The sequence below is a fragment of the Lolium rigidum genome, chromosome 5 (assembly GCF_022539505.1).
Source record: "Lolium rigidum isolate FL_2022 chromosome 5, APGP_CSIRO_Lrig_0.1, whole genome shotgun sequence".
In the NCBI taxonomy this organism is placed as follows: domain Eukaryota; kingdom Viridiplantae; phylum Streptophyta; class Magnoliopsida; order Poales; family Poaceae; genus Lolium; species Lolium rigidum.
In genome coordinates, this window is record NC_061512.1 from 84,226,475 (window position 1) to 84,292,389 (window position 65,915).

At 43.0% G+C, this 65,915-nt stretch overlaps 1 protein-coding gene across 3 annotated transcripts; it reads left to right on the forward strand.

Moving 5' to 3' along the window:
- Positions 1-39,046: 39,046 nt before the first annotated feature.
- Positions 39,047-41,841, forward strand: LOC124654975 (heavy metal-associated isoprenylated plant protein 33-like). Of its 3 annotated transcripts, none has more exons than XM_047193947.1 (4): positions 39,047-39,137; positions 39,544-39,610; positions 39,813-39,888; positions 40,030-41,841. In XM_047193947.1, the coding sequence occupies exons 2-4, from the start codon at positions 39,581-39,583 to the stop codon at positions 41,532-41,534; spliced, it is 1,611 nt and encodes a 536-aa protein (XP_047049903.1). In that variant the 5' UTR covers positions 39,047-39,137; positions 39,544-39,580; the 3' UTR covers positions 41,535-41,841. The 3 variants fall into 3 exon arrangements, with proteins under 3 accessions (XP_047049903.1, XP_047049904.1, XP_047049902.1); XM_047193948.1 differs by lacking the exon at positions 39,047-39,137 and adding an exon at positions 39,212-39,462; XM_047193946.1 differs by lacking the exon at positions 39,047-39,137 and adding an exon at positions 39,212-39,408.
- The last annotated feature ends 24,074 nt before the right edge of the window (positions 41,842-65,915 follow it).

The following is a 65,915-nucleotide window of genomic DNA, read 5'->3' on the forward strand; positions in this document are numbered from 1 at the left end:
CACCAGGGATTCCAGCGCCGACGTGGAACCTGCACAACACAACCAAAGTACTTTGCCCCAACGAAACAAAGGAGGTTGTCAATCTCACCGGCTTGCCGTAACAAAGGGTTAACCGTATTGTGTGGAAGATGATTGTTTGCGAGAGAAAACAGTAAAAACAAGTATTGCAAGCAGATTTGTATTTCAAGTATTAAAGAATGGACCGGGGTCCACAGTTCACTAGAGGTGTCTCTCCCATAAGATAAAAGCATGTTGGGTGAACAAATTACAGTCGGGCAATTGACAAATAGAGAGGGCATAACAATGCACATACATGTCATGATAAGTATAGTGAGATTTAATTGGGCATTACGACAAAGTACATAGACCGCCATCCAACCGCATCTATGCCTAAAAGTCCACCTTCAGGTTATCGTCCGTACCCCTCCAGTATTAAGTTGCAAAGCAACAGACAATTGCATTAAGTATGGTGCGTAATGTAATCAACAACTACATCCTCGGACATAGCGCCAATGTTTTATCCCTAGTGGCAACAACACAAGCACAACCTTAGAACTTTCTCGTCACTCGTCCCGGTGTCAATGCGGCATGAGCCCACTATCGAGCATAAATACTCCCTCTTGGAGTTAAGAGCAAAAACTTGGCCAGAGCCTCTACTAATAACGGAGAGCATGCAAGATCATAAACAACACATATGTAATAACTTGATAATTAACATAACATGGTATTCTCTATCCATCGGATCCCGACAAACACAACATATAGTATTACAGATAGATGATCTTGATCATGTTAGGCAGCTCACAAGATCCAACAATGAAGCACAATGAGGAGAAGACAACCATCTAGCTACCGCTATGGACCCATAGTCCAGGGGTGAACTACTCACTCATCACTCCGGAGGCGACCATGGCGGTGTAGAGTCCTCCGGAGATGAATCCCTCTCCGGCAGGGTGCCGGAGGAGATCTCCGGAATCCCCCGAGATGGGATTGGCGGCGGCGGCGTCTCCGGAAGGTTTTCCGTATCGTGGTTTTTCGCCTCGGGGTTTCGCGACGGAGGCTTTAAGTAGGCGGAAGGGCAGAGTCGGGGGCTGACGAGGGGCCCACACCACAGGCGGCGCGGGCCCCCTTGGCCGCGCCGCCATGTGGTTTGGCCACCTCGTGGCCCCACTTTGTATGCTCTTCGGTCTTCTGGAAGGTTCGTGGCGAAATAGGCCCCTGGGTCTTTGTTTCGTCCAATTCCGAGAATATTTCGTTACTAGGATTTCTGAAACCAAAAATAGCGAGAAAACGAAGAACCGGCACTTCGGCATCTTGTTAATAGGTTAGTTCCGGAAAATGCACGAATATGACATAAAGTGTGCATAAAACATGTAGGTATCATCAATAATATGGCATAGAACATAAGAAATTATCGATACGTCGGAGACGTATCAAGCATCCCCAAGCATAGTTCGCTCGTCCCGAGCGTGTAAAACGATAACAAAGATAATTTCTGAAGTGATATGCCATCATAACCTTGATCATACTATTTGTAAACATATGTGATAAATGCAGCGATCAAAACAATGGTAATGACATGAGTAAACAAGTGAATCATAAAGCAAAGACTTTTCATGAATAGTACTTCAAGACAAGTATTAATAAGTCTTGCATAAGAGTTAACTCATAAAGCAATAAATCAAAGTAAAGGCATTGAAGCAACACAAAGGAAGATTAAGTTTCAGCGGTTGCTTTCAACTTATAACATGTATATCTCATGGATAATTGTCAACATAGAGTAATATAACAAGTGCAATATGCAAATATGTAGGAATCAATGCATAGTTCACACAAGTGTTTGCTTCTTGAGGTGGAGAGAGATAGGTGAACCGACTCAACATAAAAGTAAAAGAATGGTCCTTCAAAGAGGAAAGCATCGATTGCTATATTTGTGCTAGAGCTTTTATTTTGAAAACATGAAACAATTTTGTCAACGGTAGTAATAAAGCATATGAGTTATGAAAGTTATATCTTACAAGTTGCAAGCCTCATGCATAGTATACTAATAGTGCCCGCACCTTGTCCTAATTAGCTTGGACTACCGGATCTTTGCAATGCACATGTTTTAACCAAGTGTCACAATGGGGTACCTCCATGCCGCCCGTACAAAGGTCTAAGGAGAAAGCTCGCATTTTGGATTTCTCGCTTTTGATTATTCTCAACTTAGACATCCATACCGGGACAACATGGACAACAGATAATGGACTCCTCTTTAATGCATAAGCATGTGGCAACAATTATTATTCTCATATGAGATTGAGGATATGTGTCCAAAACTGAAACTTCCACCATGAATCATGGCTTTAGTTAGCGGCCCAAGTGTTCTTCTCTAACAATATGCATGCTCCAACCATAAAGGTGGTAGATCTCTCTTACTTCAGACAAGACGGACATGCATAGCAACTCACATGATATTCAACAAAGAATAGTTGATGGCGTCCCCATAAACATGGTTATCGCACAACAAGCAACTTAATAAGAGATAAAGTGCATGAGTACATATTCAATACCACAATAGTTTTTAGGCTATTTGTCCCATGAGCTATATATTGCAAAGGTGAATGATGGAATTTTAAAGGTAGCACTCAAGCAATTTACTTTGGAATGGCGGATAAATACCATGTAGTGGGTAGGTATGGTGGACACAAATGGCATAGTGGTTGGCTCAAGGATTTTGGATGCATGAGAAGTATTCCCTCTCGATACAAGGTTTAGGCTAGCAAGGTTATTTGAAACAAACACAAGGATGAACGGTGCAGCAAAACTCACATAAAAGACATATTGTAAACATTATAAGACTCCACACCGTCTTCCTTGTTGTTCAAAACTCAATACTAGATATTATCTAGACTCTAGAGAAACCAAATATGCAAACCAAATTAGCAAGCTCTAAGTATTTCTTCATTAATGGGTGCAAAGTATATGATGCAAGAGCTTAAACATGAGCACAACAATTGCCAAGTATCAAATTATCCAAGACATTTTAGAGTTACTACATGTAGCATTTTCCAATTCCAACCATATAACAATTTAACGAAGAAGAAACTTCGCCATGAATACTATGAGTAGAGCCTAAGGACATATTTGTCCATATGCTACAGCGAAGCGTGTCTCTCTCCCATAAAGTGAATGCTAGGATCCATTTTATTCAAATAAAACAAAAAACAAAAACAAACCGACGCTCCAAGCAAAGTACATAAGATGTGACGGAATAAAAATATAGTTTCAGGGAGGAACCTGATAATGTTGTCGATGAAGAAGGGGATGCCTTGGGCATCCCCAAGCTTAGACGCTTGAGTCTTCTTAAAATATGCAGGGGTGAACCACCGGGGCATCCCCAAGCTTAGAGCTTTCACTCTCCTTGATCACATTGCATCATACTCCTCTCTTGATCCTTGAAAACTTCCTCCACACCAAACTCGAAACAACTCATTAGAGGGTTAGTGCATAATAAAAATTCACATGTTCAGAGGTGACACAATCATTCTTAACACTTCTGGACATTGCATAAAGCTACTGGACATTAATGGATCAAAGAAATTGATCCAACATAGCAAAAGAGGCAATGCAAAATAAAAGGCAGAATCTGTCAAAACAGAACAGTCCGTAAAGATGGATTTTATTAGGCCACCAGACTTGCTCAAATGAAAATGCTCAAATTGAATGAAAGTTGCGTACATATCTGAGGATCATGCACGTAAATTGGCTTAATTTTCTGAGCTACCTACAGGGAGGTACACCCAGATTCGTGACAGCAAAGAAATCTGGAACTGCGCAGTAATCCAAATCTAGTACTTACTTTACTATCAAAGACTTTACTTGGCACAACAAAACATAAAAATAAGATAAGGAGAGGTTGCTACAGTAGTAAACAACTTCCAAGACACAAATATAAAACAAAAATACTGGAGTAAAAACATGGGTTGTCTCCCATAAGAGCTTTTCTTTAACGCCTTTCAGCTAGGCGCAGAAAGTGTATCTCAAGTAACATCGAGAGATGAAGCATTGACATTACCTTGGGCTTTACCCTTACCTTTCTTGTCCTTATTCTTTGGCTTAGGGAATATATGACTACCCCGGGGTGTAGAGGTGAATTTTATGGTGCCTTCTCTCACGTCTATGACTGCTCCCAATAATTTCAGCAGGGATCTTCCGAGTGTGATTTGTCCTGTTCCTGCGCATTCAATGACAAGGTAATCAATGGAGATTGTTATCCCAAGAATGGTTGTATGCACACCCGCAGCTATCCCTTTAGGAATTATAACGAGTTATCAATAAGAGTTATTCCTTCTCCCCCTTCAGTGAATTCCCAAAGTTTCAAAGATTTATGAATACCCTTAGGCATTAGGCAAAATTCAGTCATAATATCACAATTAGCACGAAGAGTTTGGTCACCTATGACAATTTTAATAGTGGGTTTCCACAATGAAGGTTCAGTAGTTCACTAAAACTTGATCAAGACGGTTACGAATGTATCCATAATTTTCATTTAAGCGAGATGCACTTGTCTCAAGAGTGTTTAATCTATTATGAATGCTAATAAGGGCTGAATCAAAATTATTAGATGAATCATGTGATGCAACCAACTTCTTTATGGCATTAAAAGCTTGATCCCCATTACAATGAAGGAAATCTCCTCCCACTAGAGCATCCAAGGCATATCTATAGCGAATCATAACACCAAAATAAAAATTACTAAGGAGCAAACTTAGAGTCATTTGAGGTTCAGTTTTACGATAAGAAGTAAAAATTCTAGACCAAGCATCCTTAAAAATTTCCTCATCCCCTTGTTTAAAAGTAAAAACTAATTCCTCAGGTGAAGAAGTAGCCAGTACAGAGATAGACATGATAACAAAAGTAAACTAAATGCAAGTAAACTAATTTTTTTTGTGTTTTCGATATAGCAAACAAGACAGTAAATAAAGTAAAACTAGCAACTAATTTTTTTGTGTTTTGATATAATGCAGCAAACAAAGTAGTAAATAAAATAAAGCAAGACAAAAACAAAGTAAAGAGATTGAGAAGTGGAGACTCCCCTTGCAGCGTGTCTTGATCTCCACGGCAACGGCGCCGTAAAAGAGCTTGATGGCGTGTATTTCACACGTTCGTTGGGCAACCCCAAGAGGAAGGTATGATGCGCACAGCAGCAAGTTTTCCCTCAGAAAGAAACCAAGGTTTATCGAACCAGGAGGAGCCAAGAAGCACGTTGAAGGTTGATGGCGGCGGGATGTAGTGCGGCGCAACACCGTGGATTCCGGCGCTAACGTGGAACCCGCACAACACAACCAAAGTACTTTGCCCCAACGAAACGAGTGAGGTTGTCAATCTCACCGGCTTGCTGTAACAAAGGATTAACCGTATTGTGTGGAAGATGATTGTTTGCAGAGAAAACAATAAAAACAAGTATTGCAGCAGATTTGTATTTCAAGTATTAAAGAATGGACCGGGGTCCACAGTTCACTAGAGGTGTCTCTCCCATAAGATAAAAGCATGTTGGGTGAACAAATTACAGTCGGGCAATTGACAAATAGAGAGGGCATAACAATGCACATACATGTCATGATAAGTATAGTGAGATTTAATTGGGCATTACGACAAAGTACATAGACCGCCATCCAACTGCATCTATGCCTAAAAAGTCCACCTTCAGGTTATCGTCCGACCCCCTCCAGTATTAAGTTGCAAAGCAATAGACAATTGCATTACGTCTGGTGCGTAATGTAATCAACAACTACATCCTCGGACATAGCGCCAATGTTTTATCCCTAGTGGCAACAAGACAAAGACAACCTTAGAACTTTCTGTCATCGTCCCTGGTGTCAATGCGAGCATGAACCCACTATCGAGCATAAATACTCCCTCTTGGAGTTAAGAGCAAAAACTTGGCCAGAGCCTCTACTAATAACGGAGAGCATGCAAGATCATAAACAACACATATGTAATAACTTGATAATCAACATAACATGGTATTCTCTATCCATCGGATCCCGACAAACACAACATATAGTATTACAGATAGATGATCTTGATCATGTTAGGCAGCTCACAAGATCCAACAATGAAGCACAATGAGGAGAAGACAACCATATAGCTACTGCTATGGACCCATAGTCCAGGGGTGAACTACTCACTCATCACTCCGGAGGCGACCATGGCGGTGTAGAGTCCTCCGGGAGATGAATCCCCTCTCCGGAAGGGTGCCGGAGGAGATCTCCAGAATCCCCCGAGATGGGATTGGCGGCGGCGGCGTCTCGGAAGGTTTTCCGTATCATGGTTTTTCTCCTCGTGGGTTTCGCGACGGAGGCTTTAAGTAGGCGGAAGGGCGGAGTCGGGGGCCGACGAGGGGCCCACACCACGGGCGGCGCGGGCCCCCTTGGCCGCGCCGCCATGTGGTTTGGCCACCTCGTGGCCCCACTTCGTATGCTCTTCGGTCTTCTCGGAAGGTTCGTGGCGAAATAGGCCCCCGGGTCTTCGTTTCGTCCAATTCCGAGAATATTTCGTTACTAGGATTTCGAAACCAAAAACAGCAGGAAACAAAGAATCGGCACTTCGGCATCTTGTTAATAGGTTAGTTCCGTAAAATGCACGAATATGACATAAAGTGTGCATAAAACATGTAGGTATCATCAATAATATGGCATAGAACATAAGAAATTATCGATACGTCGGAGACGTATCAAGTATTTATGCTCGATAGTGGGTTCATGTCTCCGTGAATCTGGGGGAGTGACAGAAAACTCTAAGGTTATGGATGTACTGTTGCCACTAGGGATAAAACATTGATGCTATGTCCGAGGATGTAGTTATTGATTACATTACGCACCATACTTAATGCAATTGTCTGTTGTTTTGCAACTTAATACTGGAAGGGGTTCGGATGATAACCCGAATGTGGACTTTTTAGGCATAGATGCATGCTCGGATAGCGGTCTATGTACTTTGTCGTAATGCCCAATTAAATCTCACAATATTCATCATGTCATGTATGTGCATTGTTATGCCCTCTCTATTTGTCAATTGCCCGACTGTAATTTGTTCACCCAACATGCTATCTTATGGGAGAGACACCTCTAGTGAACTGTGGACCCCGGTCCATTCTTTTACATTGAATAAAATCTACTGCAATACTTGTTCTTTACTGTTTTCTGCAAACAATCATCATCCACACTATACATCTAATCCTTTGTTACAGCAAGCCGGTGAGATTGACAACCTCACTGTTTCGTTGGGGCAAAGTACTTTGGTTGTGTTGTGCAGGTTCCACGTTGGCGCCGGAATCTCCGGTGTTGTGCCGCACTACATCCCGCCGCCATCAACCTTCAACGTGCTTCTTGGCTCCTCCTGGTTCGATAAACCTTGGTTTCTTTCTGAGGGAAAACTTGCTGCTGTGCGCATCATACCTTCCTCTTGGGGTTCCCAACGAACGTGTGAGTTACACGCCATCAAGCATGTGAATTTTTGAATATGCACTAACCCTCTAATGAGTTTGTTTTGAGTTTGGTGTGGAGGAAGTTTTCAAGGATCAAGAGAGGAGGATGATACAATATGATCAAGAAGAGTGAAAAGTCTAAGCTTGGGGATGCCCCCGTGGTTCATCCTCGCATATTTCAAGAAGACTCAACCATCTAAGCTTGGGGATGCCCAAGGCATCCCCTTCTTCATCGACAACTTATCGGGTTTCTTCTCTTGAAACTATATTTTTATTCGGTCACATCTTATGTACTTTACTTGGAGCGTCTGTGTGCTTTTATTTTTGTTTGTGTTTGAATAAATTCATGCTTGTGTGGGAGAGAGACACGCTCCGTTGTTGCATATGAACACATGTGTTCTTAGCTTTATCTTTAATGTTCATTGCGAAATTTGAACTACTTCATTCATTGTTATATGGTTGGAAACAGAAAATGCTGCATGTGGTAATTGGTTTAATGTCTTGAATAATGTGATATTTGGCAATTGTTGTGCTCATATAGATCATGTTTAAGCTCTTGCATCATGTACCTTGTACTCATTAATGAATAACTACATAGAGCTTGTTAAAATTTGGTTTGCATGATTGATCTCTAGAGTCTAGATATTTTCTCGGTTAAGGTGTTTGAACAACAAGGAGACAATGTAAAGTCTTATAATAGTTACAATATGTTCATATGTGAGCTTTGCTGCACCTTTTATACTTGAGTTTGCTTCAAACAACCTTGCTAGCCTAGCCTTGTATTGAGAGGAATTCTTCTCGTGCATCCAAATCCTTGAGCCAATAACCATGCCATTTGTGTCCACCATACCTACCTACCACATGGTATTTCTCCGCCATTCCAAAGTAAATTACTTGAGTGCTACCTTTAAAATTTCTATTCTTTACCTTTGCAATATATAGCTCATGGGATAAAATAGCTTAAAAACTATCGTGGTGAAGAATATGTACTTATGTGTCTTGTTTCTTAGTAAGTTGCTTGTTGAGCGGTAACCATGTTTTCTGGGGACGCCATCAACTTTTACCTTTGTTGAATATCATGTGAGTTGCTATGCATGTTCGTCTTGTCTGAAGTAAGAGCGATTTTCATGATCAAATGGTTTGAGTATGCATACCGTTAGAGAAGAACATTGGGTCTGCTAACTAAAGCCATGATTCATGGTGGAACTTTCGGTTTGGACAATTAATCCTCAATCTCTTATGAGAATTTTAATCGTTGTTGAATGCTTATGCATTAAAGAGGAGTCCATTATCTGTTGTCTATGTTGTCCCAGTATGGATGTCTAAGTTGAGAATAATAAAAGCGAGAAATCCAATGCGAGCTTTCTCCTTAGACCTTTGTACAGGCGGCATAGAGGTACCCCTTTGTGACACTTGGTTGAAACATATGCTATGCAATGATAATCCGTGTTAATCTAAGCTAATTAGGACAAGGTGCGAGCACTATTGGTATACTATGCATGAGGCTTGCAACTTATAGGAGATCTTATACATAACACATATGCTTTATTACTACCGTTGACAAAATTGTTTCTTATTTTCAAAATGAAAAGCTCTAGCACAAATATAGTAATCAATGCTTCCCTCTGCGAAGGGCCTTTCTTCTACTTTATTGTTGAGTCGGCTTGCCTATTCTTTCTATCCCGTAAGCAAACACTTGTATCAATCTGTGTGCATTGATTCTTACATGTTTACTTATTGCACTTGTTATATTGCTTTGTGTTGACAATTATCCATGAGATATATATGTTGAAGTTGAAAGCAACCGCTGAAACTTATATCTTCCTTTGTGTTGCTTCAATGCCTTTACTTCGAATCTATTGCTTTATGAGTAACTCTTATGCAAGTCTTATTGATGCTTGTCTTGAAAGTATTATTCATGAAAAGTCTTTGCTATATGATTCATTAGTTTACTCATTATCTTCATCATTGCTTCGAATCGCTGCATTCATCTCATATGCTTTACAATAGTATGATCAAGATTATGATAGCATGTCACTTCAGAAATTATCTTTGTTATCGTTTACCTACTCGAGGGCGAGTAGGAACTAAGCTTGGGGATGCTTGATACGTCTCAAACGTATCTATAACTTCTTATGTTCCATGCTACTTTTATGATGATACTCACATGTTTTGTACACATTATATGTCGTTTTTATGCGTTTTCCGGAACTAACCTATTGACGAGATGCCGAAGTGCCAGCTCCTGTTTTCTGCTGTTTTTGGTTTCAGAAATCCTAGTAAGGAAATATTCTCGGAATTGGACGAAATCAACGCCCAACATCCTATTTTTCCACGAAGCTTGCAGAACACCCGAGAGCCGCCAAAGGAGGGCCCTGTGGGCCCCAGACGATAGGCCGGCGCGGCCAGAGGAGGGGCCGCGCCCCCCTATTGTGTCGTCGCCTCGTCAGCCCTCCGACTCCGCCTCTTCGCCTATTTAAAGGTCCCTGACCTAAAACCTCGATACGAAAAAAGCCACGGTACGAGAAACCTTCCAGAGCCGCCGCCATCGCGAAGCCAAGATCTGGGGGACAGGAGTCTCTGTTCCGGCACGCCGCCGGGATGGGGAAGTGCCCCCGGAAGGCTCCTCCATCGACACCACCGCCATCTTCGTCAACGCTGTTGTCTCCCATGAGGAGGGAGTAGTTCTCCATCAAGGCTAAGGGCTGTACCGGTAGCTATGTGGTTCATCTCTCTCCTATGTACTTCAATACAATAATCTCATGAGCTGCCTTACATGATTGAGATTCATATGATGATGCTTGTAATCTAGATGTCATTATGCTAGTCAAGTGGATTTTACTTATGTGATCTCTGGAGACTCCTTGTCCCACGTGTGTAAAGGTGACAAGTGTGTGCACCGTGTGGGTCTCTTAGGCTATATTTCACAGAATACTTACTCACTCGTTATGAATGGCATAGTGAAGTGCTTATTTATATCCCTTTATGATTGCAATGTGTTTTGTATCACAATTTATCCGTGTGCTACTCTAGTGATGTTATTAAAGTAGTCTATTCTTCCCGCACGGTGTAATGGTGACGAGTGTGTGCATCGTGTAGTACTTGGCGTAGGTTATGATTGTGATCTCTTGTAGATTATGAAGTTAACTATTGCTATGATAGTATTGATGTGATCTATGCCTCCTTCATAGTGTGATGGTGACAAGTGTGCATGCTATGTTAGTACTTGGTATAGTTGTGTTGATCTGTCGTGCACTCTAAGGTTATTTAAACATGAATATCGAATATTGTGGAGCTTGTTAACTCCGGCATTGAGGGTTCGTGTAATCCTACGCAATTAGTGGTGTTCATCATCCAACAAAAGAGTTTAGAGTATAGCATTTATCTATTCTGTTATGTGATCAATGTTGAGAGTGTCCACTAGTGAAAGTATAATCCCTAGGCCTTGTTCCCAAATACTGCTATCGCTGCTTGTTTACTTGTTTTATCGCATCCGTTCGCTCGCAATATTACCACCATCAACCATACGCCGGTTGTAGCATCAAGCTATTTTCCGGTGCTGTTACTACTGCTCATATTCATTCATACCACTTGTATTTCACTATCTCTTCGCCGAACTAGTGCACCTATTAGGTGTTTTGGGGACACAAGAGACTTCTTGTATCGTGATTGCAGGGTTGCTTGAGAGGGATATCTTTGACCTCTTCCTCCCTGAGTTCGATAAACCTTGGGTGATCCACTTAAGGGAAACTTGCTGCTGTTCTACAAACCTCTGCTCTTGGAGGCCCAACACTGTCTACAAGAATAGAAGCACCCGTAGACATCAAGGCGTGGCAGCTTTCTTGCCACCCTTCTTGAATTTTCCCTTAGACTTGCCCTATTTCTTGAAACTGGTGGTCTTGTTGACCATCAACACTTGGTGCTCTTTCTTGATCTCAATCTCAGCAGATTTCAGCATGGCGAAGAGTTCAGGTAACTCTTTGTTCATGTTCTGCATATTGTAGTTCATCACAAAGTTCTTGTAACTAGGTGGCGAGTGATTGAAGGACACGATTAATCCCCGATCCGTTAGGAATCACTATTCCCGGATCATCGAGTTTCTTCGCATGCCCGGTCATGGCGAGCATGTGCTCACTAACGGAGCTGCCTTCTTCCATCATGCAGCTGAAGAAGTGTTTCGATGCTTCATAGCATTCCACGGCCGCATGAGTTTCAAATATAGCTTTCAGCTCATTGACCAACTCATGAGGATCGTGGTGCTCAAAACGTTTTTGAAGATCGGCTTCCAGATTGCATAGGATGGCACACTGAACTTGAGAGTACCGAGTTTTCCGAGTCTCGTAAACATTCTTTACTTCATCGGTTTCAGTTTCGCAGGAGGGTCACCTAGCGGTGCATCAAGCACATATTGCAGATTTCCGCCGGCGAGGAAGATCCTCACATGACGGAACCGATCGGTGAAGTTGCTACCGTTGCTCTTAAGCTTTTCTTTCTCTAGGAACTGGTTAAAATTGATTGGGGACGCCATATCTACAACATATATTTGCAATAGTTTAGACTAATGTTTATGACAAATTGAGTTCAAATTTTAATTCAACAAAATTAAAAATCTAGGTGAACTCCCACTCAAAACAATATCCCTCACATTGTCTTAGTGATCACACGAACCAAATCCACTACATCAAGCCCGATCATCACGAGACGAGATGTAACTTCAATGGCGAACACTCAAAGTGTTCATCATATCAATCATATGATTCATGCTCTACCTTTCGGTATCACGTGTTCCGAGACCATGTCCGTACATGCTAGGCTCGTCAAGGCCACCTTAGTATCCACATGTGCAAAACCGGCTTGCACCCGTTGTATGCACTTGTTGATTCTATCACACCCGATCATCACGAGATGCTTCGAAACGACAAGTCTTGGCAATGGTGCTACTAAGGATGAACACTTTATTATCTTCATATTTTAGTGAGAGGGATCATCTTATAATGCTACCGTCGCGATCTAAGCAAAATAAGATGCATAAAAGGATTAACATCACATGCAGTTCATATGTGATATGATATGGCCCTTTTGTCTTTGCGCCTTTGATCTTCATCTCCAAAGCACGAACATGATCTCCATCATCAACGGGCATGATCTCCATCATCGTCGGCATAGCGTCAAGGTCAATGGCGTCGTCTTCATGATTGTTCTCCCATGTAGCAACTATTACAACTTCTTTGAAATACTACTCAACATGAAATTTAAAGACAACCATAAGGCTCCTGCCGGTTGCCACAATACAATAATGATCATCTCATACATATTCATCATCACATTATGGCCATATCACATCACCAAACCCTGCAAAAACAAGTTAGACGTCTCTAATTTGGTTTGCATATTTTACGTGGTTTAGGGTTTTCGAGTAAGATCTAATCTACCTACGAACATGAACCACAACGGTGATACTAGTGTTGTCAATAGAAGAGTAAATTGAATCTTCACTATAGTAGGAGAGACAGACACCCGCAAAGCCACTTATGCAATACAAGTTGCATGTCGAGCGTGGAGCAAATCTCATGAACGCGGTCATGTAAAGTTAGCCCGAGCCGCTTCATCCCACTATGCCACAAGATGCAAAGTACTCAAACTAAAGACAACATAAGCATCAACGCCCACAAAACCATTGTGTTCTACTCGTGCAACCATCTATGCATAGACACGGCTCTGATACCACTGCAGGGATTCGTTGCATAGAAAACAAAAAAATTCCTACCGCGAGAACGCAATCCAAGCCAAGATGCAATCTAGAAGACGGGAGCAACGAGGAGATGATCGAGACTCACCCTTGAAGATTTCCAAAGCCTACAAGATGAGGCTCTTGTTGCTGCGGTAGACGATCACTTGCCGCTTTCAAAAGCGCGCAGAAGATCTTGACGGTGCTACAATCGGGCAGCACCTCCGTACTCGGTCACACGTTCGGTGTTGATGAAGACGACGTCCTTCTCCCCGTTCCAGCGGGCAGCGGAAGTATTAGCTCCTCCTTGAATCCGGCAGCACGACGGCGTGGTGGCGGTGGCGATGGAGATCTCCGGCGGAGCTTCGCTAAGCGTTGCGGGAGAGGGGGAGGAGTGGGGCGGCTAGGGTTTGGGGAGAGGGGGTGGCCGGCCTCTATGGGGTGCGGCCAGCTTGTGGCTTTGTGGTGGCCGGCCCCCTCCCCTTGGCCCCTCATTATATAGGTGGAACCCCCAAGTGTTGGACTACAAGTCTTCGAATAAGACCCCAACCCAAAACCTTCCATGTTGTAGGGAAACCTACCCAAGGTGGGACTCCCACCCAAGTGGGATTCCCACCCTTCCATGAGGGGGGTGGCCGGCCCCCTTAGGTGGAGTCCACCTTGGACTCCCCCCTCTAGGGTTGGCCGGCCATGGGTGGTGGTGTCCCTCCGGGACTCCGCCTTCCAAAGTGATTTCTTCCGGACTTTTATAGAACCTTCTAGAACATTCCATAAATGCACCGGATCATTTTCAAACTTATAAAATGACTTCCTATATATGAATATTATTCTCCGGACCATTCCGGAACTCCTCGTGATGTCCGGGATCCCATCCGAGACTTCGAACAATACTTCGAACTCCATTCCATATTCAAGTTCTACTATTACAACATCAAACCTTAAGTGTGTCACCCTACGGTTCGTGAACTATGTGGACATGGGTGAGAACTCTCTCCGACCAATAACCAATAGCGGGATCCGGAGATCCATAATGGCTCCCACATATTCAACGATGACTTAGTGATCGAATGAACCATTCACATACGATACCAATTCCCTTTGTCATGCGATATTTTACTTGTCCGAGGTTTGATCATCGGTATCACTCTATACCTTGTTCAACCTCGTCTCTCGACAAGTACTCTTTACTCGTACCGTGGTATGTGGTCTCTTATGAACTTATTCATATGCTTGCAAGACATTAGACGACATTCCACCGAGAGGGCCCGGAGTATATCTATCCATCATCGGGATGGACAAATCCCACTTGTTGATCCATATGCCTCAACTCATACTTTCCGGATACTTAATCCCACCTTTATAACCACCCATTTACGCAGTGGCGTTTGATGTAATCAAAGTACCTTTCCGGTATAAGTGATTTACATGATCTCATGGTCGAAAGGACTAGGTAACTATGTATCGAAAGCTTATAGCAAATAACTTAATGACGTGATCTTATGCTACGCTTAATTGGGTGTGTCCATTACATCATTCATATATCGATATAACCTTGTTATTAATAACATCCAATGTTCATGATTATGAAACTAATCATCTATTAATCAACAAGCTAGTTAAGAGGCTTACTAGGGACTCATTGTTGTTTACATAACACACATGTATCAATGTTTCGGTTAATACAATTATAGCATGGTATATAAACATTTATCATAAACATAAAGATATATAATAACCACTTTTATTATTGCCTCTTGGGCATATCTCCAACACGAAGACCCGCTGAATAAAAAAGGGTAGGTATGCGGGTCGCAGAGAAGGACAGTGGTTGGCTTGGATCTTATACTGGGCCTCACACCAAGGAAGTGTGGACGGGTTTGCGCGTCCATTTGGCAACAAGGATAAGTTCTCTTATGGGTAAAGTAACACACCTTTGCAGAGTGTATTAAATTGTGACCTATCACTCCTTGTTTCAGAAGGAACTACGAACATGGCAGGAAAGGAACTCCACGAAGTTCTGGTCAACCTGTGAAGACTGACGAATATAGTTTTTTAGATTAAAATAAACCTTTTGAAGAAATGATTACGAAAACTTGCATTTTCCTATGACTTTCTGGTTTGTGTCTGTAGCTAGTGTATGATACACCTATTTCTATTATTGAACTTGCTGAGTACGCTCGTACTCATCCGTTCCCTCTTGAACCCCCTTAGATTGGGATGCATCCAAGGAGAAGCTACCGTGAAGTTCGAAGACGGAGGAGTCAACCAATACAAGGGCAGGAGTCAGTCAATAAAGTGGATGAAGTCCACATCTACATATTCCATGGTGGAAACCTAGTCTAGAAGTAGAAGGAACCTATTCCCTAAACCTAGTACCTAAGTAGCCAAGGTTCTAGCATAGTTCTCTAGTAAGCCAAGTATCTCTAGGTCTAGAGTTAGTAATAAATTAGTCTACGAGTTCTTCTTTTGGAGTTTTATTTGTAGTTTTACCTCAATGTAAAGTAGAAGATTGTGCTGATCTTTTGTAAACTGTTTGTGTATACTTCTATAGATATGCCTTGGACTCACATATGTTTCTGTTGTACCACTCTGAGGGATTAATACTAGTGGAACAGTGTTTCACTACTGTTATGTCAACGACTTGCGTACTACACCAAGCAGTGGTATGTCGGGTCACCGCATAACCCTTAGATCCTCATAAATATTGTTAGATGTATCATAGTTTTACCCTTGTACTTAGACAAATCAAATATTTACGGACATGTTACTTTGACAACAAATGTGATTCAAACATGCTAGAGTACATGTTAATTATTGGTTGAACTATAACCAATAAATTTAAGGATTAGATGCCTCATTATCCTCCCCTATAATAAAATCATAGCCACTGAAAAAAATTCTATTACATCTTAGAGTCGTAGACAATTAGTACTATTCACATTGTACAAGCTTATTGAGGAAGAACATGCTAAAAATACATGAGGAGTGATGTAGGCACTAACATTACTTGATTATTTTATATACATTGGATCAAATCTATATGCAAGCAACAATCTCAACACAAGTCTAACTTTGTTTTGGCCACGAGGATATGAACAACCATAGAAGATTTCTCTATGCAGGAAACAACACAGATGTTTAGAGTTGCTGACCTATGCAAGCAATGGGCATTGCCGGTCAGTATGGCTGTTGTCTTTGCAACTCCGCGCCTTGATATGTTCCAAACAGATCTATACTTTTTTATGTTTCATGCTTGTTTTACACCAATTTAAACATGTTTTGTTTACACTTCGTTGCACTTTTATACATTTTTCGGCACTAATCTATTGACAAGATGCCACAGTGCCAGTTCCCTATTTTCTGTTGTTTTGCATTTCAGAAAAGTTGTGCAGGAAATATTCTCGGAATTGGACGAAACAAAAGCCGAAGTTCTTATTTTACCGTAATGAAGACTGAGTCCAGAGGAGAGACGAAGGGGCGCCACAGGGCGGACACACCAGGCCTTGGTGTGGCCTGGCCCCTTGCCGCACCAAGGGGTGGTGTGGCCCTCCCAGGCATCCAACCGACCTCGCCCTTCCGCCTATTTATTCATGATCTCGAAAAAAACGTTAACACCCGAGCCTCCATCCACGAAAAGTTCCGTCGCGGCCACCATCACCGACCCTAGCTCGGGAGGGTTCTGAAGCTCTTCCTGGCACCCTGCCGGAGGGGGAGATCATCACCGGAGGCCTCTATATCGCCATGCCCGTCTTCGAAGTGATGCGTGAGTAGTTCATCCATGGACTACGGGTCCATAGCAGTAGCTAGATGGTTGTCTTCTCCAATTTGTGCCTCATGTTTAGATCTTGTGAGCTACCTATCATGATCAAGATCATCTTTATGTAATGCTACATGTTGTTTTTGTTGGGATCCGATGAATATTGAATACTATGTTGAGATCGATTATATATACTTGTCATATGTTATTCATGATCTTGCATGCTCTCCGTTGCTAGTAGATGCTTTGGTCAAGTAAATGCTTTTAACTCCAAGAGGGAGTATTTATGCTGGATAGTGGGTTCATCCCTCTAGTTTTCCGGAAGAGTGACAATAACTTCTAAGATTGTAGATGTACTGTTGCTACTAGGGAGAAAACAACAATGCTTTATCTAAGAATAATTCTATTGTTTACTTTACACACATTGCTTAATGCGATAATCTGTTGCTTGCAACTTAATACTGGAAGGGGTTCGGACGATAACCGGTGGATTATTAGTCATAGAACCGGTTGGATTACGGTCTATGTATTATGTTGTAATGCCCAAATGAATCTCATAGTAATCATGTTGTCATGTATGGTCTTTATTTTGTCAATTTCCTAGCTATAATTTGTTCACCCATCATGTTATTTATCTTTATGGAGAGACACCTCTAGTGAACTGTGGACCCCGGTCCTTTCTTTTACACTGGTAAAATCATCATGTTATGTTTACTTACTGCAAGCATTGTTCTCTTTAATCTCACTGCAAATAAACATCATCTTTCCACACCATACATTAATCCTTTGTGTTCAGCAAAACCGGTGAGATTGACAGCCTCACTGTAAGTTGGGGCAAAGTATTTTGGTTGTGTTGTGTGCAGGTTCCACGTTATTGTTGACGCCGGTAGTGCGCTCTGCCACAAGTCAGCTAGCAACACCTTCAGAAGTCACGCCTTTCTCCTACTGGTCGATTAAATCTTAGTTTCTTACTGATGGAAAACATGCTACTGTGCTCATCATACCTTCCTCTTAGGGTTCCCCAACGATGTGCTCTTTGCACTCATCACGCGTCACTATATAAAACACGTTCATGAGAAAAAAGAGTCAATATTAAATAGTATTTTCATATAAAATGGTTTGCGATCATTTGTAACTACCTATTATCAACATAATAGTATACAAAATTGTTAAGCTAAGTCCGTATGAAAGCATCCACATCTAAAACATGTTTTGCAATGGATGTACAAGGTAACCGAGAGGGAAAAAATGCTTGTGAAAGATTTAAAAAAGTATTTTTATATTAAAGACGTTGCCCTCACATTTGGCCAGTATGGTTACCATAAAATGAATATATGAACAAATAACTCTTTGCATCCTATATGGGATATTCAGACTTGTCTCGGCTCCAATAGACAACTTTATGTGCCTTTTTTCACTGTAAATCCTAGGAAAACCTACCTCAATTTATTTATGTATATTTTTTCCTACCAAGAAAAATCATGCCACCTATGTGTCTTGTAGACACAAAAATTGCAACAACTCATCTCATGTACTATTTTGGATTTAATTAAATGATGCAATTTCTATTTGGATAGAAAGTTATATCCTCTTATTTAAGATAGGCTAAGTGTTTCTTCTATCCAAAATAGTACACAAATTATTTCTTGTTCACTTACCGATATATCCAATTATGGAATTAAAACATCATTTGACTGATATTATTTCCCAAAATGGGTAGGATTCCATCTTTGGGCTCAGAGTTTCTTTATAAAGTTAAGACATGGGTCTCAAAACCGGAAATTCAAAACGGAATATGGGTGCATATGCTCCTGTTATCTCAACCGACTATTTCCTACAAGATTGATGGTGAGCTGTGTATTTCTGGTTGTATTTCATATCGGTGCCAGATTTTGGAACAGTTATCTGGCCCACCACCTGCAAGCATTAAGTCTCTTTTACCGTTGTTTTTGACGCGGTACAAACGAATGGCTCACAACTTGCCAAACACCATTACCATGACCCGTAGGAACGCAATTGGTGCTTCTAGCCGCCGCCTTCCATAATGACCCAATCACGTTGACGCCTCTGCCACAGGGAGACACGCACGCAGCCACGGAGCGTCCCCTCAAGGACTCGCACGAACCGGTGGGCGTCGATCAGGCTCACGACGCCGCTCGCCTGCTGGTCGTCCTCGCTGATGCCGGCGATCAGGTTGGCTGCCGCCTCGCCGTTGACAGGCAGCCAATGGTGTATATCGGCATGACTGGATCATGCACAACCGCCGCGATGATGCCGATTTCCCGACGAAGGCGGGCAGCACCGCGCGACGGCGACCGGCTCGGTGCCGCCAATAGTTCGTGACGCCTCATGTTGCGCGACGGCGACCTGCTTGGTAAACAGCTTGAGGTTGCCTCGGAACATCAGCAAGGACAGATTAGCGAGCAGGCTGGCGACGGATACCGCGCCACGGAGCGACGTCCACAGCAGGGACGCTGACACTGCTATTGAGAGACCATCCCGCCACAAGTCGATCGCCTCCCGGATTGGCAACGCGCCAGCGGCGCGACGGCTGTGGGGAGCGCGCTCCGCACCATGTTGCCCGAAAAGCCAAGAGGTATGGACGCAACGGCCGAGCTGCGATGGGACGATGCCGGCGAGCTGGTTGTTGGAGAGTTCAAGGTTAATCTGGAGGCCTCTCATGGCGGCGATGTGCACAGTGATCAGTGATGTCATGTGAGAAGTGGTTCGGACGTACAGCTGCTAGAGCCCCGACATGGTGACATGAGGCGTTCGGAGGAGAAGGTACTGTTGGATAATTAGGCACAATTTCCATGATTAATTCCAGAATATAAAGCATGACGAAAGTAACTACTAACATGTGAAACTCGAACATACTAAATGCAGTGATCAACATGAACAGTAGCAGAGCAAACGGTACAACATCCATCGCTAAACAGATCGAGATATGTCGCACGTACCGATCTGGTGGAGGTGGCGGTGGAGGTGTAGCAGACGATGTCGCAGCAGTAACGTTGTTGATGACAACGTTGTTGACGACAGGGACGATGGGTCGAAGTAGACGGCGTTGAAGACGACAGTAGGCAGCACCGCCCGACTTGGACGGAAGGCGACCCGTGATGAAGAGGTTGAGCAGTCGCGCAGAGCGCTTCCCAAAAACCTAATTTGCCCTCTCCCGTACAGGATCGCAAGGACGAGTGGTTCCGGAGACCTGCTCTCCCGTTCGCCGATGCACGTCGGCGCGCGGGATGGAGTAGGCTACGATGGCGGCGCAAGCAGAGAGAGGTGGAAACCCTAACTCATGTATTTGACGTATTTCTGCGGTAGCCGGGCAAGAGATTATATAGGCTCGGGAAACCCTAGGCAACGTGGGCCACGCCCACGTCGCACGAACGTTTCGAGTCGGTTACAGATAGCCCACGATCCGGGAGCGACCCGAACCGACTAACTGTGACGCGTCCGTCTAGGACTCTGTTCGTTTTCCTGAGGTGCAAAAAGTAAGGAAAGTCTCGGCTCGAGGCTCAATCCACTCAACACGAGCGCGGCGCGCGCGTCGCGAGACGAGCGAGCGAGGAGGAGGAGGAGCGCGCGCGTGTAGCACTCCTTTTCTCACTCACTTACTAGTGGTGGAACAACCCACCTTATAAGGTGGTCTAACTTCCTCCCAACTTTCCATGTGGGACTAAACTTCCCACCTCTTGCCACTCCCTAGTGAGCTGCCACCAACTTGGGCTCAAACTCACAAGGCTGTCACTATGTGGGCTTTGAGATTTATAGGAAAAACTGAAATCTAATTTGGGACACTAAAAGTGGGCCCAATATTTCAACAATCCCCCACCAGATCTCAAATCCCCATTTAGAGATTTACCAATACTCACTGCTTGTTTATATACCCGTTTTTCAGCGGAGACTGTTAAGTTGAACTTCCGCCTAGAACCTTAAGCTACATCCATTCACACTTGAACAATGGACTAAGCCTTGAATTGCAAGTTTTGCGTGAACAGGGTTTCACTCAAAGTCATGATCAGTACATGGCTGCCAGTAGCCTACCCCGCGGGTGAAGCATATGCGTCATACTTCGTGGTCTCTTCATGAGTTTACTAAAGATCACCCAAATCTCATAGATTGCGACGTTTAACAATCGGACTCATATAGGTGTGTTATTTCAAGTATGCTCTGTAGGACAGCATCTTTGCTAAAATAGCCAACATAAACACATTAAGGCTTTTGCCAACCTGCCTTACAGCAATTAAGAGTTGTGCATCTTCACATAGAGAGGGTTACATAATACTCTCCTCAATTAAACCACTAGTTTGTTCTTACTAGGTCCTAATTCACGGGATCTCCGATCACAAAGGTTGGGTTACCACTATGGTGTAACATCAACGGGTCTCAAACCCATCTCCCTCGATGCACTTTCTATCACATTACGTGATAGTCCCTTTGTAAAGGGATCTGCCGAGTTTTTGTCTCGTTTGAATATATGTAACAGCTTATTACTCCGGAGTTTCGCAATTTCTCGACAGACTTCAAACGTCTCTTGACGTGTCTTGATGACTTCGCGTTATCCTTAGAATTGTTCACTTTGACAATTACGAGTTTGATTGTCACAATTCAAAAGGATTGCCGGAACAGGTTTTTCAACCACGAGCGAGGTCCATCAAGAGCTCACGCAACCATTCCGATTCAACAGTGGTTGTATCCAAAGCGATAAGTTCTGCTTCCATAGTTGACCTCGTCAATATGGTTTGCTTGCAAGATCTCCATGACAACTGCGCCACCTCCAAAGGTAAATACATACCCGCTAGTGGCGTAGAGATCAGCTACATCGAGAGATCCAATTCGAATCACTATATCCTTCAAGCACAGTGGATGCCCTGAATAGTGAATCCCATAACTCATTGTACCACATAGGTAGCGCATGACCCTATCAAGTGCATGCCAATGATCAGTACTCGGGTTTGACATGAACCTACTCAACTTGCTAACGAGCAAAGAGATGTCGGGTCTAGTCGCGCTCGCTAAGTACATGAGTGAGCCAACGATCCGAGAATATCTCAATTGATCTATGGCAATCCTCCGGTTCCGCGTAGTGTCACACTGGGATCATAAGGTGTTGAAGAAGGCTTGCTATCAATATAGCCGAACCGGCTCAAGATCTTCTCAACATAATGGGATTGCGTTAGGGTAATCCCACTCTCATTCTTAATAAGCTTGATGTTCAGAATTACATCAGCTTCTCCCAGATCTTTCATATCAAAGCACTTTGACAAGAAAGACTTGACCTCGTGTATTACTTTCATGTTTGTACCAAATATCAGAATATCATCCACATACAAACACGAGTATAACACCTTCGCCCCCACCATGGCGATAGTAAACGCACTTGTCGGCCTCATTGACAACAAAGCCTACGAAGTCAAAGTTCGTCCAAACTTCTCATGCCATTGCTTAGGTGCTTGTTTCGGGCCATATAAAGATTTCAGCAACTTGCACACCTTTCTTTCTTCACCTTTTACTACAAACCCATCAGGCTGATCCATATAGATTTCCTCTTCCAACTCTCCATTAAGAAAAGCTGTCTTTACGTCCATTTGATGAACGATAAGACCATAGGAGGCAGCCATGGACAGTAATACTCGAATGGTGGTAAGTCTAGCGACAGGTGAATAGGTATCGAAGTAATCTTCGCCTTCTCTCTGTGTGTAGCCTTTAGCTACAAGCCGCGTCTTGTACTTCTCAATAGTACCATCAGGTCTTAGCTTCTTCTTGAACACCCATTTGCAGCCCACAGGCTTGCATCCATGGGGTCGTTCTGATAGCTCCCAAGTTCCATTAGAAAGAATCGAGTCCATCTCATTATGGACAGCTTCTTTCCAGTCATCTGCATCTGGAGATGCATATGCCTCTGCAATGGACGTGGGAGTATCATCCACAAGGTACACAATGAAATCATCACAAAAGGATTTTTCAATCCTTCGTCTCTTGCTCCGTTTAGGAGCTTCATTGTCATCCTTCTCAGTAACATTCTCATGTGATTGATCAAAATACTCATTAGATGTACTAGACTCAGGAATTATCTCAGTAGAAATTCTAGCAATGCTATGCATATCTTTCATAGGAAACATATTCTCAAAAAATGTTGCATCACGAGATTCCATAATAGTATCAACATGCATATCAGGTATCTCGGATTGAACTACTAAAAATCTATATCCTACACTCCGCGGAGCATAACCTAGAAAGATACAATCCACTGTCTTTGGTCCGAGTTTGCGCTTCTTAGTGATTGGGATATTGACTTTCGCCAAACATCCCCATGTGCGCAAATACGAAAGTGATGGTTTTCTTCCAGCCCACTCCTCGTAAGGGGTTTTATCTTTATTCTTGTTAGGAACTCTATTCAGGACATGACATGAAGTCAATAAAGCCTCCCCCACCATGCCTTAGATAAACCAGCGGTGGCTAACATGGAGTTCACCAAGTCGGTCGGCGTGCGGTTTTTCCTCTCGGCAACCCCGTTTGATTGGGGTGAATAGGGAGGCGTCCTCTCATGAATAATGCCATGTTCCTCACGAAATTCATCAAAGATTTTAGGAAAATACTCGCCACCACGATCCGACCTAAGACGCTTGATCTTTCTCTCTAGTTGATTTTCAACTTCGGCCTTATAAATTTTAAAGTAGTCTAAAGCTTCATCTTTAGTTCGCAACAAATAAACATAGCAAAATCTAGTCGCATCATCAATCAATGTCATGAAATATCTCTTTCCACCTTTTGTCAACACACCATTCATCTCGCATAGATCGGAATGTATGAGTTCTAGAGGTGCCAAGTTTCTCTCCTCGGCCGCCTTGTGAGGCTTCCGAGGTTGCTTTGATTGCACACAACTATGACACTTAGAACCTTTGGCAATGGTGAAATTCGGAATTAAACTTAAACTGGATAGCCGAGACATTAAACCAAAATTAATGTGACATAAACGAGAATGCCAAACACTCGGTATCATCACTAACATTGCCACAAATATGGTTCACGGACTTATTACGAAATCAGAAAGCGAAAAGCGGAACAAGCCTCCGCACTCATAGCCTTTACCAATAAATTGTCCAAACTTGGAAACAAATACTTTATTCGACTCTAAAACAACCTTAAACCCATCTCTGCATAGAAGGGAGCCGCTAACGAGATTCTTGTTCATAGTAGGGACATGCTGCACGTTCCTCAGTTGCACGATCTTCCCCGAAGTGAACTTCAGATCTACCGTGCCAACACCACGAACGAAGCATGTGACCCATTCCCCATCAAGACGGAAGAATCCCGGGCGACCTGGTAAGAAGTGAACATGGATATGTCAGCACACACATGAACATTAGCACCTGTATCAATCCACCAACATGGAGATTGAAATACCGAAAGAACGATAAAGAGATTACCGTACCCATCAGCATTGCTAGCGGTCACCGTGTTGACTTGCCTCGCCTTTTTCTTGCGGTCTGCCCTCTCTGGACAGTCCTTAGAAAAGTGGCCAGTCTCTCCACACGTAAAGCAGCTCAAATCTGCTTTGTTTATCATCTTCTTCTTCTTGAAGGTTGTAGTCTTCATAGGCTTATTGAAGGAGGGCTTGTTATTCCCTTTGTTCTTGCTGTAGGGTTTCTTATGCACCATGTTGGCGCTAGACCGACCCTCTCCTTTCTCGGTATTATCCTTAGCCCGAGCTTTCTCCTCAACATCAAGAGACGCTATCGGATTTTCAACCGATATCTCCTTGTCTCTTGTGTTTGAGAGTTGTGGCAAAGTTCCTCCATGAAGGGGGCAACTTAGCGATGATGCATCCAGCCACAAACTTGTCAGGTAAGGCACACTTAAGGAGTTCAAGCTCTTTCGCAATGCACTGTATCTCATGAGCTTGTTCGACTACATAACGGTTGTTTACCATCCCGATGTCATGGAAGCTCTCCATGATGTACGAGTTCATCTGCTTGCATCGGTTGCACCGAATTTAGCATTCGGTGCATCCCGGAGCTCTTTACCATCTGTTATGTGCATGTACACATCACACGGACGATCGACAAGAATACTCGGAATGCATCCGACGAAGAGAGTATTGTTTTCCTTGAACTTGTTCTGATCTTGGTCAGATATAGTTCCTTCGGGTAAACCATCGATAACGTCGAATATTTTCATATGAGTAAGCCGGAGCATGGCCTTAACTTGCCACCTCTTAAAGTGCACACTCGTGAACTTATCCGGCCTCGGTGCATCGACAAAACCAGCCATTGTTAACTCAGGAAATTGCCTACAATTAGGTTTTTGGATTGTTGGATAATTAGGCACAATTTCCATGATTAATTCCAGAATATAAAGCATGACGAAAGTAACTACTAACATGTGAAACTCGAACATACTAAATGCAGTGATCAACATGAACAAGTAGCGAGCAAACGGTACAACATCCATCGCTAAACAGATCGAGATATGTCGCACGTACCGATCTGGTGGAGGTGGCGGTGGAGGTGTAGCAGACGATGTCGCAGCAGTAACGTTGTTGACGACGGGGACGATGGGTCGAAGTAGACGGCGTTGAAGACGACGGTAGGCAGCACCGCCCGACTTGGACGGAAGGCGACCCGTGATGAAGAGGTTGAGCAGTCGCGCAGAGCGCTTCCCAAAAACCTAATTTGCCCTCTCCCGTACAGGATCGCAAGGACGAGTGGTTCCGGAGACCTGCTCTCCCGTTCGCCGATGCACGTCGGCGCGCGGGATGGAGTAGGCTACGATGGCGGCGCAAGCAGAGAGAGGTGGAAACCCTAACTCGTGTATTTGACGTACTTCTGCGGTAGCCGGGCAAGAGATTATATAGGCTCGGGAAACCCTAGGCAACGTGGGCCACGCCCACGTCGCACGAACGTTTCGAGTCGGTTACAGATAGCCCACGATCCGGGAGCGACCCGAACCGACTAACCGTGACGCGTCCGTCTAGGACTCGTTCGTTTTCCTGAGGTGCAAAAAGTAAGGAAAGTCTCGGCTCGAGGCTCAATCCACTCAACACGAGCGCGGCGCGCGCGTCGCGAGACGAGCGAGCGAGGAGGAGGAGGAGCGCGCGCGTGTAGCACTCCTTTTCTCACTCACTTACTAGTGGTGGAACAACCCACCTTATAAGGTGGTCTAACTTCCTCCCAACTTTCCATGTGGGACTAAACTTCCCACCTCTTGCCACTCCCTAGTGAGCTGCCACCAACTTGGGCTCAAACTCACAAGGCTGCCACTATGTGGGCTTTGAGATTTATAGGAAAAACTGAAATCTAATTTGGGACACTAAAAGTGGGCCCAATGTTTCAACAGGTACAAAGGCTGGGTAGCCACACGCCGCCGTAAGTGACATTGCCGGCCAGGGAGTTGTGTGGCCTGGTCCATGTACCAAAGGGCCGAGCAGTTGCAGATTGCCGAAGTTACGGCCTCCGTCGACGCTCCCGTCTGTTTCTGTCATGGTTCCCTGTCCGGCGAACTAGTTGTTGTGGACCTACCATATCTACAGTTCTTAAATACAAGTCACGTATACATTATTTCCTGCTGGTTCGTATCTCCTTCATTAATAAGTTTGGCACAGATCTCATGAATATCTGGACGGTCATGATAACGAGACCATCTGAACATGGGAGCCAAAACTCCATTCCCGTCTAGTGGCCTTGATGTGCTTGACTATAGTAAATATATAAATTGTTTGTGCCATTGTGTGCAAGTCAACCGAGATACCATGGAATACTGACTACAGGTAACGGCACAATGCCTAGTAGGTGGGTTTAGGCTTTGAACACAAAATTATATGTTTTTCATAAACCGATGCTAGGAAATTCTGACAAGCACATAATCGACCCCTTTGCTTAGTGTCAGATTAGTTTTTCTCACCAAGACCCACGTCATAAGGAGAAAGAGGCGACACATCTCAACTATATATTCTACCCCGAGCTTATCATCATCAATTCCTCACAAATTGAAGAAGAGTCATCTTCCCCACATCTCATGTTCTCTCCCCTCTATCCGGAAACCGGAGCCGATGGCCACTCTAGAGAAAAGCATACGCCCTTAATCAGATCCATGACAATACATGGAGCCGATGGTCCAACCTTAAAGCATAGATTGGATGGGATTGAGCGATAGCAGGGGCTCGATCCCATCCCAAGAATCGCCAATCTTTTCAAAGTAATGGGGAAGAGGACTAAAGCAAGCCACCGACGAGGCCGTCTATCCATGGATGGCGCAAGGGCATCTTTTTCTTTGAGAATTCTTTGATCGCAAAGTATTCGAGTGTAGGAATAATGGAGAGATCTACTGCAAGATGCAAGGGAGGACAGTCGCACGGTAAGCACGTCAATTCATTACCATAGTTTTAGTTCATAAAAATCTCTATTTCGGCTATTTACCATCTAGCATTGCTTGCTTGATTTATTGAAGTAAATCTCTATTTCCAGACACTCTTAATTAGATCCATGAGACATCCATGGAGCCGATGGTCCTACCGTGAAGCATAGAGTGGATGGGATTGAGCGATAGCAGGGGCTCGATCCCATGCCAAGAATCGCCCATCTTTTCAAAGTAATGGGGAAGAGGACTAAAGCAAGCCACCGACACATCTTTTTCTTTGAGAATTCTTTGATCACAAAGTATTTGAGTGTAGGAATAATGGCGAGATCTATTGCAAGATGCAAGGAAGGACAGACGCACGGTAAGTATGTCAATTTGTTACCACAGTTTTGATTCATCAAAAAATATCTATTTCGGCTATTTACCATCTAGCATCGCTTGCTTGATTTAGTGAAGTAAATCTCTATTTCCAGACACCAGAGCTGATGAACACTCTCAATCAACAACATACGCTCTTAATCAGATCCATGAGAAATCCATGGAGCCGATGGTCCAACCTTGAAGCACAACACATAAGGGATTCCATGATAGCAGGGGCTCGATCCCATGCCAACAATTGGGCACTTTTTTCCTAAGTAACGGGAAGAGGACTGATACATGCCACCGGTGGGGCAGTCTATATATCCATGTATGGCGTAAGGACACTTTGGTTCTTTGTCAAGCCTTTGATTGCAAAGTATCTGAGTGAATGCAAATGGCGAGGTCCACTAAAAGATGCAAGGGAGGACAGTCACATGGTAAGTATGTCACTCGTTACCATTGTTTCAATTCATTGAAAATCTCTATTTCGGGAATTTCCCCTCGAGCATCGCTTGCTTGATTTTCATTTATTTGGCAATTAAGGTTTTATTGCTTTCGGTCTGCCCCCTAGCATGTACAACAACCCAAACCCCTTGCCTGAATGATTGACATCGATTCTAAATACACCAATTCAGACATTTCCTCAGCTGGCATATGAATTTCTATAAGGGTCTTTTGACATGTGAGTTCGCACTACGATGAGTTTTAAAGGCAACTACAAAACTGCAATTATCGGTGCTGGCAACGTTCCTCTCAAGTTAGACTGATTTGATCACATTTGATGGCCCCTTTTCCTACACCAACTGAGACATCCCCGGCCCATATGCATGCATCATGGTGTGACCTGAATGAAACTTGTCCCATGAAATTTCTCGACCAGATAAGGTGGCCCAGTGGTCTTCAAACACACACGTATCCATGCTACCCACTCATCAGGCCCCCAATCAGCACGACATCTCTTTCACAAACTCTTGCAAAGTTGCCATTTCAAATTTCGTTGCAAACATAGTTGGCATCTCGAAAATGAAAAAGTATTTTATGTTGGTCCTTACGTGCTTTGTAGAAATGTCCACCCTCTAATCATATCTTCCCGATACTTGTTTTCAACAATTTGTACTCCAATTTCCCTCTATATCTTTCTCAAGAAAGAAAAATACAGTTTAATCTCGGATTACAACAAGGCAAGCCCAGACCCTGGAGTCCTGTACGACTGCACCTAGCTCTGTCCATTAGATACGTTGAAGGTTAATCCGCAGCACAGATTTATTTCCTTTCCAAGAGAATTACATGCAAAAGATAGTAAAATGTAAACGGGCAAATTTGTTCCAAGTAAAAAAAATTCATGGTCCAGTCGGTGCCGCCTACTCCCCCGTGCAGTCACTACATGCGAACAAATTTCCAAGTACGTATGCATGTCTGCCACTACGTTTGTACTCTTGTAGTGTCAAAGGAGACGTGGTAACGTCACCCCCCATCCCATGACCTTTCGTTTTGGAAGGAAGTCCCCCACACCCTTGCCGCTCATATTTTTTTTCTTACTATTTCTTTTGCAGTATACCTCTTCTCCTTAATTACACTATATTTCTCCCTATATATTTTTCATTTAAGACGTTTCTACAGATGGGAGTTGGCTGATATCCTGACCTGGAGTAACGTGCAAGAATGAAATGCTTGTAGCCATATATAATTATAAATGCACTATCTTTTGGAGGTTAAGTACTTTGTTCCCTTCTAGTCACAATAAATGAGTTGCCTAGCTGGTAAGAAATAGTGGAACGCCACCGATTCAAAGCGGTCCAGATTTGTCATATTTGACTGGTGTTACTCCGTTCGTACTGTCCAAAGAAACGAAAGTAATGCATTGCGTGGTGCTAGCTCATCGTGGGAGTAACCGAAGTTAAAAGGCTAGAGTCTGCAAACCGTCCAGCTCAGGTAGAATGTCCTGTTGCACATCTATGCACCGGAAGACGCGATGACGCGGACCGTCTATCTTCAACAGCTCAGTGCCGTCCATATCCTCCATTTATTCGTGATCTCTCATGCATATCTTTAAACGAATTTTATATCATCAAATTAAGAGTACTAAAAAATATGTTAATCATCGGAAATGCCCACGATTCAAAGTATTATCATTATATCCAAAAAAAATATGTGTATGGCCAACAGCTACAAATACTATATTAGGTATATTTTAATTTACTAGCAGAAACTATTTTTTCGTGTAACTACTGAATAATATTTTGGCATGGAGTACAAAAGCAATCATCAGATGTTGAAATTTATGGTACTACATTTATTTTTATTTGCTGAAAATTATTATATTGTATTGATTTTTATATTTTGATTTGCTGGATAGTTACATATATCTACGACATAAATGACTTCTGCCTGAACAATGTTATGGTTATGCTTACACCTGAAGGATGAATATTCAAAACAAACCCGTAATTTGGTACTGTACTATCTTCGAAGAGAAAGTTATGACTAATGGTTGGAATTACATAATTTTAAATGCAATATCTTTAGGAAAGTAATGAGTACGTGGTCATTTATGTTGTAGATATACATAGGCTGTGGCATTTGTGGCCGATATATCTCTCCCAATATATTGTTCATTTAAGGTGTTTTCACAGTTCGGGGTTGGCTGATATCTTTAGCGAAATCATGGAGTTTAATTACTTTGTTGTCTTCTCATAGCAATAAATAAGTTGCCCAGTCAGAAATATTAGAGCGCCAACCAATTCAAAGCGGTCCAGATTTGTCATATTTTATTGCCATTACTCCGTTCTTATACAGTACCGTTCAAAGAAACGAAAGATAATGCATTGCATGGTGCTTGCTTACCACTGAAGTAACTGAAGTTTAAAGACTAGAGTGTACCAACAATCCAGGTAAGGTAGATTGTCCTGTTGCAGATCCATGCACCGGAAAGTCGTGATGACACATACCATCTATCTCCCACCGCGCAGCGACGTCCATATCCTTGACTATCTATCTTCTATCTTCTAGCCGTTGGTCATAGTTACATTTTTTGGACAAGTATAATGATTTATTTTTGGGCAGTTTTCGATGATTAAAATACGATATAGTTGGTAGATAACTAATATTATATAATTATAAGAATATTAGATAAGAACAATTACCATTATATAGTTGGAAAAAAATAACATTTAGAACCAAATACAATTAATAACATGAAGAGTTTAAATAGGAAGAGAATTAAGATTATATAATTGGAGGATAATTAATATTACTAGATAACTAGACAATTAACGTTATATAAATGGTAGACAATTAAAGTTTTATAATTAAAGATGGATAACATTTTATAATTGGAAGACAATTAATATTATATAATTGGTAGACAATCAACAAATAATTAGGAGACAACTAAAATTAACTAGTTATAGGAAATGAATCAAAGTCTTCCAACTCTGTAATGTTTCTACCGTTAGTCACGCCGTTTGGTGTAGATTTTTTTTCTTGAATGTCATTTTAGGAAATAAATCAATGCCTACCAATTATATATATAATGATTCCTTCAATTCGTGATATATTCTAGAAGAAAATAAAACTATGGTTTCTTAGAAAAAATATAAATATATGGAAATCTTAATTCTTATGCTTAAGCACAACACATGTTTGTTGACGAATATTAAATTTTAGCAATCACCTTTTGTTACAGTTCATATTGTTGCTACTTTTATGTTTTATGAAACAATTTAAAATCTGCCAATCATTTTATTTTGGCCACAACATATTTTTGAAGATATTATTAAACTATAGATAGCTTGGGAAAAAATTATAATTCAAGACTAAGCCCCAACCAAATATTTATCCATCCTAGTTATATTATTACCAACTATTGCATAAAAATATTTTTAATATATTAAACTGTTGTAGTTTTTGAAAATTACTTCTACATGATGGAGCATAAATAAAATATTTGTTCAGGAAAAACAAAATTATGATATATATATATATATATATATATATATATATATATATATATATATATATATAATCCAACTATTCTACAACCGGTTTTAGAATAACTATTCTACAACCACTTCTAAACTTCCCAATACATAGACGTGAACTTCCTGATATGTGGAAGTGAACTTCCGATCACGATGTAGGTTTAGGTATTGATTTTTGATTTTTAACCAATTCTGAAATAACTATTTTCAACCACTTGTGAACTTCCCAATACACGCATTTGAACTTTCAGGTGTGTGCTAGTGAACTTCCAATCGCGATGTAGTTTTGGGTATTGAACTTTGGTTTTTAATCAATTGTAGAATAACCATTTTTCAACCACTAGTGAACTTCCCATACATGCATGTGAACTTCGAGGTATGTGATAGTAGACTTCTGATGGCGATGTAGTTTTGGGTATTGAACTTTGATTTTTAAGCAGTTGTAGAATAACTATTTTCAACCCTTTCTGGACTTCCCCATACATGCATATGAACTTCCAGGTATGTGCTAGTGAACTTCTGATCGCGATGTAGTTTTAGGTATTGAACTTTGATTTAAAATCAGTTTGTAGAGTAAATATTTTTCAGGTCTTCCCACAGACGGCGCCAATTGACAAGGTATTAACGTATCAATGCTTACGAGTTGTAGACTAGGGTTTCGCGGAAAGTAGAGCGCAAGTAGATCTCTAAGGTTTCAGCCGAAAAGGTGCTCGACTATGAAAAACTAGGGTGTATGTTGACAATGATTCGATCCTTTCTTTCTCCCTCGGCTCCCCTTTATATAGGAGGTGGAGCCGAGGATTTCGTATCGTACAAGTTTAGAATGTTCGGAGGGTTTCCACGAGTCCTTCTCGTATTACAACAAGACTTCCTAATATATCTATTTTCCATATCAATGTTTGTTAGGCTTCCGAGCTTCATAGACTTCGGGTCGTGGGCCTTCAGTTATCCCCGGGTACCTTATTCGGCAGGCCCATTTGGGATGCCTATGTCACCTTGTGAACTTCCCCAAACATGTACGTGAACTTCTCGATACGTGTTAGTGAACTTCCGATCACGATGTATTTTTGGGTGTTGAACTTTGATTTTTAAGTAGTTGTAGAATAACTATTTTAACCACTGTGAACTTCCCCATACATGCATTTGAACTTCCATATATGTGCTAGTGAACTTCCGATCGCGATGTAGTTTTTGTATTGAACTTTCATTTTTAAGTAACTGTAGAATAACAAATTTTCAACAACTTCTAAACTTCCCAATACATAAACGTGAACTTCCTTATATGTGGAAATAAACTTCCGATCGCGGTATAGGTTTAGGTATTGAACTTTGATTTTTAACCAATTGTAAAAGAACTATTTTCAACCACTTGTGAACTTCCCGATACACAAATTTGAACTTCCAGCTATGTGCTAGTGAACTTTCGATCGCGATGAAGTTTTGGGTATTGAACTTTGGTTTTTAATCGGTTGCAGAACAAACATTTTTGAACCACTAGTGAACTTCCCCATACATGCACGTGAACTTCCATGTATGTGCCAGTGATCTTGTGATCGCGATGTAGTTTTGGGTATTGACTTTGATTTGTAAGCAGTCGTAGAATAACTATTTTCAACATTTTATGAACTTCCCCATACATGCATGTGAACTTCCAGGTATGTGTTAGTGAACTTCCGATTTCTAAGCAGTTTTAGGTATTGAACTTTGATTTAAAATCACTTTGTAGAGTAACTATTTTTCAACACCTTGTGATCTTCCCCATACATGTATGTGAACTTCTTGATATGTGTTAGTGAACATCTGATCATGATGTAGTTTTCGGTATTGATCTTTCATTTGAAGCAGTTGTAGAATAACTATTCCAACCATTGTGAACTTCCCCATACATGCATGTGAACTTCCTTATATGTGCTAGTAAACTTCCGATCGAGATGTCGTTTTTGTATTGAACTTTCCTTTTTAAGCATAGAATAACTATTTGTCTACCACTTCTGAACTTCCCCATACACGAATGTGAACAATGAGGTATGTGTTAGTGAACTTCCTATCGCGGTCTATTTTTGGGAATTGAACTTTCATTTTAAGAAGTTCTAAAGTAACTATTTTTCAACCACTTATGAACTTCCTAATACACATGTGTGAACCGCCCTATATGTATTAGTGAACTTCCGATCATGGTTTAGTTTTGTGTATTGAACTTTGACTCTTAAGAGTTGTAGAATAAATATTTTGCAACCTTGTTTGAACTTCCGAATATACACATGGGAACTCCATGGTATGTGTTTGTAAACTTCCTATCGCGATGTAGGTGTTGAATTTTGATTTTTTGGGTTGTGAACTTCCTTAAAAATGAGGTAAACTTCCGAAAACACGATGTGAATTCCAAAAAATGTGAACCTACAAAGAAATGAAGTGAACTTCCAAAAAATTAAGCAAACTTGCAAAAAAATGTAATTGAACTTTGAAAAGTGAAGTGAACTTTTGGAAAAGGAAGTGAACTTCCAAAAAAGGAAGTGAACTTCCAAAAAAATAAAGTGAACTTCCCCAAAACTAAAGAGAACTTCCAAAAATATGATGTGAACTTTCGAAAATACGAAGTGAACTCCAAAAATTATGTGAACTTCCCAAACCAATAATGAACTTCCAGAAAACAATAAGTGAACTTCCAAAAAAATGAAGTGAACTTCCCAAAAAATGAAGTGAACTTCCAAAAATACGAAGTGAACTTCCGAAAATATGAAGTGAACTCCAAAATAATTAAGTGAACTTCCAAAAAAGTATAAGGTGAACTTCAAAATAATGGTAAGACCTTTCATAAAAATGAAGTAAACTTTCCAAAAAATAAAGTGAATTTCCGAAAAAGTGGGTCGGATGGGGTCGATGGAAGGTGGGTGATATCAGAGAGAGTTGGGGTGGTGTGAGGGCCTGTGGAAGGTGGTGTATTGTGGGCTTTGCGGGAGGTGGGTGGGGTTATGTCGGTGGGAGGTAGGGTGGGCTATGTGGGAGGTGGGATGGGGTGGGAGGTGGGGTGGTGCCGATGGGAGGTGGGTTTGGTGGGAGGTGGGTGGGGTGGATTCAGCAGAATGTGGTGTGGAGTGCGAATACTGGAAGGTTGGTAGGGGTGGCATCGGCGGGAGGCGGGGTAGGGTGGGGTCGGCTGGAGGTGGGTGTTGTGTGGTCAGCAGAAAGCGGGATGTGGTGGCGTCGGCGGGATGCGTGGTAGGGTTGGTTGGGTGGGGTCGGTAGGATGATGGGTAGGGTAGTGTTGTGGAGGTGGGTTTATCGGTTGGTGGGTGAGTCGGGTTTAGAAGGTCTTTAGGAAGGGGTAACCTCTTAAGGGGGTTGTAGAATAGTATATATATGCACAATCACGTATATATTTATTCTTTGCATTAGATTGCAACAAAATTTAGCACAATACATTTTAACTACCCATGCTAGATATTGATCAGCTATGTGGAAATATTAGCTTTATGGAGTAGATCAAAATATACAAAGTATTACAATTCCTAAAATTAGTGATGTTAATGGTTTTCAAAAAAATTGTATACCCAACGAAGGACATATTATAAAACTGATAGATTCCTATTTTCTTCCAAACACACTTGAAAATTTGTTAGAAGTTGGTAACTCGAAAAGTTTTTTCACTTCCTAAAGCTTATATTTCTTGAAACCCATCATTAGTTCTTATGCTAATTGTTTAATAATGGGCAGTGAAAAATCATAGAACAACGCAGCGCCTCTTTATCATCGAGCTTCTCAGTTTTGAATAAACATGTAGCAGCAATTCTAACAGTTGGTCTCCAAAATCTAGTGTCTCAGATGGAACGATTTGCGTGAATAGTTACCACATCAGCATCCACGTGTTTCTAGAACCTTCATGTAGCCATTATGTAAAAAAAAAAGCAAGCTCACACTGATATCCTTAATAAACAGTTGGGATTGGTGGGTGAATGATAAATGAGAGTTTGGGAGATAAAAATTCTAACACAAGTATGAATGGATCCATACAAAAAACTGTAAAAAATATATCACGGCGGTATAGCGAGTAAAGAAAATCATATACACTAAAAGAAATTTTTTCCAAATTAAATAAGGATATCGGTACATACTACATACACACACAAAATTTATTTTCCACACACGTACCACTTGATAGTAATTAAAAAAGGTTATAAGTTTTTGTTCCCATGTCTCAACTTGCCACATCTATTTTGATGGTATAACCTTAAGTTATTCATTGTAGTGAAAGTTTGGACAACATTTAGAATATCACTGTTTATAGTAATATCGGAAATCTAAATTGGTCCAACATGTGAAACATGTGCCATTTACTACTTTACAATATAAACTACGTTTGAGTTAACAAATATTTAATTTTAATTAGTCATGAAGCATAATTCTAAAACTCGGCCTAATTATCTTCTGAAGATTGCAAGGCCAAGCTATTGGAAATGGTGAACATTTCTATTGGAAATCAGATTTTATTATAAATATATATCACATCTCATATAGCAGTGACATGTCTATATACGATGTAAAAATTAGTCAAAATTTCTACTTTTTGTCAAGTTAATTTATAAACATATGAAAGTGCAACACAAAAATCATCCGGTCGTGCACCGTATTTTATGTGCATGAATCCTTCAATAACCAACATTTATAAAGCATAATGGCTTACCCTCGATCGTGAATAGGTTGTACTCTCATTCTTTATATCCATTGTCAACGACGTCGAATTTGTGCGACTACGTCATGCAACATCCTTTCATTTTCCTCGTTTTGTTTCGAGCAACTCCATGTTTGTGACCAGGGGTGGAGATACATGCATTGGGGCCAACCTAGGCCATGGCCCATCAAGGATTTGGCCAGTCCTTTGTTTTTCTTGTTAGGATGGCCCGCGAGGTATCCTACTTTCAAGAAAAACTTGCTCTACTACGGGCCAGCCCGCCCAGATTTTCGGTTGTACGTTCACCGATGTGTTCGAAAAACGGGTGAAACACAAGAGGACCCTACGGTTTGACAAGATATGGAAAAATAAAGAGGGTTGAGTAACCACGGATGCTCACAACTCCTCCTCAGGCACACATGCCTGAAAGAAGCAGCGGGCAAGTGGCCTTGTTGGCAGGCATGTTGCAATCCAAACCATGTTGAGGTAGTAAGGTTGTTCATAATAAGGTTGCCTTCTCTATTCCTCACTACCCACCCCATGCCATAAAAGGAACTCCCCCACCACACATGCCTCTGATGCATGCAACGCGACATTAGACTTTTATTGTGGGCGGTGACGATAGACGTGCGCACGTCCCATCGACTAATATGTAATCAACATGACGTGCGTCATGCATCCCCCCTCCATATGTTTTACAAATTACAACATGCTTGGAGGGCCAATTCATGGTGCGCGTAAAGCGATAGATCGACTATGTGGACCCGATAATAAACATAGCCATTTGCTAAGTTTATTTACATGTTCTAGTTAACCTTTGAGATATTGATTATGTACGCACAAACAACCTCTTGAAATCCCCTTTTAGTATCTGAGATTCTATCTCTCCCATATGTAAGACATGGGAAATCATTAATGTTAGCCACTTTATGCGATTGCGATTTATGGCTATAGTATGATGTATCTTACTTTCCGTTTATGTGTTATGATCTTCCCACGATGTGATATTGAGTTTTGCTCCTTGGCGAGGAGGGTTAGGTTTAGACTTCAAGTTGTTGTAGATCACATTTAGGAAACATCTCTTTGGTGAATTTGCTAGAAGGAGGGGTAGGTAATGGTCCGAATGTAGAAATCAAATGGGGAAACGTTAAAACCATCGTCATAGGTTCTACGGTGTGATGGTCACTAGAAGTGTTTGCTATATGTTAGATATAATTTTTGTGGTTCACCAACAATGGGCAATGACAATAACACCAGTGTAGCAAGGAGAACTCACACAGTACACGTATAGAAGTGAATGTATTGAAGGAAAGAAAACTATAGTGAGTGGTAGGGAAAATGTTGGAATGCGAGATGATAGACCAACAAGGTTGGGAGGTGGTACATGGAAAAGTGTTATTGGCTCTGCCAGAGGTTGATGATGATTCGATGCTTACATGTGCACATGCTTTGAAGTAGACATGTTTCAAAGAATGTTCTGTTTTCTAAGAAAGCCGTAATTATAGCATTGCACTCATTCGTGGGGCGAATGAGGTAATATCACTCCAGAAGACAATGTGTATGAGATGAAGAAGCGTAAATGTTTGACGTCTTCGATGAAGCTTGTGGTTTAAACAGAATAACGACAACTCTTTGGAGATCCGTCGAAAGCTGACAAAATTGAGCTCCTCTAGCTTGACATTTCATGTACGAATGTAAAGTGTTAGGACCGGACATTCTCTACCTGTTTGGGATCGTATGGTATGCATGGAAAGTGTTACAACATGTCGTCATCAGTCAAGATCCTAATGTAAAGAGAGCATAAACCAGATACTAGGGTTCATTTGGTTTAAACGAATTCCAAATGATCCTTTTTTTCAAAATTCTATACCTTTTGATATTTTTTTTTGGTATTAGATTGTTTGAGTTGTCGGATTGCAAAGCATGAAACATAGGAAAATTTCCACCAACTTCAGTGTCTTTCCTTTGCACAATCAAACATTTTCGGTCATATAGTATAACATGACATCCCAATATATAGTTTTCTCATTCCCGCATCTTCAAATACTTGCAAATTAAATAGGCCCATAAGTAACTCTTATTTTGCGAATAAAAGAACACATTTTCTGTTTGTGCACATAGTCAAAGCTCACGAAGCAATGCATAGAAGCATTTTGACCGAACTAACACGAGCGTCTTCACACATATGGGCACTTTGAGGATCCTGATGGAATGCACGACTCTTCAAAAATAAGCAAAACCATAATTTTTCTGCTGGTCGAAGGTCAAATTAATTGAATTACATGGTTTAGGAATATGGAGTTGCATAGACCACGTGAATGGCATAACTCGTTCAGCGTCTCTGTACGAGCGTAGGGGATATATTTGTAGGAGTAGATTGAATTTTAAAAGCAGTTTGTTTGTCCCACATTGCTCGTCCTAGGCAGGGCTGGTAGACAAATATAAGCGGTAGACTTAACGGAATATTCCTCTGGTCAGCAGTCATATGCACGTCCCAAGAGAAATAGTAGTGGACTGTACAGTCTAACTGAAGTTACAGAGGGTGACTGGGGATGAAATTGGCAGTCCAGCCGAACACTTTTTTACAAAAAGAAAAAAAAATCTCCAGGCATCGGCGAGCGTAATATAACACGTCACATGTTGAACACCTCCCTGACAGGTGACAAAGGGTATTTAATCCCCTCTTTGGCTAGTCTTTTGGGAGAGTCGGGATTTCATTCACAAAAATCTGCTGCGGAGCGGTGCTAGGGAGGGCAAAGGGAAAGGCTTCCAGTCCAGTGCCCAAAGGCCAAAGGAGAAATAAAAGGGTAAGGAGAAGGATGATGGTGCCTGCCTCTGCTCATTGCTAGATAGCTTTGCCTGTGTAGTGTGTAGGGTGGGAGAGGAAGCCTCTCTTCTCTTCTTCCTCCAACCTCTCTTCCTTCTCTTCTCTGGACCACACTTGGTTTTCTGCAAACATACAAACTCTAATAAGCCTCTGTTCCTTTCTCTCTCCCACCATAGCGCTTACTCTTTTGTGTGAGAGTGTGTGTGAGGAGATATTATATTGCAGGACATTAAGTTATCTTCAGCTAGAAGGCATTTTCCTCTCCCTTGTGATCATACCATATATACCTTCTCTCTCCCCTGCCTGTATGTTTTTTTTTTGAGAGAGCAATGTTTCCTGGTTGATGTCTTGTTCTTTCCCTGATTTGAGGACTCTGTGTGTACCAGATCTGCGAAGCCCTCGGGGTTGTTGGGGCGGTCAGGGATGAGTAAGGAGGAGGTCCTCAAGATACAGGTGAGTTCTTGCTTCCTCTCAACTCAACTCAAAGACATTCTACTATGTTGTTTCTTGTTCCTGCTGCCATTTCGATCGGGCAGGGAGGCAGCTCTGCTTTTCTTTTCACCTGTGCTTCCCTCCATGTCCCCCGGCCCGCTGCTATCTTGTTTGTTTTGCCACTTTGGTGACTCCTTGTTCTCTGTTCCTCCAAAATTCGCAGACCTGTGTGCTGAAAGTGAACATCCACTGCGATGGGTGCCAGAAGAAGGTCAAGAAGATCCTCCACAAGATCGAAGGTGAGGAATGATAAATCAAGTTTTTTAATTAAATCAAATTGCTGCTGCAGTGGTTGTTGTTTATGATTAATAATTATCTGGCATTTATTTATTTTTGTCTGACGGAGAGAGAGATACGCTGGGTGAATTGTTGCTGTGCAGGTGTGTACCAGTCCAGCATCGACCCGGAGCAGGGCAAGGTGACGGTGTCCGGCATGGTGGATCCGGACACCATCATCAGGAAGCTCAACAAGGCTGGCAAGCCGGCCGAGCTGTGGGGCTCCTCCAAGGCTGTCATGGCCAACCAGTTCCAGAAGATGAACCTTGACGGTGGTGGTGGTGGTGGTAAAGGGCAGCCCAAGGACGCCGGTGGCAAGGGCCAATCCAAGGACGCCGGCGGTGGCAAAGGACAGAAGGGTGGAGGCGGAGGCGGAGGCGGTGGTGGAGGTGGCGGTGGGGGTGGCGGCGGCAAGGACGCGAAAATGATGATGCCGCAGCCCACGGCGCAGCAGATGCAGGGGCTCCAGCAGCTGCAGCAGCAGATGCAGATGAAGGGGCTGAAGATGCCGCCGTTCATGGAGGGCAAGATGCCGCCGTTCATGGAGGCAGGGAAGATGCCGCCGTTCGCGGGGGGCGCGCCGGCGCCGGCCAAGGACCCCAAGTCCGTCAAGTTCAGCCTCCCCGAGGACGAGTTCGGGGACGAGGGCAGCGAGTTCGACGACGAGTTCGACGAGTTCGATGACGAGGACGACTTCGACGACGACGGGCTGGACGACGAGTTCTACGACGAGGACCCCAAGGCGATGCTGAAGCAGGTGGCCATGCCGCCGGGCGGCGGCGGGGGCGACAAGAAGGGCGCCGGCGGCAATGGCGGAGGCAAGAAGGGCGGGAACGAGATCCCCGTGCAGGTCAAGGGCGGCGGCAACAACGGCGGTGGCGGTGGCAAGAAGGACGCGGGCGGCAAACAGAACCAGAACCAGGGTGGCGGAGGCGGAGGCAAGAACGGGGGCGGTGGGCAGCCCAACAACGCCAAGGGAGGAGGAGCAGGCGCCCCGGGCGGTGGTAACGGCCAGCCGGGGAAGAAGGGCGGCGGTGGCCCCGGTCTGGGTGTCGGTGGCCCGATGGGTGGCGGCATGCCGCCGCAGCAGCAGGCCATGATGAGGCCTCCTAACATGATGGGCGGTGGCGGCTTTCCTGGCGGGATGGGCCCGATGGGCGGCGGGCCCATGGGCCACCATCCTCACGTGGGGGGCGGCCACGGCGGGGGCGGTGCCGCGCATGGCATGCCGGCCGGCGGCATGCCTCCAGCTGGGTTCTTCCAGGGCGGCGCGGGCGGAGGCGGTGTCGGCGGCATGCCGGCCAGTCCTGCCGAGATGCTGCAGGCCGCCGCGGCGGCCGGGAACCCGATGGCGCAGCAGCAGTACATGCAGATGATGCAGCAGCAACAAATGATGCAGCAACAACAACAACAGCAGATGATGATGATGAACGGGCACGGGCACCATGGCGTCGGCGGTGGCGCGCCGGCGGGGTACCCGCCGATGGGGTACGGGTACATGCGGCCGCCGATGCCGTATCCGATGGCGTACCCGATGCAGGCGCACCCGCACGCGGACCCTTACAACTACTTCAGCGACGAGAACCCCAACAGCTGCTCGGTGATGTGAGGGAAGAGACGGATCGAGGCTGCCGCCGCCGCTGTCAGTGGCTGCTTTCCTCGATCCCTCTTTCTCACCGCAGCCGCATTGTTCAAAGTAAACCAACCGGAAGGAAGCAAGTCTCAGGTGATCGTCTATCAGTCAGTCAGTCAGTGAGTCCGTCAGTCAGTATACATGGGAAACGAGTCCCATCTCATCTTAGCTCGCTCCTTACTTAGCTTATTTTCATTTTCTGAAAAACAAAAATGAACAAGTCGGAACTTCCTTGAAGGCGAAGGTAGGTATAGTAATTATCTATAGTTGTCATAAGACATGGATGATGGTGATGATGCTTTTTATAATCCAAGAAGGTGCTGCTGGTGGTTTCCTTCTTGCATATCTATCTTTCTATCTAGCTTGCTTTGTGCTTTTGCTTGTTGATGATCGGTGGTGCTGTTGATGGATGGATGGATGAATGACTGGCAGTGCAGCTTATCTCCCCCCGTTGTATAGTAGAGTAGAGTAGATGTAGTAGTGGAATGTTGTCAACTCAAGTGGAGTAGTGGCTTCAGCTTTCTGCCTCCCATTCTTTCTTCCTTGGTGTGAGAGAAGAAAGATAGTATAATCAATCCATGGTGACAGCCAGAGGTTGAATGGAGAAGGTGCATTCTGATAATTGTGTGGGAGCAATGAAGAATGATGATGGTTGTAGAGGTGGTGGTCCATGTGAGGAGGAGAGAGCTCGTTGCAGCATTTGGTAATGGTTTCTTTTTTCTGCACCCTGCACTCACATTATTGATAGGGTAAGATAGACAGTGGCTGTCGGCTAGGTAGCTGCATTCAGGTTGGGTTACACCAGAATTGCACACTCCCATCCTATGACCACAGTAATAAACACCCCCCACTGCCGCCTGCCTGCCCCTGCCCTGCATGCCCTCGCTGCCTCTGCCATGCTTGGTCCCTCACATCAATCAATTGATTCCTCTCAGCTCCAACTACTCCATCGACGGTAAAAAAAAGGAAGAAGAAAACGGAGACGACGAGTCAGGCGTAGCCCCAGACTTTGTCATGGATCGATAGATCCTCCAAAGTCTAGAGCAACCAGCTTTTCTTTCTTTTTCATCCTGTTTTCTGAAAGAATTTTCTGAATGACTGAATGGGGTCTTGGTACTGTTTGCTGGTAGCCAGCTGAGTTGTAGGCGTGGTAGTACGTATTAGTATAATGAAGCGATAGATTGAGAGATTCGGTGTTGGTTTGTCGCGGATGGCGGATCCATCTCCTCTGGGCGCCGCGCCGGAGAGCCCACGCGCCGTGTCAGGGTCAGGGGTAGGGCGCGGCGCCAGCGGCAATGGTCGCCGTTGGCTGTTGATCCTCTCCTCTCCACCATCAGCAGAGTCGGGTACGGTTTTAACATGCCGTGCCGTGGATCGCCATCATTAACCATCATGGTCCGATAGTGAGCTTTGCTCGACCGCCATCATTGAGCTCGAAAACAGCAGCTCCTCGCATATGTTTGTTTAATGGTGGCTCCGTCCTCACTCGCAAATCTGCGGTGGGGGAGGGAGGGATGGGCCGGACGGAATGGACTGGAATGGGAATGGGAATGCAACAAACAATTGTGCGGCTACCACCTCCGACCTATGCTACCCATATAGTCCCATGTCACGGCTGCTGCAGGCTGCAGCCCTGCCGGGAGCTCGTAGGTCAAAAAGGAAATATAGAAAACTATATGCTACTGCTGCTGCTGCTAGAGGTAGCGGAGGCTGCGATGCGAGTTCCAGGCCATGTTTTCGGGGGACGGCACTGAATCATTGCAGAGCGAGAGCAGGGAGTTGGTGTCGTCGTCTTCATCGGGCGTCGTCGATCGTCGCTTGCTTCAAAGTCATCTATCGGCTATCCATGTCTAGCTAGCGCTAGTGTGTTAGGATAGCTGTCTCTCTCTATACGAGCCGGGTGGCTTTATGGCGGCAGCAGCAGAGAGGAGCATCATGGTGGTGTGCCGCTATTATGGCGGCTTTAACCGTAGGGCCCCGGTCGCACCACCACGCGCCCGCTAATTATCCTGCCCTGCCTTAACCTGAACAATGTGTCCATGGTTTGTGAGGCACACAAGGACATGAGTACGCCACAAATAAATAGCCTTTTTCTACTTAATTACTACTGGGCTGTCACACAATGACACACAGCCGCGAGGTTGGAGAAAAACATCACCACCAGCTTAGAGATGTTTGGAACACACAGGCGAGCAGATATTTGGAGTTAGCCCGGCAACGTACGCATGTCCTCAGAATAGCTTCGCGATCGATTTGGTATGTTTCTGAAACTGAGCTAAAACATCGAAATTAATTGTGTTTTCTTTCTATTTTCAAAATCCTTAGAAATCCCTGGCCATGACGGTGGTGCCACCTGTGGACATCACTCCCTCACTGGAGGCGCCGTCGAGGATCGATCCCCTCCTTCCTACCATTCTCTGTAGGCCCACGTGAAAACCCAATTCCTCTCAGAATGGGCGGCATCTACACCTCCGGCATGGTTGTTGGGGGCTGCATCTTGCAGCCCCTCTTCTTCTTCTACCTCTCAACTCTATCTTGTCCCTCTCACAAGCACACACCCATGAAAGGAACTCAGAACGCACACACACTAGCCAAAGGAAGAAGAAACAAGCTTCGCTGAGACTCTTCTTTGGCAGCCACAAGTGCTACATTTTCCCTCTTTCTCATTACCAATAAACATGCTTTACAAGGCCTTAAATAGGCAACATGCACCTGCCGAAGCAAACCACTAATCCTACTTTTATGCCACTCACGCACTAACTAAGCTGACCACTTCTTCCTCCTAGAATCCCTCTATGACCCACACGACCAGGCCATCACTAACAACACACATGCAGCTAACTGATCACCTAGCTAGCAACTCCACGCGTGCAAACTATCTGCTAATTGAATGTCCACCGAAGCACTCGGCTACTTCCCGTGTAGTCTTCAGTACTTGCATGCAGCAGCTTCACGCCACCATCAGCATCTCACCAAGCTTGCCGCATCACACGGCGCCTCAGCATCTCGCCAAACATGCCTCGCTGAAACTTCGTCGGCTTCGTACGCGTCACACGTAACACCTTGCCGGCAACAAACTACTACGGAGAACACAACTAGCTAGCTAAATGCACAACGAAATGAACAAAGCAGATGTATGAATCAAGATTAAAGCTAACAATGGTGTCCTTCTTGAAGGCTCACCTTAGGTAAAGGAGGCATCGTGTGGTTGGTCCAATTCGATTGGAAGTGGTGGCTGGTCTATCTTGTGGCGCCTTCATTCGGTTCTCTGATGAGGGTGCCTTTTGTTTGTGCCGCTGCTCCTTGGTGCCACTAGAAACTTGCGTTAGACCAGGTGAGCCCTCATGGCTGGCGGTGTAGTTGGTCTCGCGGTGTTCTTGGTTGTTCTTGCTGATCAGGTGTGGTCTCTGCTCTTTGGTCCCAGTGTCATTGTCTTCCGTTCGATCCAGGGCGAGGAGCAGGGGCTTCCTTCGGCTTCAAAGACGGATCATGGCCCTCTGTCCTTTGGAGTATGCGCAGGCTGGTATCCCCTTGACGGCAAGGTACCGTCGGGTGTCAATTTTCGGTGCTTCTTGTGTGTGGTTCTGCATTGGTAGATAAGGACTCCAATGATCATGTGTGTGTTCGAGTATTGTATGCTGATCTCTCAGCATCCCTAAGCCTTATGTCTAAAAAGAATTCAAAATCCTTAGAAGAAGTTCATGCTACTACCTGTCTTCCACAATTCTTGTCACTGATTCAGACGTATCTATAAGTTCAAATCATAGACAACATTATGACATGGATGGCCAAAATTATGACACATATATATTATTTTACAACTACATGGGTAAGTTTTAGTTCGCCATATATGTGAGTGGTATTTTTCAAGATTTTGATTTCTTCATTGTTAAAATTTGTAATAAGTGTATATTTGATCTTTTTTATGCACATTCGAAGCTTAATAGGTTCAGACATGACAGACATATAGAGCATATGTCCAAACAACATCGACAATACGTGAGACAGATCTTACTACTGATATATCAGTAGAGCTAATGACATTATTAGTCTATGTCTTCCATGACCCTCCTGGTGGCATCTCCAAGGTCCGGGCACCTTGTCGTCACCTCACAGAAAGTGAAGTCGAAGAAGACCACTTTGTAGATGCCCGGAGCTTTGTGGAAGGTGAGAAAGTTACCAACCTTAAGATCTTGGGCAATGGCAAAGGCTGCCCAGCCCTGATCAATGGTGGCTTTGCACCGTCGAACTTGTTCTTTTCACTTCCTAATGGCATCATGTGCTGGTGACCAGAGTGATCGTCGAAGGGATCTTGCCGAACCATGGAACGAATGTCATTGGGATTGGGCACGCTCTCACGGTAGGTTGAAGTGCTCTGGACCGTCGCGTCATGGAAGTGGCCGATATTGGCTGGCCTTCCTCGAGGCCTCTTGCACGACTCCTCGCTGGCAACCTCTATAGTTGCGCCGAGATCCATCATAGCCTACACGAAAAGCAAGAGCCTCGGATATGGTGCTCATACATAGGTAAATGGCGTCGCAGGAAGCAGAAGGATTGCAGAAACATGTAAAAAATCCTGATATACCTGATCACAATGTGTGCCAGAATTGATGCTATTCAACATGTACAATGCAGAAGGAGGACTGCTTGTGCAATGTAAAAGGTTGTATAGCATCATGGTGACAACATGATGCAGGACCACACAATTCAATCACTGGCTAGCAAGGAAGCCTCATAGATAGTACCATCTAGAAGCTAAGAAATGTTCTGCAAGACCAAGGTTCATGTGGTAACAATGTGTTTTTAGACGTCCCTAGGTATTGCAGAGCATCCTTAGCACAAATTGTGGTACTGAATATAACCATCGGCCGTTGCAACATAATCGAAAATTAATAAATAATTTTGTGGCCTCATACTTCCATTGGACACATAAATTTCAGGGATGGTGTAAGCGAACCTAGTTCATTCTCTAACCAGGATTGTTAGTACAATTTACATGGTTCGGTTACACCATCCCAAGATTTTGGTGTTATGGTTCAATCATCGGCCAATAGGGATAATATAGCTGCCGAAATAAACAACATTAGAGCTATAAACAAATTGGGCATCATACTTAGATAGACAAACCACCGGGATGGGGTGAGCAAACCTACATTGCTAACCATGACTGTTTGTATAGTGCACATGGTTCACTCACTTCTTCCTTGGGGCTCTTTGTCCTCTTATTAATCTTCGGCCAATTGTAAGCAATACAGCCCTCACATAAAATCAACACTCAACAATTTACGAGATGATTGAACATTTAGCAAGTAGTTATAGCACAACTACTTCGGGAAGAGCCCATCACTTGGTAAATATTGATCATCCCACTGCATATATGAACGTGTATTACTAAAAGCATTGGCCTATGAGACACGCATGTACTACTTCCCTCGGTAGATCGAAAAAAGTTATTGCAAATATCCTATCCCTCCCTGCATCTACAATAGTTCCAGTTTGTAATTAATCTCCAACTGATCTAAACAAAATGTGGCTTGCGTGCTAACAAAAACAGCCAGATCGAACCAAGGCGTAGCCGTAATCGTCAAAACCGTAACCAGATTGTCCTAAGTCGCGACAACCCGCAACAAACCGGAAATCTAACCCTACCCAATCGATAACAATAACAAATCTAGTGTGCATGCCAGTCAAATTTGTAGCAGTGGGCGTGTCCCAGCAGATCCGCAAAAAATGAGCGTCAAACGAGACGGTGCAAAAGCTTACCACCATTGGAGATGGCCGCGGTGAGGTCAAGGTCGAGTTCACTGTGCATCTCGCAGTCGCCGTGTAAGTGCCGGTCGCACCCGCGGTCGGTGTCGCCTTCTTCTCCGCATCTGGTCCCGCTGTTCCTCGTCGCGGTGATGCGGTGAATTTCTCAGCGGTAGTGCAACCGCTGATGTCTGATGTGACAGATGGGGTGAGAGTGGAGTGGGATAGCGAGAGGAAAGACTGGTGGTGGTGAGGGAATTTATGATGCGTGTTTCCGAAGGGATGCCCCGTCTCTCTCGCCTTCACCACGCGTGCCACCCAGCGGTGACAACGGGCCATGTTCCATAGGAACGGCTGATTTGGCAATTCCTCACAGGCTAGAACCAACGTTGCTTATGCAACAACGTGGATGAGGCCAGGAACCAAACGATCCATTTTATATCCACGAATGCGAGCCAAGGTGACGCCACGCTAACAACGCGTCCCTAGTACTCTCACAACCAAGATTCATCATAACTAGTATCACATAAACTTTTCAAAAAGGGGAATAACCACGAAATATGAACCATGCCATAACTACTCAGATAGTAGTTCAAAATAATAACTCGGGTGACAGAAAAAATGTATAGCTATTTAATTGGGTTGCGTCCATTAACACCATTAACACTGCTAGAATTCAATTTCTTCTTGTTTCTCAAGAAGCGCATTGTATTAAATTTGGCCCTTATATTTTTTGGCATGATAGATGAGTGTAGTACTCCAGAAATATTAGGCTAGTCATAGTGGGGAGTAACTTAGACTAGTAACATGACATATGTTACTAGTCTAAGTTACTACCTCCATAGTGGGTAGTAATATGTGGTGTCATGCATTGTGTCATTTACTATGGTGTAGACTCAACTTGTCTTGGGGTGTGTGATGTTATGGTAACATAGCTAGTTACCACCTCACTCTCTTTCTTCATTCATTGCCATGCCATGTCACCAAAATGCCTTGGGTTGTGTGATGTTACTAGCTAAGTTACTCTCACTATGAGCAGTCTTAGTGTCGAAATTTCTTTCGCAAGTTTTAAGTGGGCCAGAATATCTGGTGCACCAGGAGTAACAAGCACATGGGAGAATTGGATACATTTCTTTTATATATCTTAGAGTGAGTTGCCCTTAGCTTGTAGTAAGTGTATTTTTCCGTGCAGATCACAATTCTTCTGTGCCACTATGATGGCAACAATATGTGTACCAATTCGTTAGGACTTCAAGTGCAGAGTGTTGTAGTAAGTGTATTTTTCTCACAAGGGTGACTTGAGGGTTTATATCAAACTCTCGAGGAATTGACTTAGAAGATGAATTTTTCCTCTCCTCTTCAAGCAACATGCAAAATAAAGTTCGTGCCTTGTGCCCCAACTCCACCGTGTGTTTATCAAGTACAAAATTTTGTATTAGTAATAGGAAATACAAGTAAGAAATAAAATAAAGTAATTAAAGTAACCAACTTAAGTTAACTAAATAAAAAACAAGTAAAGGATAAGGGTATTTGGGTTTTGTGTGTGTTTGTATGTGAAGATAATATGTTTGGTATTTTCGGATTAAATAACAGTAGAAAATATAAAGCAAGATAAATGTGTTTCTAGTGATTTAAAATGGACCGAGGTTTATGGGTTCACTTGTCTGCTCTCTTTTTAATTTGTAGTGGACACTAACAATTCAGCAATGACATAATATTGGTGGAACTTCAATATGTGTTTGATAAGCATTCATATGGGCATTACATCCTAACATAGAAATGATGCAACACACTTCTCTTATACTACTCAAGAAAGAAAAAAAAACTTTAAGAAATCTTGAATTAAGAATCAACATAATATAGCCTTAAGCAATATGACATAATGTTTAAATATCAAATATGCTACCTTGAACAAACAATATTATCACAATGTCACATGATAAAGAGAACACGTGTATTCACTTTTTTTCTAGTGAGGCATGAAAAGAAATGTAAATACCTTAGTAGATCATGATTTGTTGTCACTATTCAATCACCACCACCATGCTACTCCATCTAATACACACTTCTCCCCATACATGTTCTTGCATACAAGTTGGGTCAGAACAAGGACTTAAGAACGGGGTATATGATATGCATCTATCAATACATCTTGCACATAATAGATTCCAATCACATATATAGGGTTTTTTCTTAGGTCAAACGAAGTCCGTGGGTGAAAGAATCAGGCGAATCAGACGGTCGAGGAGGAAAGGGGGGTACCGCCCTACCTAGCATGCCGCACCACCTTCCCTCTTTTGGCCCTCTAATACGTTGCAAACATATCTATAATTTTTTATGCTCCATGCTAGTTTTACACCAATTTCCATATGTTTTTTTACACTTCGTTGCACTTTTATACAGTTTCTGGAACTAACCTATTGACAAGATGCCACATTGTCAAATCCCTGTTTTCTGCTGTTTTGTATTTCAGAAAAGTTGTACAGGAAATATTCTCGAAATTGGACGAAACGAAAGCCGAAGTTCCTATTTTACTGTTGTAAGGGTATATTGTCTCTATGTGTGGTTTTGGTAATTAATGACAACCCCTATGAACTAATTTTTTCATTGAGTTTATATGAAGGAATATTCCATAGGTACTACTTGTAGTCCATGTGTTGGATTCAAGTATGAATGCGATGAAGATAAAGATATACCTTGAGTATTGGCATCAAGATCATCGATTTGAAGACATATATGTGATATGATCAAGAAGAAGAAATGAAGATGGAGTTCTTATGTGGAACTCAATATTAGCCATCCTCTAGCTTATGTGTTAAGCAATGAATGATTATGATCTTGAGTGCTTGATTACAAGTGAAGAATTCAAGATATGGTTCTTAGTCGGTGTCATGATAGTCGCATGAGTTGAGCTATGGTTGACTAAGATTTAGAGCATGCAAACAAATGAAGAGTTCTTTATACACCTCAAGATAGTATGATGAGCATGAGAAGATACAAGGTTGACCAATACAAAGAGTGAAGAAAAGATTCAAGTTTGGTCAACACATGAAGCATAAAGAATGTGCCACGTGAAGTCATGTGGTATGGTAAGCTTTGTCAATTATGCTTTATGAACTAACCCATCATATGTGTGCCTTAGTGTTGTATATGTGGGTTAGGTATCTTTCCATGGGCTTGCATCAAAAGCAAGAGCTCATGTAGACCATGAGAGGATGAGATCAAGTGGTGATCGTCATCAAGGTTGATTTGGGCAAGATCATGATGGACACCTCAAGAGGATCACATGCTTGAAGCTTTCCGTCCATTTGGTGATAATGGACATGTGAAGATGTGCTTAATGAAGCTATCCCATAGTGGTGTATGGGGGAGGAAATCATGAGTCTTCACGAAACAACAATGATCAAGTGATGCACTCCGACTTGATGGAACTTGAAGCATTGCATCAAGATCAAGCGAGATCCACAAGGAAAAGTTATGGCCTTGCTAGGTTTTCCTTTTACCAGTCTCAAGGTGGTTGTTGGGAGACCGGGTTATAGGATAGATAGCCGCACTATCAAGAGGGGCTTTCGGTTGGGTAACTTGATCACATCATCTTAGGGAGCTCAATCCTTTGCATACTTTGCATATCCCTATTGCTTCTTGGTCTTTCCCTGTGTCAAGTTCTTGAGCTTGTTGCTAGCTTTACAACAATCCCAAGTTCATCGAAAACGGAATCCGCATGCATCTTCTATTGCATTTTCGTGTTTGGATGTCTTTACCATTTCTTGACGTTGGGAGACTCCCTCTCTAAAATCATCTAAAAGCATCTTATATTTGTTGGGGTTCAATTTGTCGTTATCTTACCAACAAAATTGGTTTCATGTAAATCGGAGTTCGGGAGCATTTTCTATTTAAAAGAAAAATAAAAAGGTTTTGGACTTTCACGGGTCCTGCGGTTTCCGGTCCACAACCCGGTCCCGCCGAGCCTGCCACCGGCCCGTACGGTGCACACCGGCTGCTGGGCTCGTGCACACCATCCCACACCAGGAGGCTCCCGGTCCGCGTCCGGCATAGCGTCCGACTGCCGACGACCTGGCCGGCCCAAGCCCCGGTCAACCGGCTGGGCCGCTTGGCGCGCTCCGACCTGTGCCCCAGCGCTGCGGGCCATCCTCTTTTTGGGCCTTCTCCTCTGCTCCCCGGCCCACTCGCCCTACCCGTCTGCTCCCCGACGTGGCCGGCCTGTGCGCTGGCATGTCTGGCGCCAGGTCCGGTCGGTCGGCTAGGCCACCGACTGGGCCATTTTTTGCCCGATTTTCTGCCCATTTTTTCTGTCTTTTTCCTCCCCAAACGGCTCTATTTTTCCTAGACTATAAATAGGCCTTCTTCCACCTTGGGCAAAGTAAGTTCTTCCACTCTCTCTCCTCCATTTCTGACTTTGAAGAACTTGCCGTATCTCTTGATCCCCCCCATGATTCTTGCTCATTCTTGAGGGATCTAAGAGATGAGATCTAGATCTGCAATCCCCACCAATTCATTTCTCCTCTAAGTGAGGGGAACCCTTTTGATCCAGATCTTGGAGTCATTTGTTTATTTCCTCCTTTGTTCTTCCTCTCTAATATCATCCTAGCATTTGTTGCTTTGGTGGGATTTGAGTGTGAAGGATTTGAACACCTTTGGTGTTCTTGCTTTGCATCATTGCATAGTGTTGAGCTCTCCACCACGATTAGTTCGAGTGAGAGACCGTGAGCTTGTTACTCTTGGAGGGTGACCTCCTACTTGGCTTGGTTGGTGTCCCGGTGACCTCTTCGTGGAAGGTTGTGAAGGGGGCCGAGCCTTCTCCTTCGTGGAGCTTGTGAAGTGGTTGTGGAGCTTGCCATCTCCGGAGTGGAGAAAAAGCTAGCCATAAGGAAAGGGCTATTCCTTCGTGGCATAGGCTCGGAGAAGAAGGTGAACCTTCGTGGCGTTGGGAAATCCTTCGTGGGATCCCCACCTCTCCAAACGTGACGTACCTTCTTGCAAAGGAAGAGAACACGGGAATAAATCTTCGTCTCCGCGTTTCTCGGTTATTTCTATACCCGAGTTTACTTTCCTTGTGATAGCCATAGAGCTTGAAGTATCTATTACATCTTGCTATCACTTGTTGTTCATATATACATATTGTGCTTATCTTGCTTAGCTCTAGTTGTGTTTGTTGCACTTAGTTGAGGCTAGCATATTTAGGTTTTGTGCTTGTAAAATAAACGTTAGTTTAATTCCGCATTCTTACAAGCACAAGATGTAAGAGTTTTTAAAATGCCTATTCACCCCCTCTAGGCGACATCTCGTCCTTTCAACTGTAACGAAGACGGAGTCTAGAGGAGAGACGAAGCCGGGCCAGGAGGTGGCCACACCACCCCTAGGCGCGGCCCAGCCCCTGGCCGCGCCTAAGCATGGTGTGGGCCCCTCAGGCACCCACCGACCTCGTCCTTCCTCATATTTATTTATCTGATCAGGAAAAACCTAAATACCCGAGCCTCCATCCATGAAAACTTCAATCACGGCCGCCATCACCGACCCTAGCTCGGGAGGGTTCTGAAGCTCTTCCCGGCACACTGCCGGAGAGGGAGATCATCACTGGAGGCCTCTACATCGCCAAGCCCGCCTCCGAAGTGATGTGTGAGTAGTTCATCTCTGGACTACAGGTCCATAGAACTAGCTAGATGGTTGTCTTCTCCAATTTATGCTTCATGTTTAGATCTTGTGAGCTGCCTATCATGATCAAGATCATCTTTATGTAATGCTACATGTTGTGTTTGCTGGGATCCGATGAATATTGAATACTATGGTTGAGATTGATTATATACTCGGCATATGTTATTTGTGATCTTGCATGCTCTCCGTTGCTAGTAGATGCTCTGGCCAAGTATGTGCTTGTGACTCCAAGAGGGAGTATTTATGCTCGATAGTGGATTCATGCCTCTAGTAATCTGGGAGAGTGACAATAACTTCTAAGGTTGTAGATGTGCTGTTGCTACTAGGGAGAAAACAACAATGCTTTGTCTAAGGATAATTCTATTGTTTACTTTACAAACTTTGCTTAATGCGATAATCTGTTGCTTGCAACTTAATACTGAAGGGGGTGCGGACGCTAACCGGAAAGTGGATTATTAGTCATAGAGGCAGTTGGATTACGATCTATGTATCATGTTGTAACGCCCAAATGAATCTCATAGTAATCATCTTGTCATGTATGGTCTTTATTCTGTCAATTGCCCAGCTGTAATTTGTTCACCCAACATGTTATTTATTTTTATGGAGAGACACCTCTAGTGAACTGTCGACCCCGGTCCTTTCTTTTATACTGATAAATTCATCTACTGCAAACACATGTTCTGTTTACTTACTGCAAGCACCGTTCTCTTTATTTCACTGCAAACAAACATCTCTTTCCACACTATACGGTTAATCCTTTGTTTTCAGCAAAACCAGTGAGATTGACAACCCCACTGTAAGTTGGGGCAAAGTATTTTGGTTGTGTTGTGTGCAGGTTCCACGGTGTTTCTGACGCCGGTAGTGCGCCCTGCCAAAAGTCAGCTAGCAACACCTTCATAAGTGATTTCTTTCTCCTACTGGTCGATTAAACCTTGGTTTCTTACTGAGGAAAAACTTGCTGGTGTGCTCATCATACCTTCCTCTTGGGGTTCCCCAACGGTGTGCTCTGCACTCATCAATCTAATTTTTCGGCGCCGTTGCCGGGGAGAAAGAGGATTTCTGCAAGGGGAGTCTCTCATCTCCCATCTCTTTACTTTGTTATTGTTTGCTTAGTTTATTTTACTTTGTCTTGTTTGCTTCTTTATATCAAAAACACACAAAATTAGTTTCTATTATAGCTTTTATGTCTATTGCTCTGTTTTAATCTTGCTAATATGAGTAATCTTGAGAATACTAAGTTGTGTGACTTTACTAGCACAAACAACAATGATTTTATTTGTACACCTATTGCTCCACCTGCTCCTGAAGTAGCTTTCTATGAAATTAAACTTGCTTTCTTAAATCTTGTTATGAAAGAGTAATTTTCTGGTGTTTGTTGAACTTTGTGAGATGCAAATGTATAAGGATGTAGATGGTGACATTATTAAACTGAAATTGTTTCCTTTCTCTTTGAGAGGGAGAGCTAAAGATTGGTTGCTATCTTTGCCTAGAAATAGTATTGATTCTTGGGTTAAATGCAAAGATGCTTTCATTGGAAAATATTATCCTCCCGCTAAGATTATATCCTTGAGAAGTGACATAATGAAATTTAAACAATTTGATAATGAACATGTTGCTCAACCTTGGGAAAGAATGAAATCTTTGGTAAAGAATTGTCCCACTCATGGACTGACTACTTGGATGATCATCCAAACATTTTATGCATGACTGAATTTTTCTTCAAGACTGTTGGAGGTACCTTTATGTCCATTACTTTGGGGCTGCAACAAAACTCCTTGATGATATGATGATAAATTATTCTAAATGGCACACCAAGAGGGCTCCATAAGGTAAGAAGGTAAATTCAGTTGAAGAAACCTCCTCCTTGAGTGATAAGATATGTATCATTATGTCTATGCTTGTTAATAGTAAAGCTCATGTTGATCCAAATAATATTCCTTTAGCTTCTTTGGTTGCGCAAGAAGAGCATGTTGATGTGAACTTCATTAAAAGCAATAATTTTAACAACAATGCTTATAGGAATAATTTTGTTAGTAACAATTATAGGCCATATCCTTCTGATAATGATAATGCTTATGGAAATTCTTATGGTAATTCGTACAACAAAAATAGAAGTGCACCCTCTGATCTTGAATTCATGCTTAAGGACTTTATTAGTAAACAAACTTCTTTTAATAAATCTGTTGAGGAAAAGTTTGGTAAAATTTATGTTCTTGCTTCTAAATTTGATGGCCTTGCTCTTGATGTTGAACTTCATAAATTAAAGGTTATGCCTCATGATGTTAAAGAAAGCAAAACTTTGAATGACATTCAAGTTAGAATTGATGACAATGTTAGGATGTTGGTGGAATTGCATGCTACGTGGGAAAGAGAAGATGAAATTGCTAGAAATAATAATATGACTAAAGTTTGTACCCTTACCACCACTAGTAATTCTGAAGTGTCAAATGCTAGCAAACCTCTTACTATTAATGGTAAAATAATTGGTGTAGGAAAATTTCCCACTCCTTCTACAAAATTGCCTAGAACCGCTGAAACTGTTTCTCATAAGAGTGCTGAAATTTTTTGAAGTATGGGAGACAATAGTCCTTTTACCTTTGATAATAATGACTTTGATTTTGATGATTGCAACATCTCTGAAGTAATTAAGTTCTTACAATATCTTGCTAAAAGTCCCAATGCTAGTGCTATAAATATGGCTTTTACAAAACATATTACAATTGCTCTCATGCAAATTAGAGAAATTAAAACATGAAGCTTCTATTCATAGGAAGTTAGAAGAGGCTGGGATCCCATCATTAAAATGAAATTAGCTGACTTTTATGGCAATGCTTTATGTGATCTTGGTGCGAGCATCGCTGTTATGCCTAGAAACATTTATGATATGAGGATTTTCCACCTTTGGAACAATGTTATTTGGATGTTCATCTTGCTGATATTGCTAAGAGGAAACCTCTGAGGAGAGAAAATAATGTTCTTATTAAGGTTAATAATAAATTTGTCCCCATTGATTTTGTTGTTTTGGATATTGAATGCAATGCTTCTTTTCCTATTATTTTGGGAAGACCTTTTCTTAGAAATGTTGGTGCTACTATTGATATGAGAGATGAGATTATTAAATATCAATTCCCACTCAAGAAAGGTATGGAACACTTCCCTAAAAAGATAAATAAGTTACCTTTTGATTCTATTATTAGGACAAGTTATGATCTTGATACTTCTTCACTTGAAAATACTTGATGCGAGCTCTTTTTCTGCGCCTAGCTAAAAGGTGTTAAAGAAAACCACTCTTGGGAGATAACCCATGTTTTATTTCTGTATTTTTTTTCTTTTTTGAGTCTTGGAAGTTGTTACCTCTGTAATAACCTCTCCTTATCCTATTTATTTCATTTTTGTGCCAAGAATAGCCTCTAATAGGAATAAAGTAAGATTTGGGGAAGTTGCAGTCCTGAAACAGATTATGTGATGTCACCATAAAAATTCGTATTCCCAGCCAGAACATCATTTTGAGCTGATTAGTTTCGAGAATATGTCCCAGATTATTATATAACTTTCGTTAGTTTTGCACTTTTCGATTAGAGGAACATAGGATTTTCAAAAAAATCAATCTTTCCCTCATGTTCTGTTTTGACAGATTTCTACTACTATTTGCATTTGCCTCTTAATCTTTTTCTTTTTGAGTTCTTTTGAGAGAAAGAACTTTTTGAAGAAGTTTCTACAGTAGATAATGTTTTAATGGATGTTTGGCATATGTTAGAACTAAACCAAGTGGATTTGTTATTTTGATTGCACTAATGCTGCTAATGAAAATTGTGAGAATTTTGTATGAAGGAATTTTTCAAGTGTAGGGAGAAAATAATGATGTGATGAGATGCATTATGGACAAAATATCAAGCTTGGGGATGCCCATGTCATCCCAAGAAATATCCAAGAGGTAGCGTCAAAGCTTGGGATGCCCAAGGCATCCCCTTCTTCATCAACGAAGTATCAGGTCATCTTTCAAGACGCTATATTTTTATTGCTTCATATGCTATGTGTTGTTCTTGGAGCGTCTTTTTTTCTATAGCATATGGTTGGATCCCAACATTTTTTTTTGGAGAATGAAGCACTCCGTTTTCATTGCATAAAACACTCTAGTTTTCACTCTTACTGTTCTGCGAGTGTTCTCTTTTGTTAGTACTACGTTTAGCTCTGGTTTTCTACTCTTATTTTGTTCAGAGCTTGTTAGTTTTATTTAGTTAGGTATGATTAGATCTCTGGTATTTATTGATTATTATCTATGAGAGTTGTTTCAAATAAATTGATTGGTGTTGGAGACGAGTAAAATGTTTCATGCTTATAGTGATGCAAAAGGGAGCTTGTTTAGACTTGGCATAGAATTTGGCATGTCATATTGGATGTTATTTTAATCATATGATTATAGTTATTGTTGTAGCATTACTTGTCTCAAATAGCTGGGAGTGCTTAATGTGCCATTAAAAGAATCATGCGTTCTTTCCATCATGCAAAGCATAATATTGTGGTATTCTCCTTTGATGCTTTATTGGGTTGACTTGGCACATGCTTATACCATGTTATGACTACAAACCAGTGACCTAAAGCCTCTATGATCATTTATTTTTTGAATTTTAATATCACTTTATGCTTTTATTAATAATGTTTTGTCGCTATGCATGATTATGACCATTATTGCTCTCTTAGTTGGTCGCTCCCAGTCTTCTGCTAGCCTTCGCCTGTACAGAGTATGAGCTCTACTCGTGCATCCAACTCCCAAAAAACCAAAGTTTTCCAGTTGTGTCCATCATACCTACCTATATGTGGTATTTCACCGCCACTCCAAAGTGAATTGCTTGTGTGCTACCTTTAAACCTTCAAAAATTATTACCGGTTTTGTGTTTTGTTTTAGCTCATGAGGAAGTGTTGAATGCTTTATCATCTCTTTCATGTTTATTATGGCTTCACACCTTGACTAGCATGCATAATGTGCTAGACCTTAATATTGCAAAAAAAAGAGCAGGCGTGGGTGCCCAGCCCACTAAATATAAATTGAACCAATAATCTAAATCTCCTAACACTATGTATTTGAGAAATCATGAAATTAGCTTGTTTAAACAAAGGAGAAGAGGAACTCTATTTTACTTTTATGTTGAGTCTTCATCTTCTTACTTTATGCACCAATTAAGAGAACATAGTTGTCATTCTAAGTATAATGTGCATAGTCCCAAAATTTATTATTAATTGATTCATGATTATGTTATTGCTTGTTCTCAAATTACTTGTATCTAGTCACCCTTTGAACTTTAAAGGAGTCATGGCACTTATGTTTTGCTATTTCATAAAGGACAAGCTGAATAACACTTTGCTATATTTTCTCTATGCTAAAAAATAAACAGTTGCTTACAGTGCACTATTATTCATGATCTTTTGTTTGAGTTACTTCTCATGTTGTAACATAGTTGCTAAGTTCTATTGTTAGAGTTATATCTATCATGCCTATGTTTAGAGTACTTTGATCCCAGCCCACAATGCTTTTACAATAACTTGATCAAGATTTTGTTGGCTTCATGTCACCTAATTTTTTTTTATTATCACTTACCTACTCGAGGACGAGCAGGAGTTAAGCTTGGGGATGCTGATACGTTGCAAACGTATCTATAATTTTTGATGCTCCATACTTGTTTTACACCAATTTCTATATGTTTTATTTACACTTCGTTTCACTTTTATACATTTTATGGAACTAACCTATTGACAAGATGACACAGTGCTAGTTCCCTATTTTTTGCTATTTTGTATTGCAGAAAAGTGGTATAGGAATATTATCGGAATTGGATGAAACGAAAGCCAAAGTTCATATTTTACTGTAACGAAGACGGAGTCCAGAGTAGAGACGGAGCCGAGCCAGGAGGTGGCCACACCACCTCTAGGCACGGCCCAACCCCTGGCCGCGCCTAAGCATGGTGTGGGCCCCTTGGGAAAAATCCTTCCGCCCATTTATTCATCTGATTGGGAAAAACCTAAATACCCGAGCCTCCATCCACGAAAATTTCCGTCGCGGCCGCCATCGCCGACCTTAGCTCGGGAGGGTTCTGAAGCTCTTCCCGGCACCCTGCCGGAGATGGAGATCATCACCGGAGCCTCTACATCGCCATGCCCGCCTCCGAAGTGATGCGTGAGTAGTTCATCTCTGGACTAGAGGTCCATAGCACTAGCTAGATGGTTGTCTTCTCCAATTTATGCTTCATGTTTAGATCTTGTGAGATGCCTATCATCATCAAGATCATCTTTATGTAATGCTACATGTTGTGTTTGCTGGGATCCGACGAATATTGAATACTATGGTTGGGATTGATTATATACTTTCCATATGTTATTTGTGATCTTGCATGCTATCCGTTGCTAGTAGATGCTCTGGCCAAGTATGTGCTTGTGACTCCAAGAGGGAGTATTTATGCTCGATAGTGGGTTCATGCCTCTAGTAATCTGGGAGAGTGACAATAACTTCTAAGGTTGTAAATGTGATGTTGCTACTGGGGAGAAAACAACAACGCTTTGTCTAAGGATAATTTTATTGTTTACTTTACACACTTTTCTTAATGCGATAATCTGTTGCTTGCAACTTAATACTGAAAGGGGTGCGGACGCTAACCGGAAGGTGGATTATTAGTCATAGACGCAGTTGGATTACGGTCTATGTATCATGTTATAATGCCCAAGTGAATCTCATAGTAATCATCTTGTCATGTATGGTCTTTATTCTGTCAATTGCCCAGCTGTAATTTGTTCATCCAACATGTTATCTATCTTTATGGAGAGACACCTCTAGTGAAATGTGGACCCCGGTCCTTTCTTTTACACTGATAAATTCATCTACTGCAAACACCTGTTCTGTTTACTTACTGCAAGCAATGTTCTTTATTTCACTACAAACAAACATCTCTTTCCACACTATACGGTTAATCCTTTGTTTTCAGCAAAACTAGTGAGGTTGACAACCTCACTGTAAGTTGGGGCAAAGTATTTTGGTTGTGTTGTGTGCAGGTTCCAAGGTGTTGCTGACGCCGGTAGTGCGCCCTGCCAAAAGTCAGCTATCAACACCTTTAGAAGTGATTTCTTTCTCCTACTGGTCGATTAAACCTTGGTTTCTTACCGAGGGGAAACCTGCTACTGTGCTCATCATACCTTCCTCTTGGAGTTCCCCAACGGTGTGCTCTGCACTCATCACTCTCCTGGCCCATCTCGTGAGGTCCAAGCGCTCCATGTGACTTTCTTGATGAAATATTGACATCCCCTAAATCCTAGCTCAATTTGACTTTATTAAGGTCTCTGGAAGTGAAAAATACACTAAACATGGTTTTCCTATCCTGCAGAGTTATAACCCAAATAAAGGGGATCTTTGGTGAATCCCAAAAAATCAATATAAAACAAGGATATAACATCATATATGTTGCAAATATGTGGGAATATGTGTCAACAGACTACAAAGTTCATGCATGTATTTTTCATGCATCACACTAGCACCCACGTGAACAAGATGGTTTGGAAGATTTGGGCGACTCCCAAGGTTAAATTCTTTGCTTGGTTTGCTATCCAAAATAGGCTTTAGACGACGGATAGCTCAAGAGAAGGGGCAAACAGATTGTGGCCTTTGCCCTCTTTGTAAGAAATCTCAAGAAACGGCGGCACACCCCTTCTCTCATTGTCGCTACATGAAAAGGCTTTGGGGCAAGATAAAAAAGGATGGCTTGGGATTGAGTCTATCGACACCAACTTGTGGACGCCAGATCTTTCCATTCATGCTTGGCGGGCAAGCATGTCGGCCCATAATTCTCCCAACCGCAAGGCCATGGCCTCCATTACTATGCTCAATAGTTGGACTATTTAGAATGAAATGAACGCGAGGGTCTTCCAAAATAAATACACCCCAACAACTTTACTTCTTAACGCAATCAAAGATGAGGAAAATCCTTGGTGACCGCGAGCGCAAAAAACTTGAGTTTTGTAATGATGGGAGAGTAGTCCTCTTTGTAAACCTTTTCCCTTTTGATTTTGTCTCGTCAACACACTTCTCCTTAATTAATGAATTGTTCTAAATCTTTTGCCTGCTTTAAAAAATGAGTAAGTAGATTCTTCACCCAGTTCTTGGGCAGCTAGGTTATGCCTCACCATTTTCGAAGTATCGTGTTCAGCCTAGGCTTGACGTTTGGGATTGAGACCGTGATTTTAGTTAATGGAATAATTATAAGTTTGTTTGGTTTGATCCTAAGTTTGAAGGTTATACATAGAGCATATATAGAACGTAAGTTGGACGTTTTACTTATCTAGGAGCTGGCTAACATAGGGGAGAACATTGAATTTTTGTGGAAAAATGGCTTAAGCATGAAACAAGATTAGACACCATACAAAAAATGACCAATCTATCTTTTGAACATGCCTAAAAGATTGGTAAGGTGCATTTTGGCTCCAAATACTCGCTCGCCGCCAACTTTGGTCCAATACATCTGCCGGAGATTGTGACCTCGAAGGAACACGGGTGTCACCGAACCCGAGAGGTTCGAATACTGGGGACTCAAGAGCTTGTCGTTGCCTTCCCGACGGTAACACTGCAGATAGAGACACATCGGTTACCAAGGTTCAGGGCCATCGGAGGGGTAAAACCCCTACGTCCTGCTTTGGTGGATGTATTGCAGGTCTCAATGGAGAAGATGACTTTACAAGTATCTAGGGTTTGCGATCGCTCTAGATCGACCCCCCTTCTACACTAGCAAGGCTAGTACTTATATATGGGAGCTGGTCCTCTTCCCCCGAAATATGTTGAGGGTGAAGAGTTTCCACATCTCCAAACTGAGGGCGGGAAACACCCTTGCCCTTTACAGGATAGACCTAGTCCATGGTCGATTAAAGCATCGATCCATGGCAAGTGCTGAGGTTGCTGATGACGCCTCTTGTGGCTGTTTGTGCCGTCCACCCGACCTTGCAGCAAAGTGGCAAGGATAGGGTCTTGGCGCTTCGGTCCACGTCGTGCCCGCTTTAGCACCAAAGAGGCAAAAGCATCTCGCCTCCTCGGGATGGAGCTTTTGAGCTCAGTCATGACGTGCGCGGTGCCTGTCCGACTTGTCTTGTAGCTTTTGGAGCCCACTCCTCCTGTCCTTGCTGCAGGTCTTGTGAGGATGGAATCCAATGTCCCCTTGGTCGGTTCTGCACTCTCCAAGGGTACGGCTTGGATTGGTGAATGTCGTTAGCTCGGGGACCTTCGCGAGCGTGCCCCTATCTTCAGCTCCTGCAGTGTGCCTCCAAGAGGGTTTGATCCCTCATGGATCCTCAAGATGAGGATCGTTCCCATCTCGATTGTATATGTCATCGGCAGCCCGGGCCCAACAGTTGGGCCATGGTACCCCCATAGCCACTGGTCCCACAGTAGCCCCCGGGCATCTGTCCTGCACGCGTCCATTAGGAGGCGAAAGGGCAAGGGCCCTATCGTGGCTGGGTCCGGCTCGCGACCCGAGTCAACGCAGGACTTGAGCGGTTGCCACCCGTGCCGCTAGTTGCGGAGGAAGTGCGTAATCTGGACCATTGGATTAGGAAGTGGGCTTCGCGGGAAGTGGCGCCTCCCGGGGGAAGCCTCCCATAAATAGGGAGCAGTTCCTCACCGCTGGCCAACTCACTCCCGCTTGCTCAGCTTCCCGAACATTACTGGCTCCAGTTTTCCAGCCGTCTCCATTCCATCCACCGCAGCTTTCGCGCCACCGTATCTATGGCGAACGAGGCATCTTCCTCCGCGTCGGCCAGAGCTCTGCTGCCTCCGGCCTCCGACCCGCTCTATCGGAGTCTTGGATTGTCGATGCAAGAAGCCTCCGGAAGGCTCGATTGGTCGGCGCTTCAGCATCCAATAAGTGGGGTGCCACCGAGATGTGGCCGACCACCGAGATGTGGCCGGCCACCACGCGCTTCATCAACCTTCCGGCCACGGCGTACCCCCTCATCCTCCACTGCGTCACCGTCGGGATGGTTCTGTCGTTCTCCCTTTTCTTTGCCGCCATCTTGGAGCACTATCAGATTTCGGTGCTTCACCTCCATCCCAACAATGTCACCATTTTGGCGATCTTTGCCTTCTGGTGTGAGGCCTTCGTTGGCATAGTAGCCCAATATTCAATGCCGTGTGAGCCTCAACAAAATGGAGTAGCTGAAAGGATATGGTGCGCAATATGATGTGCTACTCCACCCTACCACTAGGATTGTGGATTGAGGCGTTAAAAACCTCCATTCACATACTTAACAGAGTACCAAGAAAGTTGGTGTCCAAAACACCGTATGAGCTATGGGCAGGAAGAGTACCTTCTCTAAACCACTTGAAGGTGTGGGGGAGCCCGGCTGAGGCCAAAGTATTTAATCCAAATATTTCAAAGTTATATACGAAAAAAGTCAGCTGCCATTTCATTGGCTATCCTGAAAAGTCAAAAGGTTATCATTTCTACTGTCCAGACAAATGCACAAAGTCTATAGAAACGAGACACGCGGTCTTCATAGAGGACGATATGATGAGGGGGAGCATGGTGATGGCTCCCAAGTGCAGGAGATCAATTGTAGTACTTTTCAAAAAGAAAGGTTGTCGAACCCACGAGGAGCTGAAGGTATTGGTTAGCAGAAATAACAAGAAAGCAGCAATAGTAAAGTAACGGTTTTGGTGTTTGGGTATATAGTTTGCAATAAAAATAAAGTGCGTAAAGTAAATAGCAAATAGGTAAATGCTCTCGATGAGAGAAAAGCCCAATCCTCTTTGCAGCAAAAGGACAAGCTCAAGTGTGTGTGCTTATATGAGACTAAAGTTCCCGAGGGTGGCATGGATTCACTAGCATCTGAGATCTAAACAACATGGTAAATATCTTGTCAAGTTTTATTCAATTAGGGGTGGAGCCTTAGTTAGGTGCACCCATAAGGATGTGCAAATACACCCCTTATGATGGGTCTTAGAGACATTTTCATGTGCAAGTATAGGAATCATTAAATCATAAATGTCCAATCATAGCCATAAGATTTAGGGTCCCCGACGTAAACCCCTCTAATGAAACCCATAGTGTTGGAAAGTGCAGCTCCATGAGCCCATATATGTGAAGTAATATGCAGTCGATGTTCGCATAAAGCCATCATAGAACAACATAATAGATAGAAAACTTGACCAAATACTCATTGCACATCATATAGAATTGGGATTTCTATTTTCGTGCCCCCGGTTCGTTAGTTGTACTCAGTTTTCCCCAGCCGGTTAACTTTTCATCAGCTTTCCCCTTCCTCTAGTTTGAAACCCCTCGCAGACGCTCGGACGGGAGGGTTGCCGTCTGGTCAGAGGCCTTGACCGTTACCGGTGATGGCTAGGGAGCCACGATGGTTGTGAATTGACCGTTGCTTTTGAATGGTGTTGACTGTTGCCCAATGAGACACGTCGGACTAGAAGAGCTCACACAAAGCTTTCCCCTCCGCCCGAGACTGGAAGAGCTCACACACCGCCCCTTCGCCGCCACGCCGTCCTGCCCTCCTACCTCATGGCGTCGCCTGCCCCTGAGCCACCCCCGCCCCCATCACCACCCTCGGAAGGCGGAGAGGGCTCCGCCTCCACTAGATCTACCCCTCTCGCGGTAGAGATTGTAAAGCCGTCTAGTGTGCCGATTATGCCCCTCAACCGCGAAGAAGATTGGGAATCGGAGGGATCTAAAGCATGGATTCCATCTGGGTAAGCATCGTGTTCCTATGTGAATTACCAGTAGGCAGTTTTTGAGCGCGAATCGTTGTTCTCAACTAACTGCGTTTCTTTTCGAATAGGATTGATCTAGCGCTAGCTTTTCAGCTGGTTGTTAGGCTGGATACTAGCTCTTTGCGTGGTTCTGAACACAATATGAGCGGATTTTACATCCCAGCGGTGGTTGCAACCACCATCTTGTTGAGGGATTTGAAATAAAACATCTGCGCTATGTACCCCTGGGGCCCTCGCGATTCAGTTGATTTGCAATATTTCAATAGCACGGAGGGAAGAAATGTTCCACTAACTTCCGACGAGGATCTGGGAATTCTTTTTTTCTTTGAATGATTCTTGCCGTGTCGGTAAAATTTGTATCCATGTGGACAGGGTCCAGGCATCATCTGGTGTTGGGGCATCATCAGGTGGTCGGACATCATGTCTTTCTACTGTTGCTCCGTCTGCTAATAGTGTGCGCCGCCGCGCTCCTTGTAGGTCCACAGCAGCACCATCTGTCCCCAGTGCTAGTGGTAGCCAGATCGTTCATGCGGTCGATGTGAGGACGATGTAGGATTAGTCTCCTCAAGATGATGAGGATGAGTTGATGTTTCCTGAACTGGTAGATCGATGCAGTAAGCAGGTAATGAAGGATCAATACATGGAAGATATTGCACAAGGTGCCAGATTTGATGACACTGATGATGAAGAGAAGGATGAGAACAATGACAGCCTTGTTTTAGCCGATTACGAAGGTGATGACTTGCTAACAATTGAGTGGAACAGGGAGGACCCCCAGCTTGCAGAAGGCACCATATTTCAAACGATGATGGACTGCCGTAATGCAATTACTACATATTGTATTCTCACCAAGAATGATTATGAGGTTATTAAAAGTGATCCAAGTAGGTTCACAGTTAAGTGCCCATACAAGAGGTGTAGGTGGAGGCTGCATGCATCCACTGTAGGATAACGTTGCATAGAAAACAAAAAATTTCCTACCGCGAACACGCAATCCAAGCCAAGATGCAATCTAGAAGACGGTAGCAACGAGGGGGTATCGAGTCTCACCCTTGAAGAGATTCCAAAGCCTACAAGATGAGGCTCTTGTTGCTGCGGTAGACGTTCACTTGCCGCTTGCAAAAGCGCGTAGAAGATCTTGATCACGATCGGTTCCGGCGCCACGAACGGGCAGCACCTCCGTACTC

Bases quoted from the DNA above. Each gene is read 5' to 3' on its own strand.
- LOC124654975 (XM_047193947.1), top strand. From the start codon at position 39,581: ATGAGTAAGGAGGAGGTCCTCAAGATACAG. The intron at 39,611-39,812 runs GTGAGTTCTTGC...CAAAATTCGCAG, and splicing joins AGGAGGTCCTCAAGATACAG to ACCTGTGTGCTGAAAGTGAA. The intron at 39,889-40,029 runs GTGAGGAATGAT...GTTGCTGTGCAG, and splicing joins GATCCTCCACAAGATCGAAG to GTGTGTACCAGTCCAGCATC.